Source organism: Symphalangus syndactylus, chromosome X, assembly GCF_028878055.3.
Source record: "Symphalangus syndactylus isolate Jambi chromosome X, NHGRI_mSymSyn1-v2.1_pri, whole genome shotgun sequence".
Classification (NCBI taxonomy): Eukaryota; Metazoa; Chordata; class Mammalia; order Primates; family Hylobatidae; genus Symphalangus; species Symphalangus syndactylus.
The window spans coordinates 117,992,654-118,064,742 of record NC_072447.2 but is presented as its reverse complement, the minus strand read 5'-3'; the positions used below and the strand labels follow the sequence as shown (position 1 = coordinate 118,064,742).

General features: G+C 35.2%; 1 protein-coding gene and 1 pseudogene across 1 annotated transcript; both read right to left on the bottom strand.

The window, feature by feature from the left end:
- Window positions 1-38,309: 38,309 nt before the first annotated feature.
- LOC129475620 (RNA polymerase II subunit A C-terminal domain phosphatase SSU72-like) lies at window positions 38,310-38,900 on the bottom strand. Its single transcript, XM_055267793.2, has one exon. The coding sequence runs from the start codon at window positions 38,892-38,894 to the stop codon at window positions 38,310-38,312; it is 585 nt and encodes a 194-aa protein (XP_055123768.1). The 5' UTR covers window positions 38,895-38,900.
- Window positions 38,901-39,857: 957 nt separating this feature from the next.
- Window positions 39,858-48,907, bottom strand: LOC129475379 (transportin-3-like; annotated as a pseudogene).
- Between the last annotated feature and the right edge of the window lie 23,182 nt (window positions 48,908-72,089).

The following is a 72,089-nucleotide window of genomic DNA, read 5'->3' as shown; positions in this document are numbered from 1 at the left end:
CCTAAACAGGAAAATCACTGCCATTTACTCAGTATTTGCATACTTGAAGGGAGAATAATGTATCACAATAGGTAAATATGATACCATGTTTTTTCCAACTGCATTATGCAAAAGTGTAACCATTACAATTTGCATAATCAGAATTAAGTATGCCATCAAAGCAAGAAGTCCTACAACAGATCATGATATCTACTTACATAGCCTATAGTATCTGTCATTAGAATGAGACTTATAATAATATCCTTTTTAGGACTGTAGCATTTAATTAAAAGTACCAGTAAAAAGACAGGAGACAGGAGAAGCATTTTTTTAAGCAACTGAAATAGCTGCAGTTGTTTGTTTTTATTCCACTCTCTCATTTAAAAAAAAACCCGAAGTAGTTTAAGGAAATAGCCCTTTGCCTAAAAAGATGACAACACTGATGTTATTTCTTAAAGTAAGTACTGTTAGATAATACTCCCTTTTTTTCAAAACATTTCGATTTTGCCGACAGTGTACATTTGTACCCATATATTCCGTGGTCATAGTGAGGGAATTTTTCCATATCTTCTGGTTGATTGAATTCTATCATTTCATTTTGACTTTATTGTTTTTTAGCCTTGTGGGGAACCTACACGGATTTAGTAGCAAAATAATATTGAATTATCTTCCTTTCTACTTAGATTCACATATTTTGAGTACGACACTTTAAATTTACCTTTAAAGTTAAATTCTAAAAAAAATTAACTGTATATATATTTTCAAGTGTAAAATATGATGCTTTGATATACATAGTAAAATAATTACAAGAGTCAAGTAAATTAAGTTATCCTTTACCTTACGTTGTTACCTTTTATTTTTCTGATAAGAACTCCTAAAATCAACTCAGCAAATTGCATGGATACAATATTCTTAACTACAGTCTTCATCCTGCACATTAGATCTCTAGATTTTCTCATCCTACATAACTGCAACTTTGATCTCTTTGACCAACATCTGTCTATTTCCCCCACCCCTGGTAAACACTATATATTCCCTGTTTCTATGTAGTCAGCTTTTTTAGATTTCATATATTACTGAAATGCAGTATTTGTTTTGTTTGTTTCTGGCTCATTTCGCTTAGCATAATGTCCTCTAGGTTCATCTATGTTTTCACAAATGCAGGAGTTTCTTCTTTATTAAGGCTGAATAATTTCCAGACATAAAAATGGTCTCATGTAAATGAAAAGGTGCTCAGCATCACTAATCATCAGAGAAATGCAAGTCAAAACCACAATGAGATACCACCTCACACCTGTTAGGATGGCTATTATCAAAAGGACAAGAGGCCGGGCACAGTGGCTCACGTCAGTAATTCTAGCACTTTGGGAGGTCGAGGCAGGTGGATCATGAGGTCAGGAGTTCAAGACCAGCCTGACCAATATGGTGAAACCCCATCTCTACTAAAAAATACAAAAATTAGCCGGGCATGGTGGTGCGTGCCTGTAGTAGCAGCTACGCAGGAGGCTGAGGCTGGAGGTGGCAGTGAGCTGAGATGGTACCACTGCACTCCAGCCTGGGTGATAGAGTGAGACTCTGTCAAAAAAAAAAAAAAAAAAGGGCAAGCAATAATAAGTGTTGGAGAGGATGTGGAAAAAACTGAACCCTCGTTGGTGGGAATGTAAATGGTGCAGCCAGTATGGAAAAACAGCATGGAGGTTCCTCCAAATATTAAAAATAAAAATAAAAATGGGACCTAGCAATCCCATTTCTGGATATATACCCAGAGGAAATGAAACCAGTACCTCGTAGAGTTATCTGTGCTTCCATTCTTTTTGCAGGAGCCAAGATATGGAAACAACATAAGTGTCCCTTTGGATGAATGGGTAAAGAAATTGTGGGGGGTGTGTGTGTGTGTGTGTGTATATATATAATATGTTTAATATATACACCCAAATATAATTATGTAATTATATATGTGTGATACATATGTATTAAATTTAACATACATACATATATATATATATATATATTTTTTTTTTTTTTTTAATAAGATCTTTCTCTGTCACCCAGGCTGGAGTGCAATGACATGATCTGGGCTCACTGCAGCCTCCACTTCCTGGGCTCAAGTGATCCTCCCACCTCAGCCTACTTAGGAGCTGGGACTACAGGCACACGCCACCACTTCCAGCTAATTTTTTGTTTTTATTTTATGTAGAGTCAAGGGTCTCACCATGTTGCCCAGGCTGGTCTCAAACTCCTGGCCTCAAGTGATCCTCCTGCCTCGTCCTCATAAGGTGCTGGGATTACAGGTGTTAGCCACTGCATCCAGCCTAATTTTAATATTAAAAACTTCACTTTTTCCCACCCCTTTCTTCCTAAGCCATGTGATAGCTCAAGTTTGTTTTTATAACCAGTAAGGAAAAATGCATTTTGCACACTTCAATAATGATTGGAATTTCCCAGCAAGGTGTCTTATCCTATAGTGTCACCTTTCATACCTAGCACAACACTGGAGGAATTCCAGGTATTATTTGTTTCTCAGACCCCATATCAAAATGTTCTGCCTGCTTGAATAAAACTATTCCGTGATTATTAACCCACCTGTTGTAGTCATTGTAGATATAGTGCCTATGAATAGAAAGACATTATTCATTTGTTTTACTTTATTATAATCTTATACATACACCATCAGACTGCATAGACTTTTTATTTTTTATTTTTATTTATTTTTTAATTTTATTATTACTATAAGTTTTAGGGTACATGTGCACAATGTGCAGGTTTGTTACATATGCATCCATGTGCCATGTTGGTGTGCTGCACCCATTAACTCGTCATTTAGCATTAGGTATATCTCCTAATGCTGTCCCTTCCCCCCTCCCCCCACCCCACAACAGTCCCCGGAGTGTGATGTTCCCCTTCCTGTGTCCATGTGTTCTCATTGTTCAATTCTCACCTATGAGTGAGAACATGCGGTGTTTGGTTTCTTGTTCTTGCGATAATTTACTGAGAATGATGGTTTCCAGTTTCATCCATGTCCCTGCAAAGGACATGAACTCATCATTTTTTATGGCTGCATAGTATTCCATGGTGAATTTTTAAAGACATTCAAAATGCTAATGATAGTTTTTCTAACAGAATTTTGAGTATATTAAATAGCTTGTAGTTTGCATACCACCAAAAAGCAAAGGAAAAAAAGTATCATACTGGGAAAAGTGTTTTCATTTCTTTATTAATAGTATCAGATGGGAAAATTGTAGCTAAACATTTCATTGTCCCCAGTCTGCAAAAGAAGCACAATTCTATTGCTTTGTCTTGCTTACAGTCATTAAATCATTACTTTTACATATATTGCTGTTACTTCTGCTTTCTTTAAAGATATGGTAAAGGATGTTTTATGAAGTCACAAAATACGTATATTTTTATTTTGACCTAAATTTGTACAGTCCCATTGTAAGTGTTGTTTCTAATTATAGATGTAAAATGAAATTTCATTTGTAATTGGAAAAAATCCAATAAAAAGGATATTCATCTAGAAAATAGCTAAGATCTTCAATAAAAATTTGATATGAAAAGCACAATGTGCAGAAGTTTTGGAAACCCTATAGAGGATTACAACAGGTAAACGTTAAAGAGAATACATTGCTCTCTTATAGTGATGTTGCTAAGAAGTATGTGCTTTGTTGTAAAATTGCTTGAAAGCCCATTGAAAGACGTATCAGTTTATTTACAATCTTTGAAGTAAAAGTTACCAAAGTTTGCAAAAAATAAAAAAATAAAAAATAAATAATATCGGTTAGTTCTAAGGTATATAAATGTCACCAAAGCCAGGAAAAGACAGCTTTTAGGCCCAGAAAAAAAAACATCCATAATAAAACTTTCACACTCTAAAAGTAAAGTTTAAAAGATTTACTATGATATACCACAGCAAATTCACTTTCTTGAATCTCCCAGTTCCAAATAATAAAATTTGTTCTAAATTAATCTTAAAGCATCAGAATACATCTGATATTTCTTGATATATAAATGCATAAAGTTTCAACATAGCTTTTTCTACCTGGAATTCAAAAGCCTTATTCTGAATAAGTTTTTCTGCATTTCTTTGCACCCCCCCCCTAAAAAAATCCATTAGATATAAAAAAGGCATAACAGTAATTATCTTTAGGGATAATTTTTTGTTACCGTATGCATCAGAATCTGATATCTGTGACTGTAGACTCAAGAACACTTGCCTTTTCTTTGAGGTGGGTGTGGATTTGAAAATTTAGCATTAGCATTTTGTTTCCACGTCAACTCCTTAAGGAAAATTATTTAAGACAATACAAAATTTTTTGCTGGTAGAGATTATAATCACAAATGCACTTTTCACAACCTCATATGATATAAAAATTAAATGAAGAAAAAATGTTTTAATGTTGTCCTACATATCTATTTACCTTCCCCTCCTTTAGATGCTTCTCTCCTTTAAACTAGTTGTTCAAAATTTGTTTTTGTTATTGATAGACATTTTTCTTTAAGCATCACAAGTTGTTATTTAATGTCTTATAACACATTTTAAACTCTTGGGTAATGTAGAAAGCCTTTATCAAGTTTCTTTTCTAAATAAGTTAAAAAATTAAGGAAAAATTTTTGCACACTAGCTTCTGTTGTGCCTCTACTATCTAGGTACTTCTGGTGCTGGGGAAAATAATCTCTGGCCCTGCACCTTCATGCCATGGTAGTTGAGTGGCACAGTGGACAAGTGCATTCATGGGCACCTTCTTACACTGGATCAGCTAGCAATAATTTATTCACCAGAGTGATTGAGAAACAAACGTATTCCACTAAAGCCAAACTAAATCACTTTATGTGTTACCTCCCCTTAGCTGAAACTTAAAATTACCTGGAGCCATTTTAATTTGAGGGGAAGGGTGAAAAATGGGAATTCAAAGTAACAATGGTCTTAAACAATTGGGGTTACATTATTGTCTTTTTTATTATTTCATTTTCTAGGTACTATATCATAGGCATTATATCTACAATGACAACTACAGGTGGCAAAATGGTAACAGAATAGTTTTATTCAAGCAGGCAAAACATCTTGATGTGGGGTTTAAGAAACAAATTATAATCATTTTAAAAAGCTAAAAGTTGCCAACACCTTCTGTTAACTCCAAGTTTTGCTCTATATAATAGACTTTTATATAGGCTTGCACTGCTCCAGATTTGGAAAATTCTTTGGTTGTATTGAAGATTTGCCCCAGCCTCGTTTTCAGTTTGTGCTCTTCTGCTCATCCTCATCTTACATTTTCAATACTGATGGGCGAGTACTAGAACAATATCCTCTACCTAGGCTCTACTTGGTTGTTGTTAGAATTATACGTTTGTTATTACATATCAAGCTGTTTTACCTTACTTTGTAGGTAACTACCTTTTAACTTTGGAATAAACTGCCCAATAAATGGGGCCCGTGGAGGCAGCCTTTTCTAGGTAGAGGGAAGCAAAGTACTACCAATAGTGAAAATATGTGAGCTTCAAACAATTGCATGATTGGATAACTAAGATATCATAGGTCTTGAAAAACTTATAATTTAGTTTAAACTTTTATTTTGCATTAACATTGTGTCCACAATTTTTTTTTTTTGAGGCGGAGTCTTGCTCTGTCGCCCAGGCAGTAGTGCAGTGGTGCGATCTTGACCTCACGGGTTCAAGCGATTCTCCTGCCTCAGCCTCCCGAGTAGCTGGGATTACAGGCACGTGCCACCACGCCTGGCTAATTTTTGTATTTTTAGTAGAGACTGGGGTTTTGCCATGTTGGCCAGGCTAGTCTTGAACTCCTGACCTCAAGTGATCCACCCACCTCAGCCTCCCAAAGTACCGGGATTACAGGCATGAGCCACCATGCCCGGCCCACAATTTTTTTTTTCCTAAATCAACCATAAAGTGTAAATATATGTTCTTGTTTTCCCCATACAAGCTCCATAGCTCCCAATCAAATTTAATAATGAGTGCAACTACATTGTAAGAGCAATAAGATTTGGGGTGCATTTGATTAAAAAAATAAAAACAGATACATTACAAGGGATCCAAAACATTTTCCCTTCAAAGGAAAGTACTACATTCCTAAGGCTTCATAATAAAATATTCATTCTCTATTCTATCCACCTTCCCCAAATCACCACTTTCTTTAATGGCGTTGGAGGCCAGGTTTTAACTCATAAATTTCTAGCCAGATTTGAAATAACTTGAATCAAACATTCATTCATGGGCTTAATGTAAAGGTGTTCAATCAGAGTTTCAGAACTGAAATCCAGATTCAACATTTTAGAACTAGAAATGTTTGATTTTCATTTTCTAGCATATATGTTCTAGGGTATATTTTAAGCATGGATGTTCTCCTGATTGTGACGTTTAAGGATAAATTATGGAATAACCACACTGCCGTAAGAAATACATCCCATAAAATCTTTATGGCATCTATTTTTGTGTATTTCAAAGACTACAGTTGTTTCAAAGTGTACCATTAAGGATTCCTAGGCCTAAAATTTTCTAAGATGGTCTGATTAGATTAGCATAAAAACACATGAAACATTCAATGAATCAGAATGCTTATATTGAATTATAGCAATTATGTTACTTCTGATCTAGTAACTTTCAGTGCATTATTTTACATTTGGCTATAACAAAATGAAAGAATATTTTCTGAGAAATTTTAGAGAAGACATTACAATTTAAAACATTTTAAATGACCTTTGGGTGTCTGCTTTTTCTGATTACAAAAGCGATACACAGTGATTCTGAAAATTTAACTTAAAACACAGGAGTAATATATAAGGCAAAAAAAAAAATAGAGAGAGAAAGTTCTCTGTCATTTCCACCCTAAATAATCACTCAAAACAGTATTTCAAACTCAGGCTACCAGAAGTTAGTTGCAAGAAGCTTAGGCAGGGAAGTGTTTTAATTAAGGCTTTCTTGATGAGACTATCTTTAAAACAACCGTGGCATGGGGACACAAATGCTTCTTGAACAAAAAATTATTTGTTATTCAGCTAACACATTAAAATATATTCTATTATTTGAGGACTTATTACCTATGACAATGCTCTTCATATTGAATATATCAATATTGAGAATTTACTTAGCATAACATTCTCTTTAAGCCTTAAAATTTTGCATAAAACACCTAGAATACACTTTTGATTCAGTATGATTTTTAACATGATGTAGGGATTTTGCAAAGAAAATTTCCATCATAAATAACGGTAGAATTTAGCAAAATGTCTAGATCTTGGGAATCATGGGGATCTATTAGTAGTTGAATTGAAGCTGCCTTCACCTTTTTCTGGCTCCATTTCTTTATTTTCTAAATGATAATATTGTTATCTGTCATGACAGTTTATAAGAGTGTTGTAAGTAGCAAATAAGTAATAGATAGGGGAGTGTTCTGAAATTATTTTAAGAAAAAAATCATGAAAAACTATAGCCCTCCTTTTCATTTTAATTGCAATCTTGGTTGATAATGTTAGTTTAGTTACCTGGTGCAAGCGTTCTAATTGCCAATTTCATTATGCAAATCTAAAAACTTAAAGCAAATGTCTTTGGAGTATAATTACCCAGGAGACAAGAACTGGTATTTTTTCTCAACATGCAAACCAATATAAGATATAAAATAAACACAAGATCACAGGCAGCCAGCAGGCTTTGGGTTGAGTTTATGCCTTGCCACTTAGTAAATACGATCTTGGGCAACTAGGTGTCTTGATTGCTTCATATTAAAAATAGGGATAATAACACTCTTCCAAACTATCTCAAAGAAGTGCTAGAAGGTGTAAATGAAGTAATGTATGTGAAAGCTCACTGTAATCTCTAAAGCACAATCCCAATATAAGGTATTATAAATTAGATGCTGTAACCTGACTAGAATGTGAAGCAGCCCTGGAAGTTAGAGAAGAGGAGATGGAGCATTCTGAATAAAAGCAGTAAACAAATTTACTCAGTGTACAAACGCTCCCTTTTATCCACAAAAACAATCAAACTTGAAGAAACAGAGTAGAACCGTGGCTAGCAGAGGCTAGGGGAGTGGGGAGATGATGGAGAAATACGTTTTTTTCCCTTACATTGAGATATATTGCACAGCATGGTGAATATAGTAAATGTTAACATATTGTATATATCAAAATTGCTGAAAATAAATTTCAAATGATCTCACCACAAAAAAATAACTATTTGAGGTGATGGACATATTAATTCGCTTGATGTAATTATTCCACATGTATTCAGAAATCATAACACCAGTCTCTACACAGCAAGAATGAAGTACTGGTGCATGTAACAATATGGATGTTGGGCAGAAGAAAAGAAGAAGCCAGGCAAAAAAAGACTATATACTGTATCATCCCATTTTTGTAAGATCCAATAGAAAGCAAAACTAAGAGATAGAGAAAGGTAGCAGAATAGCAGTTACCCTAGGAATGAGGGTTGGTTGGAGGGGATTAAGTGGCAGGTTGAAGTTGAGCAAGAACCATGAGAGGAAACCTTGTAACAGAAATTTCCAAGGTCTTCATGGAAGTTGTGATTGAATAGTGTATACATATGATTATTACATTGTACCTTTAAAGATTAATACACTCTACTGTTTTTATACCTGAATAAAAAGGTAAAAGCAATAATAAATTTAAATAAATAAAAAATAAAAATTTTAAAAAGCTAAGCATAACTTATAATAAAAAATTATAACACCATTTTGTACTCCATAAGTATATACAAGTATAATTTGTCAATTTAAAATTTAAAAATAAAAGTTAAAAAATAAAAAATAAAAATGAATTCATTCAAGAGAGAAAATCTCAAATGGAAGTATCCCTTGATTTGGCAGTTTACTGGAACAAAAAAAATAGAGACAATCCTAAAAGAAATAATTGCTGCTGGCAATTCCCAGACTCACCCATAATCATTGGAGAGGTATGGACATTAAGAAATAACAGGATTTCTTTTTTTTTTTTCAGATTTGTAGTGGGAAATGAACTCCAGAGTTATTTTCTGGCTCAATAATGTTGTGGTTCCTATGGTTCTGTTTGTGTAAAAAATACCACATAGCAACTGCCTAGTGATATTTCTACTAGGATGTCTCATCAACTTCTCAAAATTTAAGGTCTGAAACAGAACTCTTCATTTCTCTTCTAAACACATTCCTTGTACTGTATCTCCCATATCTGCAACAGCTCTACCTCCATGCATTTTCTCAGGCAAATTCTTCTTTCTTTTCTTCTTTCCTTCAACACCAACTTCTACCTTCTACTTCTAAGATACAGCCTAAATGTGACTACTTCTCTTTGTACCTACTCACTACCCAAACCTTAGCCCAGACCACAGCATCTTCCTTAAACGGCTGACCAGTTCTACTATGCATCCCCTTAATTCTGTTCTTCACAAAGCAGGCAGAATTATGCACACTTAAAAATTGCTTTTAGTAAACTGAACAGACAAAAGAAAAAGAAATCCATGAAAATTATAATCATTCTATGATTATATTATACACTGAATGATTGTGTTCTCCCCAAATTCATATATTAAAATCCTAACCTGCAGAGTTATGGTATTAGAAGGTAGGACCTTTGAGAGAAAATTAGGCAATGATGGTGGAACCCTCATGAATGGGATTAGTGCCCTTGTAAAAGGCACCCCATAGAGCTTGCTCACTTTTTCTGCCATGTAAGTATGCAAGGAGAAGCCCACTTTCAGCAACCTGGAAGAGCGCTCTCACCAGAACTGACCATGTTGGTATCCAGATCTCAGACTTCCCAGACTCTTGAACTTTGAGATATAAATGTTTGTTTTTTAAGATATTCAGTTTATGATATTTTGTTATCAAAGCCCAAGTTGACAAAGACAAATAATTATCTATATACCTACCACCCAGGTTAAGAAAAAGAACATTGCCTCTTATGTTTTTACTCTGATCCCACGATTTTCCTCCTGACTCTGAGGTAACTCACTAACTTGATATTTGTGCTTATTGTTTCCTTTCATTCATTATAGTTTCACTATATGTTTGTTGCTTAGGTTGCCTATTTTCTACTTTTTTCACGTTGAATCATATACTATACATTCTTCTGTAACTTCCATTTTTTGCTCTCCTGAAATTCATCCATGTTGTTGTGTATAATTATAAATCATTCATTTTCACTGCAGCAAAATATCCATATACAGTGTGAATACATCACAAAGCATCTGTACATTGATGGATGTTTGGATTACAGATTTTTTTTTTCTATTTTTTTTTTTTTTTTTTGAGACGGAGTCTCGCTCTGTTGCCCAGGCTGGAGTGCAGTGGCGCAGATCTCGGCTCACTGCAAGCTCTGCCTCCCGGGTTCACGCCGTTCTCCTGCCTCAGCCTCTCCAAGTAGCTGGGACTACAGGTGCCCGCCACCATGCCCAGCTAATTTTTTGTATTTTTAGTAGAGACGGGGTTTCACCGTGGTCTCGATCTCCTGACCTCGTGATCCGCCCGCCTCGGCCTCCCAAAGTGCTGGGATTACAAGTGTGAGCCACCGCGCCCGGCCTTTTTTTCTATTTTAAGCAGCCCTGCTTTGTGCATTTTGTGCAAGAGGTTTTATAGAACGAGTTTTTTAACTGCACCATGGACTTTTTTGGAAATCTGGTAAAGCTTATTGGCTTCCTTTTCAGATTAAGTTTTTAAATGCACAAAATAAAATAATAGGATTATAAATGACACCAATTATACTGAAATGTGGTTATAAAAATGTTAATAAATTTTTACATAGTATTAAATATCTTTCTTTATTAATCCATTAAATAACGAGATCTAGGGGTAGGTCGAATAACTTCCCTGGTTGTGAACTAGTGATTAACGTAAAGGATATTTACACTCAGTTATCTTCAATAGTTGTAATGTGATACAAAAATACTTTTGTTTCTTTGGTGACAAAGTCATTGGTACTGCTAAGACTGCTGTGGTTTGTTGCCTACATTCACAAACAAAGGAAGTAAATAAAGGAAATGCTAGATTTCATTTAAGGACTACTAGAAATAAAGAAGTAATTGTTTTCCATTCAACTTTACATGGCCTTTACATTCTAACCATGGATTTTAAGATCAGAAACCTTTATTCTATGTTATATTCCTACTTGGCTTAGACAATGGAAGTGAAAAAAAAGGGAAAAAAATGGGGTATATTCCTAGGACAGGAATTGTGCTATAGTAGTAAGGGCATCTTATATAGATTTTCAATGCTCTTGTGCCTACTTATACATCTTTCTCAGCCCATTCATTCTTTTATAAGAAAACACCTTAGATTGGGTAATTTACAAAAGGCATAAATTTATTGTTCACAGTTCTGGATGCTGGGCAGTCCAAGATCAAGGCACCAACAGATTAAGTGTTGGCACCTCGATCTTGTTGCCAAGATCAAGCCCTTGGTGAGGGTTCACTCTGTGCTTCGAAGATGGTGCTTTCTAGCTGTGTCCTCACATGGTAGAAGGGCAAAGGGGCTAATAAGCTCCCTCAGGTTTCTTTTCTAAAGGCACTAATTCCATTCATGAGGATGGAGCCCTCCTGATTTAATCGCCTTCTTAAGGTCCCATTTTGTAATACCACATTGGAGATTAGGTTTCAACATAATGAATTTTGGCAGGAAACAAACATTCAGACCATAGCAACACCACCAGCAGTATTTGAGTTCCCACTGACCCATATCTTAGTCAGCATTTGGTATTAACAGATTTCTTAATTTTGCCAATCTGGATAGTATGAGATGTTATTTCATTACATTTTTATTTAGCAATATTCTCTAATTAATGCTGAGACTAAGCATATTTTCATACGTTTATTGGCTATTTGGATTTCCTCTTCCATAAGGTGCTTGTTAAGGTCTTTTGTTCATAATTTTTTTCTCCCACGTTTGTCTTTTGCTTAATTCAAAGGAGTTCTATATATATGTGTATGTGTGTGTATATATATATATATATGACATTAATTCCTTCAGATATATTGTAAATCCTTTACTCTCTTTTTTGTCTTGTCTTTTTTTCTTTCTTTATGTTGCATTTTGAATGGATGTTCCTAATTTTAATGTGGTTGAATTTATTAGATTTTTAATTTATGATTTACAAATCTTGTGTCACATTTAAGAAATCATTACTTCCCACATGGTAATAAAGATATTCTTCTATATTGTGTTAAAATGCTTTCTAGTTTAGAATTATGAATATTTTGTAGTTTAGAACTAATTTTAATATATCACGTGAAGTAGAGGTCCAATTCATTTTTCCCCACATGCTTAACCAATAGTCTCAACTACATTTTGTGAAATCTTTTTATTTCCTACTGACAGGATTTTCATAAAATATATTCAGTCATAGATACATCTGTTTCTAAAATCTCTGCTCGATTATTTTAGTTAACTTATCTATTCCTGCACTAAGACTAAAAGCCTTATTTTACCTTTATGATGATTATAGATTGTTCCTCTTTGGCACTACCTTGGCTATTGATTAAACAACTAAGGCTCTTTCCATGGCTTGCCTCTGGGATCCTCAAAACATGGCTAGAAAATGAGAAGAAAGTACAGAGGGTGCAGAAAAGACATATCGACTCCTAACTAATATGGAATAAAAGTGACATATCATTTAATCTTGCATTCCATTGTTGAGAATAGTCACATGGGCCCACCTAGGTCCATCTGGTTGGAAAAGGTAGCTTCTTATTGCTCAAAGAAAAAGAAATTATTTCAGTGACTATCTGGGCTATTGCCTAGGAAAATTTTACATCTGACTAATTAAATATTCTGTAAATGTTTGTTAGAGCTTTCTGGTCAAAACTTTTAGGATTGAAAACTTTTAATAGAAACATTATAAATTATTGGTCCAATATTTTAATAATATTATTTCAGTTACTTCTTCATTCAGGATTGGCAAATTATGCACTCTAGGAACTTTTATATTTCCTCTGAGTTTTTATTTGCATGAAGTTTATAATAGTTCCATTTAATCCTTATAATATCTGTAACATCTATACTTATGTCTTCATTCTCATTCCTAATCTTATTTATTAGTATCTTGTCTCTTTTTTTTTTCCATATTGCTCTGCTAGGATCTTTGTCAGTTTTATTTACTTTTTTCAGGGAACCGAATTTAGAAAGTTAGAATTGTTACATTTTTGTCTTGAAGTTAACATTTTATCATCATGTGATGATCCTTTTTAACTAATACATTTTTGCATTACAATTTATTTTATCTGATATTAATATGGTCATCCCAGCTTTCTTTCATTTGCCTGGTAAATGCTTTACATATTTTTTTTACTTTCAAACTTTTTGTATCCTTATGTTTTTAGTATATCTCTTCTAGACAATATATAGCTGGATTTTGTTTTACTACATGCTTTTCCAATTTTTTCTCTTTAACTGGAAAATTTAGTCTCTTTTTACTTATTGTGATTAGTAATATGGTATTTCTAGCACCCTGTTGGTGCTTACCATTTATTCCCTCTTTGTATGTTTTTTTTTTCACTTTATTTTGACTTATTTTGGATCAATTTTTTTTAAAAAAATCCAACTTTCTCCTGCTAAATTTTGTGATGTTTTCACTGTTTCTTTTCCTTTAGTGGTTATGCTATAATTTTAACATGTATACATAACGTATCAAGCTCTAAGTTTAAATGATGTTTTTATCTTCGAAATTACATCCTAAATAATATCCTAAATATTTTAGGATATTTTAATGCTAAGCACCCTTTCACCTGACCTACATGCCTTCATTATAATATGTTGTAGTTCTATTTTGTTTTTTGATCACACAAGACATTATTTTTATGGTTCATTGCAGATTGTGATCTTGCTACTCCACCCTTAAGAGCTGGAGTTTATTTAGCCTCCATTTGATTAGGGGCTAGTATTAGTGGCTTCCTTAACCAATATGTGGTAGGAGTAACATTTAGTGACAAATCAGCTTACTTTTGAAAAAGCCTTGAGGTTTTCTTTTGGCATCTTGACACACTTATTCTGCTCTTCCCTGTTGGTCACTCCCTCTCATAATCCAGTTGCTGTGTTGTAAAAAGTACACAGCACGTGAAGCTACAGGCATGCTCTCTGAAATACAGTTCCACATGAGTCCAACCTTTGAGTCATACCAGTTCTGGCAAGAGACATGTGAATAAAGAGGCCTCCAGATGATTTTTGACCCTGATTGTTCAACTAACCCTGGCCATTCAGGTCTTTCTAGTTGAGGCTACAGACACCTTAGAAGAAAGAAAAGCCATCCTTGCAGTACCCTGTCTGAATTCTTGTTCCACAGAATGCAAGAGCATAATAAAAGGGTCACTTTTTTCTGTCACCATGTTTGGGGTGATTTTATGCAAAACTGATAACCAGAACATCTTTTCAGATTTATTTACATATTCAACAATTTCTGTTACTCTGTCATTTTAATTCTCTCACCTGTCATCCATAATCCCTTTCCTTTTACCTGAAGTATATTTGGCAGAATTTCCTTTACTTAGGTTCAGTCAGTAACAAATGTTCTCAATTTTAATTTTCCGGAAGTAACTTTATTTCATTTTTTTCAAAATACATTTTTGTGAGTTATAGAATCTTAGGTTACCGGTGTCTTTTAGTACACTGGATTACTATTTCACTGTACTCTGGCTTCCTTTTTTGCTCTTGAGAAGTAAAAAATTTTTACACATATAATCTCACTCTCTTCCTCCATGTTGCATATTCTCTATTGTCTTTTTGTGCTGCAAATCTGAATAATCTCTTGGGATCCATTTTCCAGTTTTCCACTTCTTTCCTCAGCTGAATCAAATCTGACATTTATCCTACCTATTGAGTTATTATTTTATATTACTATATTTAATTATAGTGATTCTATTTAAATTTTATTCCAATCTACTGGGTTAATTTTTGTAGTCTTTTCCTCCATTATCACATTTAATTTTTAAAAAAGTCTTTGAAATTATCACATATACAACTTTTATATTTTGAACCTAAGGTTTCCAGTATCTGTTACCATAAGTCTGATTTGCTGATTGCTATTTCTGCTAACTCTTTCTCATGGTTGTATTAGTCTGTTTTCACGCTGCTGATAAAGAAATACCCGAGACTGGGCAATTTACAAAAGAAAGAGCTGTAATTGGACTTACAGTTCTACGTGGCTGGAGAAGCCTCACAATCATGGCAGAAGGCAAGGAGGAATAAGTCATGTCTTACACAGATGGCAGCAGGTAAAGAGAGAGGGGTGCTTGTGCAGGGAAACTCCCCTTTTTATAACCATCAGATCTCATGAGACTTATTCACTATCATGAGAACAGCACAGGAAAGACCTGCACACATTATTCAGTTACCTCCCACCAGGTCCTTCCCACAACACATGGGAATTCTATATGAGATGTGGGTGAGGACATAGCCAAAGCATATCAATGGTAAAGAGTTGTTGTTTTATATTTTTGTTTTGTTTTGCATGCTTTGTGGTATTAGTGATTTTTCCTTAGAAAAGTATCCATTGTTATTTCTTGGGGCATGAATGAACATGAATTCTTCTGAAGAAAATTTTTATGGTTGCTTCTGATGGAGTTATCTGTGGGTACTATGAGTTCTAGAGAACTAGGTCATTGTTATGAATTCTAAGATAAATTGTTTCCTTCTTCACTCAATACACTTCTCCCTGAAGACCAATGAGTAAACGGGTTTATTTATTTATTTTCAGTCTTTCCTCTTACTCCCTCTCTTCTCTAGATTAGATTATGTGTAGTGATCTATCAAGCTTCCTAACACTTTTAAAACTTATCTTCAACCCGCTGTTAAGCCTCTCTAGTGACATTTTATTTCAGGTATTGTATTTTTAGGCTCTAGATATTTCACATAATTCTTTTTAATAGTTTCTATTCTTTATTGAGATTTCCTATATTTCATACACCATGAGCATATTTTCCTTTATGACTTCAAGTACAATTACAAAACCTGTTTTTAAAATCTTTGTCTGATATTTACATTTCTGGTTATCTTGGTGTTGGCCTTTGTATTACCTTTTCTCCTGAAAATGGGCCCATGTTTTCCTGTTTCTTCATATTTCCATTAATTTTTTTATTGTATGCTGTACTTTCTGGGTGATGGAAGATTCTGGATTCTGCTATTTTCTTCCTCTGAAGTGTATTAATTTTTTTTTTAGGTAAACAGTTGATTTTTTCTTAACAAAAACCACAGACTCAGAAATATTAGATCAGTTTTTCTAGCCTTTAGCTTGGTCGCTTGAACCATATCCTATGCAGGCATGGTTCAAAAATCAACCAGAGATTTGAGTAGAGCTTGTATGCAGAATTGGGACTCCCTGTCTATGGCTTTGTCCCTTGGAGATTTCTCCCCTCACTTTTTAGCTACTATGATTGCCTCAGACTTTGTTCTCTGGTTATTCAATCCAATAAAACTGTCTGGTTTCTATCTGCATGTAGCCCCCCAGTAATACAGCTGGGCTTTGTCTCAGGATAAGAGCCAAGCAAAATTAAGAACTCATTTATTACCATTTCTTCTATGCAGTTACTAGATACCTCTGTTGTCTTCCTTCTTTGTTCCCTTGCCAATGGCTACAAGTGTTTTTTTTAATATATTTTGCAGAGTATATAGCTTTTATCTGCAAAACAGTTGATCTAACGTAATCTATGAAGCCATTCAGAAGTACGACCTACAGCCTAAATTTGCAAATGTTCGTATGGTTTATTTCTAGGTCATGCTGTCAGGGTGTCTTCATTCCTCTGGGGTTCAAGCTTTATGTGGGTATCTTACATTAGTCTCTTGGATGGGCCATAAGACTTATGGCCTGTCTCTTAGTTCCTGTGAGGTTATGAAAACTGAAGTTAAAATTCACCATATTTGAAAGGTCCCCTCAGGTATAAGCTTTAGTCAGTGCTTCACTCCCCTTTTTTTTTTTTTTTTTTTTTTAAAAAAAAAAAGAGTCCCACTCTGTCGACCAGGCTGAAGGGCAGAGACACGATCTCAGCTCACTGCAACCTCTGCCTCCCAGGCTCAAGCAATTCACTGCCTCAGCCTCCCAAGTAGCTGGGATTACAGGTGCCCACCACCACGCCCAGCTAATTTTTGTATTTTTAGTAGAGACGGGGTTTCACCATCTTGGCCAAGCTGGTCTTGCACTCCTGACCTCATGATCCACCCACCTCGGCCTCCCAAAGTGCTGGGATTACAGGCGTGAGCCACTGTGCCTGGTCACTTCACTCACTTTTTTAGTTTCCTACTTTCCTTAACTTTTGAGTTTTTTAAACTGTGTATTCCATGTTTCTTACCAACACACACAGGAAAAAAATAATCCAGCATTTTTAGTTAGTATGAATTTAAGGGCCAGTCAGTTCATCTAGTCTATCAATCTGTTGGAAGAGGAAATCTCACAAGGTTTTTTTCGTAAAAAAAAAAAAAAAAAGTTAATCAAATCATATGAACTGATCACTGAACTGCTTAAAACCCTTCAATAACTTCTGATAACATTTAGGATAAAAATAAATTATTTTCAATGTCTTGTAAGAACTTGTGTAATGTAGCTTTAGTCTTCCTCTGTAACATCATCCTGTGTCACTTTCCTTCTCTACTCCAGCCATATAGAACTGCTTTCAGATCTTTGAATATGATATGATCTCTCCTATCTCAAGTCCTTTCTATGTGTTATTTTTTCTGCTTGGAGTTCCTCCTTTTTCACCATTGTCTAACCAAATTCTAGTCATTCTTTGGTTCTCTGCTTCTTTGTAACCTCTTCCAGGCATTTTCCCTTGGCATCTTAAACCAGTAATGGACCCCTATATCTTTTATATTGACCTCTTCTTCCACTTTTATGACACATATCACTTTATGCAGATTACGCTTAACCTACTATACTCCATGGTGATAGCAACCATGTCTTTCCTTCATCACCATTTCCCAAAGACTGATACAATGCCTGTTATAGAGAAGGTGCTCAAAATATAGTTGCTGATTATTTTGTTTGAATTAGTCACATAAGAATATTATAAGCTTTGGGGCACATAGATTTTTATAAAGCTTTTGGTATAAGAACTAGACCTTGAACATTGGTGACATTACCAGGATAATGCTCTGCTGAAAACCCCAACTAGGTGGCAGTTTTCCCCAGTCTTTTTGATTATGCACATCCCCTTATATTACCCCTACCAAAAGGGATTCTATCATGTCATTCACTTATTCAAGAACACACTATGTTCTTACCCCTTCTCGTGTACTGTAGCTTAAACTTTATATTTTGACATTATATCCTGTCTACAACCTACTTACTAACCTATCCAAGTCTGTCTTCCACTACCTCCCAATACAAACATTCCAAACAATATCAGACTATTCTCCCAATTGTCTTTTATTTTTGCATATCATGTGCTATTCTTCAGCTTAAATCATGCTGCTCATCTGTAGCACTTTTCTCCCTTGATTCCCTCATTCCCAATCCATTCCATCCTTGATGGACCAGCATAAGACCTAAGTACAAAGACAATGTGGTGTTGTACTTAATAGCATTTTCTTTGTCACTTGCCAGCTGTGTATAACTTTGGACAAATTACTTAGATTTCAGTGCCTCCATTTCTTTATTTGCAAAATTGAGATAATAAGAGTAACTTATTCTATAATGCCTTTGAGATGACTTCATGATTTAATATATAAGTACACAGAATGGATCCTGGTGTATAGTAAGACATCAATATTTTTTAGCTATGTGCAACTCCTCCATAAAGCCTTCCAATTCCATTCATTCATTCCATCTCCCAATATTTATGGTGAGCTTATTTTGTGTCAAACCCTTCACTAAGCATTGCTTGCAAAGCAGTGAACAAGGAAGCTCAAGGAATTCACATAATTTATTAAGAAATATGTAGAGTATGCTTTGGAATATAGAGCAGGGGCACCAAAATCAACCCCGTGTAAGGATTGGAGAGTGAATTGTCAAGAAAATATTTGCTCAGGTTGGTGATCAGAAAGAGACTTAATATATAAGTTGGAGATACCCAGATGAAGAAGGTAGTAGGGACATGGCCAGCAGGAAGAGGTGAGAAAGAAGAGTGTATTCTGAAAGTATATGCAAAAGCCTCGGAGATTAGAGAAAACAAAGAACATTTAAGAGAACCACAAATAGTTCTTTGTGACTGTGGAATATGGTGAGAAGAAAAGAGAGGTAAGAGGTAAACCTGAAGAGATTGTAATGTACATAAGTAATCATAAATTATTTCATAAATTTGTCATGGCAGGATCTTAGACCCATTAGTCCTACTTATCAGTTGGAGAATGTCAAGAGAAATTTGTTGGCAACTTTTTGTTATTAAGTTGTAATAATAGAAAAAATGCTCTTGGCACTGATACAGAATTCATTTTTCCCTTTTATTCCTCAAATGTTAATTAACTTCCTAATATATACTAAGCCATGCACTAGATGACAGAGCAATAAATAAAAACTGGTGCTTACTCTCATGGAATTCACATTTTATTGAGGGGCACAGACAAGCAAATAGGCCGTTATAATACAGACTGAGAGGAACTGAGTCACAGGCAAGTGCAAGATGCTGAAGGAGTACAGAATGGGCACCTAAGCCAGTTGTATTTGTGCATTGTTGTGGGGACAGGAGAGGGCATAGTTGCTCGAAGAAGGCTTTCCAGAGGTTCTGTCAATGCAGAGGCCTGCTATTAACAGCGTGAAGGGAGCAGAGAGTAAGGGAAATCCAAGCTTTGGGAAAAATACATATGGCTTGGACTACCTTCATTGCTCTCTTCTCTAGATACTGATCTCATTTATTGTCTGCACTACTCATTTTAGCACTGGATCGTAAATGCATCTTATGCAGCCTTACTTTGTTTCGATGACTATGTTATTTTTGTCTTCCTAGTAAAAGTACAAACTCTTTGTTAGCAGATATAGGGCCTTGGAATTTTTTTCTATCACAATAACAAGCAGTATTAGATAGGAAATGAATATTTACTGAATTAATTGGTTAAAATTTTCCCTATTTTATTTAGTCTGCCCTAAGCTATTTTTATAAAGCAAGTAGACACTTTCCTCTCTCCCTCTCTCTTCCACTCAAAGAAAAATTGTGCTTTAAATTTCTTTTCAGCCTCTTAGGTATATTTAATCCTTTTTAGTTGTAGTCCTCTGAAACAACAACTATGTAACACCTGTATTCTTTTTCAACCACAGAATCCTAGACTAAATGTAGTTCAATAGTAAAGATTTAGTCAAGCCAAGCAGAGACAGATTTCATACTGGATTTTGCTTACTTCTGTCATTAGGTTCAATCATTATATCCTTAAATCCTGTAGACTGCACATTCTTTACACTTAAGTAATTTTCTTTGTCTTTTTAATGTTAATATGTAAAAACTCTAATTAATGCCTGACACTAATTACATCCATGTTAGCATGGATGTAATGTCATCCCCATTATCTTCATCAAAATTTTTACTTCCATTTATTTGTGTTTGTGTCACACTATTTGTATAACTTTATACTTTCCTTTACTAAGCCTCTCATATTTAATGAATCAACTTGAAATGTTATCTTGAATATAATACTTATTTTCAGTAATAGGTCCAGAGAGCTAAAACAGAACTTCAGCTTTAAAGATATGGAAACAAACTCAGAGAAGTTTAGTGACTTTTTCAAAGTCACGGAGCTTGTTGGTAGTGTCAAAAAGTCTTAAGTTAAAGGAATAAAGAACCAAATATTAATTGTTTTGGAGAGCAGCAAAATTGCCCCAAAGTTTCTAAAATAACAGCATAACTAACTAAAGACTAGCCTTAGAGAAAAAAGAGTGGGAAAATTAAGACTTGGTTAGATGGAAAAACGTAAATGGTGTTTGCAGGCACGTAATGATTTTTCCTCCGTCTCTATAAATGATATTACTTTGGTAGAGAGAGAAATGAAATGTGCTGATGTTATTTGTTCTTTGTGAAACCATTTTGCTCATTATTCAGCATTTTGTGCCCCTGTAGGTATTTTCAAGTTGATAGTATAATGACTTTTTCCACTATCATCCTAGGTACTGAAGTTATGCTAACAGGTCTACAATTTTCCGAGATCATTCTTTTAGTAAAATTGGACATTGAGCTCTATTTCAGACTTATGGCACTTCTGTTCTGAGCAACTTTCTCAAAATAGCAGCAAACAGATTTGCAATAACATGCACCATTGCCTTTAGAATCCTTAGTCACCAATCATTAGGGCCTGCTGATTTAAATGCTATCCAGAGTTTTCAAGTTATCTCCAAGTGTTTCTATCCTCAACTTACTTTGTATCAGTGCTTTTACATCCATAGGTAGTTATCTAAGCCTAAGTGCGTTTCTAGTCAATTGACTGGAAATTAAGTTTTTGCAACCCATTGTAATTTCACATTTCTTCTTTTCTTGTCATTTCTTTTAAACATTCTTCATTCCTATAAGGGGTTGTTTTTTATTAACTGTTGTGATTCCTGCTTCAAATCCCAAAGAGCAAGGGATGGGTATTCTCTTAAGTCAGTGGCTTTCAGACAGAATATTAGTTCTGTCTCTGTTCTTTTGAGTGGCATAAATTGCTATATGACTCATCTCATGGGAAGAAGGTGGATTTGGATAACGAAATATTGGTTAAAACAAAAACAAAACAAAAATATTGCTTTCCAACTATGCAGAAAATCACTTTAGCTACAAGGATACAAAATGTTTTCTTATCAATTGGGGAACCATCCTGATGTTATATTAACAATAGGTGGGCTTTCCTAGTGTTCTCTGAATCCAATTATATCTTGAATGATCAATTTTAATTACATTTTTTTCCAGTTTTCAAAATGTTTTCATCATGCTCATAAAGGAAATAAAAGCATTTTCCATTTCATAATCAGATCAGACTATGAAACTTCAAGGCATCTAAACAACACTTATTATTCTCCCCACAAGAAAAGAAAATTTCAATTGTAATTCCAACCAGAAAATATTTAGATGAGATAGTTAAATGTTGCAAAGCTAGTAGTGAAATTGACAGTGAGGAATAAAATGTATTTTAAGAATCACTAGCAAAAGGATTCAGTAAATACCACATCACAAGCTGGTACATAACCCTATAGTATTACTTAAAATTCATTTCTAACTATTCAAAAACCTTGACAATAGAAAGATCATTTAAAAGGAAAAAAAAATCTACCTGAAGATTCACAAACACTGCCAAATAGAAATATTTGGACTAACTATTTGCTGAGTAATCAATGTTATGGTAATGAAGTTTCTGTTAAAGATGGCATACTGACTTAAATCAGGGAAAATTCATAAGAAAACAAGTCCTATCTTAATATTCGGATGTCTGAATCCTAAGTTGATAGATGACTGCAGAGGAAGACTGCAAATTTAGGTTGTCAGAGCAAAATCTAACTTGGAGTGACCAGTGGAATGAAGAAGTGATATAGCAATTTGAGATGGTGCAACTTTGCCTTTTAAAATGGTGAGTGATGGTCCACATTTTAGACTTTAATTTTATGACCACAAAGCCCGTTTTAATTATTTTTGGTTATTTTGGTCTTGGAAATTTGCATGAATGACCCAGATGTAAAAGTAGCTCTTACTTGTCTTTATGTGTAAAACACAACCCTCCTTTTCTTCTATCATTTGAAATAAAATTCATTTTTATTAATAATCTTTATCTGAGTGTGAGCTATTAAAAGATAAATGAATAGTATTTCAATCAACTTTATTTTTAATATAACTAGCTTCAAGCTTCAATGCATATTTTAATATTTCATTCTACAGCTAAAATATGCTATTACATCTATGATATTTTAATTGAAATTAATATTTTCCCTATTACTCTTTATTTCTTGATAGAGAGGACTGTACCACTCCCTCAATCAACTACTAGCCAATAATACACTTAAAAATGTACTCTGTTTAAATTTTCATGAACTTCCTGAAAGTGTAAATCATAACATTATTGCATTATATTTCTAGAACTATGAATAATTTCCTCTAGGAAAACAAACTAAGGGAATTATCTCACTTCGGTATTTCTATAAGATTTCCCTTGGGATACATAGAGTAATAGTCCTAATAATAGTTTCCGAAGTAGTGAAGAAGTAAAACTCAAAATATTTCATGATCAGTCGGAAACACAAGGTGTAAATGGCATATAAATCAAAATAATGTTTTTACTTGTAAACGTGTCATATGTTTGTGGGTTGCTGGTTATGTAGTTGGCGACTTGAAAAGTTTTCAAATCAGTTAGAACCAATACCCTGCCAACCTGGAAAACTAAAATGGTATGTTTGCATTGTTTTTCGTGTGTGTGTGTGTGTGTGTGTGTGTGTATCTGTGAATATATGGAAGAGCTATAAACTGATTTGCAAAAGATAACGTATATACTAGTGATCACCTCACAAAAAAACAATTAATAAGAAATAGCTTAACGACTGGGCATGGTGGCTCACATCTATAATCCCAGTACTTTGGGAGGCCTAGGCGTGCAGATCCTTTGAGGCCAGGAGTTCGAGGCCAACATGGCAAAACCCCGTCTCTACTAAAAATACAAAAATTAGCAGGGAGTGCCTGTGATCCCAGCTACTTGGGAGATGAGGCAGGAGGCAAGAGAATGACATGAAGAGGCGGAGGTTGCAGTGAGTTGAGATCATGCCACAGCACTCCAGCCTGGGCGACAGAGTGAGACTCTGTCTCTAAATAAATAAATAAATAGCTTAACTTCCAGATACGTTTTCTGTGGCTCAAACTTTAGTACTTTTCGCCAAGAACTTTTTCTTGAGAAGTGTTTTTCATGAAATGCCAATAGTTACATAGTCAAATTAGAGAGATTGTGCATACTCTATCATCCCTCTTGATAATTCAGTGAATTTGAGCATGTTATAGGCTTCTAGAAATGTCCCAATAAAGACATTTGTTTCACTTTGACAAGTGAAACAAGTTTCTCAACATTTCTCAAGATAATCTGACCATGATACATCTTTTTTTTTTTAATCATTTTTAACAGCCAACAAATGGGAGCCCTACGTAAGTCAACTTATTTAGGGAATGCTGCTGTGAAGGAAATGGTAAACTTGATATTAAAATTAAAAGAGATCTCTGGAATCATTTAGTTCAACACTTACATTTTAGTATTTTACAGATAAGAAGACTGAGTTCCATGAGATACACACACACACACACACATATGTATATCCCTGGCATATAGACACATAGTGGCTAGTTAAATATTGTCAGATAAATAAATGAGTGAGTAAGGCTAGTGTTAGGACCCAAGACTCATGTTTTTCAGTCCATTGAGCTTTTCAAGGGACTTATTTTCTCCTAAAGACCATGTAATCAGATCACTAGGGTCTTTCATAAAACAAGTTATTAGCTGAATGGCCTTGAGCACATATTCTGTTTGAAAATCAGGATAATACCTCTCTCATGAGGTTATTTGTCAGTATTAATTGAGATGTTACACATGAGAAGAGCTTATTACACAATGCATATTAGGTATTCAGTAAATGTTAGTTTGTATTCATTTCTCTGATAATATTATCTGTAAAAGTGATAATATCTATGATAGTGTGTTAGTCTGTTCTTAGGCTGCTAATAAAGACATATCCGAGACTGGATAATTTATAAAGAAAAAGAGGTTTAAGGGACTGACAGTTTCACATGGCTAGGGAGGCCTCACAAACATGGCAGAAGGCGAAGAAGCAGCAAAGGCAAGTCTTACATGGCAGCAGGCAAGAGAGCATGTGCAGGGGAACTACCCTTTTATAAAACCATCAGATCTTGTGAGACTTATTTGCTATCACAAGAACATCATGGGAAAGACCCAACCCCATGATTCAACTACCTCCCACTGGATCCCTCTCACAACATGTTAGGATTATGGGAGCTATAATTCAAGATGAGATTTGGGTGGGGACACAGCCAAACCATAACAGATAGTATTGTCCTATTTGCTAAAAACATGTTGTGTATTTTAAGGATTATAACATAGCATAAAGAACACAAATTCTAAGTATACAGCTTGCTGAACATTAACAGTGGAACAAACCTGGGTAATCAGTACCTAAGCTAATAAACAGGGCATTACTAGAGCATTACTAGAACCCCAGAAGACATTCCCATATCTGCTTCCATTCATTATTCATCAGGGGTGTTTCATGTAAATAAAAACATGCAGTACATATTCTTCTGTGTTGAACTCTTTTTGCTCAAATTATGTTTGTGAGATCTATCAATATTATTGTATGAAGTAATATTGTACGACATGTTGTAGTATTACAATAATTGTAATTATTGTAATTATTGTATGGAGTAATATTGTATGCGAGCATTCATTGTCATTGCTATAGTATAGTATAGCATAGTATAGTATAGTATAGTATAGTATAGTATAGTATAGTATAGTATAGTATTATGCTATGTGACTATACAATGGTTTATTTGTCCATTCTACTATTGGTGAGCATTTGGATAGCTTCTGGTTTGGGGCCATAATGAAGAGTCCTGCAATGATCATTCATGAACATATCCTCTGGTGAACATATATATTCATTTATATTGGGTTATACTTACAAGTGGAATTTCTGAGTATATGTATGTTTAATTTTAGTAAATATCACCAAAGTTTTCCAAAATGTTTGTAAAAACGTATACTCCCACCAGCAGTACATGAGACTTCCAATACATTCTGGAAGATTGAAATTAAAATTACAGCCATGAATTTAATATAGAACAAAATACAAAGTGCATGAATTGGAGGCAGCAGGTATTAATGATAGAGCATTGGAGTTTGACTGGTTTCTTGGTTCTAATATAGGCTCTTCCAGTAACTTGCTATGTGATCTTGGAAAACAACTATGATTTCTCTTATTTAAACAATGCATAATTCATACACATATACAATTTTGTATATAATTGAGGGTGTTGAAGAGCACATAATGGGGGGTTATGATTGGGACTCATCATGAATTTTACTTAAGAATATCTGAAGTAGGTGAAATTTAAAGTCCCTTCTAATGGTAACAACAGTAACAGAAATTCATTTAAAAGCCAACATTTCAACTATTTTTTAGTGTCATATTTCAAACATATATCTGGTAAAATAAAATATTTCCTGGGTAAATTTAACTGCTGGTGCCAGCAAAGATAAGTATTTCCAAATTAGTTATCATTTAAAGAAATTATTTTGAATCATACTCAATAAATATGACGTCTTAGTCGAATTTGTGCTGCTATAACAGAACACCTAAGAAAGAGTAATTATTTATAAAGAACAGAGATTTATTTCTTATGGTTCCAGAGGCTGGGAAGTCAATGGTCAAGGGGCCTGCATTTGGCAAGGGCCTTCTTGCTGTGTCATTTCACATTGAAAGGCAGAAAGGCAAGAGAGCACGTGCACATGAGAGAACAAGAGATTGAACTCACAGCCTCAAGCCCTTTTATAATCAACATTAATCCATTTATAAAGATGGAACCCTCATGAATGAAACACCCCTCATTAAGCCCCACCTCCGAACACTGTTGTTTGGGGATTAAGTTTCCAGTACATGCCATTTGGAGGTCATGAAGTCATCAAAAACAAATTAATAAAACCCTGAAACATAGATGATACTCTACTATTATTCATCCACACAAATTCATGCAGTCTTTTCAATAAAATTAGAGGATATGGAAATAACGAGATTTTAAAGAACTATTCTTGATATTATCCATTAAAAAATAGATTTGAAACTGTTTTAAAATCAAGGAAAAGTTAACATTCTTTAAGTGAATGTAATTGAATAAGTATTTCTAGGAAAGGCCATCATGATATATTCAACTGAACAGTTTCCTTGAAAATGGTATTGTTTTTGTTAATTATACAGTTTAATATGGAAATATTATCTTTCTGAAATCACCTCTAAGTTTCTCAACCTAAAGTAGGTGGAATGATTTGAAAAGCAGAGGCCTTATTACCTAAAATTTTACACTACGTTTTAAAAATATTATTGTCAGCATTAGTCACTCTTTAGAAACTTTAATTGCACATTAAGAGGATAAAAACATTAAAGGCAATAAGTTAGGTAGCCATCACATGAGCCAGGATTTGTTTGTTTGGTCACCTGGTTCAATCACTCATCTTAATGTTAGTAACCAATATATCTCTAAAAGAACTGGATGCTGAATGAGAATATCCTAAAGGGGGAAGAGTTTGGGAGCATAAGGCACAGAATTGGGCTAGAAGATTTCCGTTGTAAGGGGTTGGTTAGCCTCAGAGAAAGTAAGTAGAATAGCATATATGGAAGTAACCTGAAAAGAGATGCAAATTGCTGACTAGAATAATCTCATTTAAAACAAATAAGTAAAAAGAGAACCCTATCTGCCTTTTCTAGAAACAATCAAAATAATCTGCTACATTATTTATAGAGGTCAAAAGCAGCACCAGTATTCCCTTCTCCTGTAGTATTTAATAGTAGAATAGATAACTCTAGTTAGATTCTGTCTCACCTGGGAGAAGATGGCTGAACTATCTGAACTCTCCAAGTGCTTTTTAGCAGTAAGATTCTTTAATATATTTTGCTCCTGGGATACAGAGTAAATATAGTGCATCTGGAAATGTCAGCAAAAACACTTGCAATATCTTTCTACTTTATTTTAATGAAAGATAATGTTCCTCTATACAAAACTGCTAAGGCTGCCCCCATGCTTACCTGCACAATAGAAATCCCTGAAGGATCATTCAGACTCTCATCAACTTCCAAGACTCAACCCTGGAAATCAACAGCAACCAGAAAATCATTTCATATAGATCTGCTATGAAAAAACTCACAGTCCATTTATAACTAAGGGAATTTACAAAACATGAAGTTGTCGTTTTTTCTCTCTTACTCATGTATGATGATGAAAACATTATATTATGAAATTTTCAGAAGTGAACTACTCACTACAGATATTTAGAAATTTAAATAAAAACAGTTAAATGTAGAAATGGGAAAGTAAAATTGATATTAGCCGTAATGATGAAAAAAGTCTGTGACTGAACATTTAGTACACAAAGGATTAGCAACCATTCTATTTTGTCATGATTTGTAGTATATCATGTTATATGTGTCCATAGATGATACATAGTTCATACGATACATATACGTACTATACATGTAGGAACAATTCCTTCAAAACTGGCCTTGATCTGGCTTTCAGCTCCCCGATCTTGTACATTACTATACTTGCTTTTACTATACCCTTTGATCTAGCCAGACTGGTCAACTACTGTCTATTTTACAATATGTTCTATCTTTCTCCCTCTATGCTTTCATTCACATTTGGTTTTTGATGTAAGATGTTTTCCCTCCAGGATTTACCCATCCTGTGGTCATCTGTCTTATTTCAAAATGCAACATATTCCCCTATATCAGATTCCCCATTTATGTATCCTTAGCTTGTTCTTTACACACTCAATATGTATATAATTAAATTAAAATGCTTATGATTTTGAAAGCACTACTAGATTTGGGCATAACTACAAATGATGAAAATTTTCTTTGGTATCTTTCCATTTCCCTTTTGAATTTTTTGCTTCTGTTTGTCTTCCTTTAGGAAACTAGCAGTAACTAACTTATTTGCGTTACTAGACTACGCCAGTTCACTATCCCACCCAGAATTTGGAAGATAGTTAAAAACAATTCACATTTTAAACTGCTGATTTCTAATTCTTCCCATCCTGTGCCCATTCCCCTGCTGATATCCAGTAAAAAAGCAATAAAAGGTAGTTTCTTAAAATATGTAAATTATGTATGTTAACATAGTGATTCACTCATTGAGATGTACTTGCAGCATAATGTCGAGTCCTTACATTTGTGTGTTGATTGCATTTTAAAAGTACTTTCATAACTATCACTTATTATATGTATAGTAGGCAGGAAGGGTATGTTATTATTTCCCTATTGCTGATTAGGAACATGAGACCAGGAAAGCTTAAATAACTTGAATAAGATCAAACAGTAAGTATTTATGCCAAGTCTAGAAGTAAAATTATCTGACTCCAAACAATGGAACTCTATTTGTGGATTTTTAGTTTATTTTGAAAAAATAAAAGTGTTTGGGGGAAGATAGGCCTTTCTAGTCTCTTTCAATTATATATACGCACCTGTCTCCATAAAATATCAACTCTGAAAGCATGATGGAATGTTATAAAATATTTCAGTTTTGCTGCTAGGAAGAAGCAAGAAGTCAAATTCATCTAAGAACTACAGTTAACAAATTTAAACGAAACTATATGTTTCTTTCATAAAGATTTAATTCTTAAAGTATAATATAGTAGCATAATTGACACATCATTAATTTTTTTAGAAAGTACAAACATCAAAAGTTGATAGGAAAGATAATTATGGTATATTTCCTATTTTTATTTAAAACAAAGTATATCTTCTATTTCAAGTTAAAGGTGGGGGTTATATCTCATAATTGGAAGAGTTCGGAAAGGCCCAGGGCATTAGCTGTAAGTAGTATTTATCTCGGCATTCTTTTGTAAATACTGAGAATAAAAGTTGTACAAATATATACCAAATTGTCATGAAGCAAAACTCAATTTTCTCATATTTTCAATCTAAACAGAGTTACTAACTCTAGTTCCAGCGAATACATTCAACTTGCTATAATGTTATATTTCTGGCATGTCTCCCCCCCACAAAAAATTACTGGAACTGTGATTTTAAAACTTATTGGGAACTAAAGAAGCTCTGATCTTCATATGTTTTCCCTCTGTCATGCTCACCCTCGCTCTTTCTCTCATTCATTCACCAATTCCTTTACAGAGGTGGTGTTATATTTTACCCAACAGCCATTTCCCTCATCTTGCCTGCTAACAGGACTTCAACTTTATTCAAATGGCAAAATGTGTTCAGTTCCAGTGGATGAATCATGATAGATTTAAGTTAAAAGTTGGCAAACTCTTTATGTAAAGGTCCAGGTAATAAATATTTTAGGCTTTATGGCTCATATGGTCTCTGTTGAAACTATATTCAACTCACCTGCTGTGTCATTAAAAACAGCCATAGACAATATATAAATAAATGTGCATAGTAGTGCTCCAATAAATCGTTATTTTCAAAAATAGGTGTGCACCATACTTTTCCAGAGAAACTATGGTCTAAGTCAATCATGGCCCTCTCATTCCTCTTAGACAGTGGTAGAACTGGAAATGCACATTATACTATATTCTGACCAAGAACAGATATGGAGAAACTTGCTGTGGGCTTCTGAGAATGATTTTCACCCTTGATAAGAGAGGGAAATGGGAGATTTCAGTTTATTTCTCCTCCTTTCTCCTTCCCTTCCTTGGGTACTATTATATATATATGAAGCTTGGAGGTGCAGCAAACATCTTCCAAATATGAGACAACAGGCCTAAGGATGTAAACTATTTATGAGAATGATGGAGTTAGAAGATAAAATAGGCCTGCATTTTTTATGACATTGCAGAGTCAATGATCAACCTTAGAAACTAACCTCTGGATTTATAGTCGAGTATCAGAGAAATGTATTTATTATGTAAGACATTGTTGATTGGTTATAATAGCACTTAAATTCTTTCTAAAAGGTGATATTTGGTAATTGGCTTCATTTTGCTCACTTCATTGACCAGTTGTATTGCATAATTTACAGAATCACAAAATTTCTATTTCTCATATCTTTGTCGTGCACATAGATGCATCTTGCCATGTTTTAGATCGCTTAGTCCCTTATGCTCCTTCATGGCATTCTCTCAGCTTCAACCCACGCTAGTAATTGCTTCAACTTCACGATGGCCCAGTTCAAAATTTTTAAGAAAGAAATCTAATTGTATTTGTTCCTCTTTTACTGTCTGACCACATGGACCACTGGCAAACCTACAAATGGGCCACATTTGGGTCAAGTTCAAAGTCTTAGCCCAATCAACTGCAAGGAGAAATGGTTATGGATAAAACATGGTCACCATCCCTGTACAGTTCTCTGAGTAAGGCAGTTTACCTTCAACAGGGGTATGGGTGGGGAGGTACTGTAAAATATATCTAGTATAATAATGTATAATTTGATGTCAGTGCACAACAGTTTTCATTACCAGCAGGTTGATAACAATTTTCAAGTTATAGTCTAAGAACATTTACTTATTTCATCTGTAAAAAGGGGGGATGCATTTATGTAGTCCTTTTGTCTTTGATATTTTCCAACACCTATCCTCATGAGAGGCATTGTCAGTGGTTTAATTTCTCATACCACATTCTTTGGCAGAACACTTTTCTGCCTTGACTTGTGGCAATAAGTTGATAGCCTACTCCTCTTTCTCCCTATATCCTTAGGAAGGTAACATGTGTTTTCTCTTTTAAATAGGATCTTATGGCCTGGATATAACAAGAGCTGAATAATATAATGATATCCAATATCTTTTAAGAATGAAATTTTCCGCATGAAGTACATTTTCAAGGCAACTTATCATTAAAACACCAACACTATTTTAAAAATGTAACTTTTTATGGTTAATCTATCTAAAATCTTTTATATACCTAAAATCTGTATGCTTCCCTGCCTTCCCAGATAAATGACATTGAACATAAATTGCCTTAACGTGGGTTAATAATTATAAATATCCAACATTCAAGAGTGTCATAATCCAGTTTGAAGACGGGTTTTTGTTTTGTCTTTTCTCCCATTATTTATTTATTTATTTAGATGGAGTCTTCTCCTGTCACACAGGCTGAAGTGCAGTGGTGCAACCATAGCTCACTGTAGCCTCAACCTCCTTGGGCTCGATGATCTTCCCTTCTCAGTCTCCTGAGAAGCTGTGACTACAGGCACAAGCCACCGAGCCTGGCTAATTTTTATTTTTTGTAAAGATGGTATCTCCCTATGTTGCCCAGGCTGGTTCTGAACTCTTGGACTCAAGCAATCCTCCAACCTTGGTCTCCCAATGTGTTGGAATTTCAAGTATGAGCCACCACACCAGACCTTCTTACCTTCTTCCACTTTTAGAATGTTACTGTTACTGATGAGAATTTGTCTTCAAGTCTCCAGATTTCTGATTTTTTTTCCTCTTCTATGACAAGGGAGACTAGATAAATAAACAAGAATTTTCTGCTGGTTAAAAATAAATAAAATATTGAAGAAACGCTACTATAATTGGAATTGTAAATATTGGAATTGTAATTACAGGCCTCAAAGTCCAGGGCTTTGTAATTACCTTTTAGGAACTTGAAAGTATTTTTCACATAATTAAGGGCTATGTTCTGGCTGGTTGAGTTCATCCAGAGACAAACCTTCCAATAGTCTCCTCAACAGCTCACAATACTACATATATTTGATTATTAATGTTCTAACTGCTGTAATTCATTATTTTATGCAATAAATATTTATTATGCTCCTCCAATGGGCTGGCTCTTGTCTAGGTATGAGACATAGCCCTGGCCTTTCAGGAGCTCAAAGCCAAGCAAGAAAGTACATGAGGATATAACCAACTAGAATACACTGCCAAAAGTGAAGAAATCATGCAAAATCAAAGTCCTATGACATCCCAGAGAGAGGGTGATCTTTAGGTTGTAGTTTTCAAGGAAGCCATCACAGAAGTGACATTAGAACTAGATCTTGAGAAGGGGACAGTTTGTCAAGTTTAACAAAAATTAGACAGGGGGAAAGGCACCTTAGGCAGAAATATAAATATAAATCATTTTTCAATTAAGAAACTTGAAACTTTGCTGAAGTTGCTTATCTGCTTAAGGAGATTTTGGGCTGAGACAATGGGTTTTCTAAATATACAATCATGTCATCTGCAAACAGGGACAATTTGACTTCCTCTTTTCCTAATTGAATATCCTTTATTTCTTTCTCCTGCCTGATTGCCCTAGCCAGAACTTCCAACACTATGTTGAATAGGAGTGGTGAGAGAGGGCATCCCTGTCTTGTGCCAGTTTTCAAAGGGAATGCTTCCAGTTTTTTGCCCATTCAGTATGATATTGGCTGTGGGTTTGTCATAAATAGCTCTTATTATTTTGAGATACGTCCCATCAATACCTAATTTATTGAGAGTTTTTAGCATGAAGGGCTGCTGAATTTTCTCAAAGGCCTTTTCTGCATCTATTGAGATAATAATGTGTTTTTTGTCCTTGGTTCTGTTTATATGCTGGGTTACGTTTATTGATTTGTGTATGTTGAACCAGCCTTGCATCCCAGGGATGAAGCCCACTTGATCATGGTAGATAAGCTTTTTGATGTGCTGCTGGATTCAGTTTGCCAGCATTTTATTGAGGATTTTTGCATCGATGTTCATCAGGGATATTGGTCTAAAATTCTCTTTTTTTTGTTATGTCTCTGCCAGGCTTTGGTATCAGGATGATGCTGGCCTCATAAAATGAGTTAGGGAGGATTCCCTCTGTTTCTATTGATTGGAACAGTTTCAGAAGGAATGGTACCACCTCCTCCTTGTACCTCTTGTAGAATTTGGCTGTGAATTCATCTGGTCCTGGACTTTTTTTGGTTGGTAGGCTATTAATTATTGCCTCAATTTCAGAGCCTGTTTTGGGTCTATTCAGGGATTCAAGTTCTTCCTGGTTTAGTCTTTGGAGGGTGTATGTGTCCAGGAATTTATCCATTTCTTCTAGATTTTCAAGTTTATTTGCATAGAGGTGTTTATAGTATTCTCTGATGGTAGTTTGAATTTCTGTGGGATTGGTGGTGATACCCCTTTATCATTTTTTATTGCGTCTATTTGATTCTTCTCTCTTTTCTTCTTTATTAGTCTTGCTAGTGGTCTATCAGTTTTGTTGATCTTTTCAAAAAACCAGCTCCTGGATTCACTGATTTTTTGAAGGATTTTTTCTGTCTCTATCTCCTTCGTTTCCTCTCTGATCTTAGTTATTTCTTGCCTTTTGCGAGCTTTTGAATGTGTTTGCTCTTGTTTCTCTAGTTCTTTTAATTGTGATGTTACGGTGTCAATTTTAGATCTTTCCTGCTTTCTCTTGTGGGCATTTAGTGCTATAAATTTCCCTCTACACACTGCTTTGAATGTGTCCCAGAGATTCTGGTATATTGTGTCTTTGTTCTCATTGGTTTCAAAGAACATCTTTATTTCTGCCTTCATTTCATTATGTACCCAGTAGTCATTCAGGAGCAGGTTGTTCAGTTTCCATGTAGTTGTGTGGTTTAGAGTGAGTTTCTTAATCCTGAGTTCTAGTTTGATTGCACTGTGGTCTGAGAGACAGTTTGTTATAATTTCTGTTCTTTCACATTTGCTGAGGAGTGGATACAAAATCAATGTGCAAAAATCACAGGCATTCTTATACACCAATAACAAACAGAGAGCCAAATCATGAGTGAACTCCCATTCACAATTGCTTCAAAGAGAATAAAATACCTAGGAATCCAACTTACAAGTGATGTGAAGGACCTCTTCAAGGAGAACCACAAACCACTGCTCAACGAAATAAAAGAACACAAACAAATGGAAGAACATTCCATGCTCATGGATAGGAAGGCCATACTGCCCAAGGTAATTTATAGATTCAATGCCATCCCCATCAAGCTACCAATGACTTTCTTCACAGAATTGGAAAAAAATACTTTAAAGTTCATATGGAACCAAAAAAGAGCCTGCATTTCCAAGACAATCCTAAGCCAAAAGTACAAAGCTGGAGGCATCATGATACTTGACTTCAAACTATACTACCAGGCTACACTACAGTAACCAAAACAGCATGGTACTGGTACCAAAACAGAGATATAGACCAATGGAACAGAACAGAGCCCTCAGAAATAATACCACACATCTGATCTTTGACAAAAACAAGAAATGGGGAAAGAATTCCCTATTTAATAAATGGTGCTGGGAAAACTGGCTAGCCATATGTAGAAAGCTGAAACTGGATCCCTTCCTTACACCTTATACAAAAATTAATTCAAGATGGATTAAAGACTTACATGTTAGACCTAAAACCATAAAAACCCTACAAAAAAACCTAGGCAATACCGTTCAGGACACAGGCATGGGCAAGGACTTCATGTCTAAAATACCAAAAGCAATGACAACAAAAGCCAAAATTGACAAATGGGACCTAATTAAACTAAGGAGCTTCTGCACAGCAAAAGAAACTACCATCAGAGTGAACAGGCAACCTACAGAATGGGAGAAAATTTTTGCTATCTACTCATCTGACAAAGGACTAATATCCAGAATCTACAAAGAACTCAAACAAATTTACAACAAAAAAATACCCCGTCACAAAGTGGGCAAATGATATGAACAGACACTTCTCAAAAGAAGACATTCATGCAGCCAAATGACACATGAAAAAATGCTCATCACTGGCCATCAGAGAAATGCAAATCAAAACCACAATGAGATACCATCTCACACCAGTTAGAATGGCCATGATTAAAAAGTCAGGAAACGACAGGTGCTGGAGAGGATGTGGAGAAATAGGAACACTTTTACACTGTTGGTGGGACTGTAAACTAGTTCAACCATTGTGGAAGACAGTATGGCAACTCCTCAAGGATCTAGAACTAGAAATACCATTTGACCCAGCCATCCCATTACTGGGTATATACCCAAAGAATTATAAATCATGCTGCTATAAAGGCACATGCACACGTATGTTTATTGCCACACTATTCACAATAGCAAAGACTTGGAACCAACCCAAATGTCCATCAATGATAGACTGGATTAAGAAAATGTGGCACATATACACCATGGAATACTATGCAGCCATAAAAAATGATGAGTTCATGTCCTTTGTAGGGGCATGGATGAAGCTGAAAACCATCATTCTCAGCAAACTATTGCAAGGACAAAAAACCAAACACCACATGTTCTCACTCATAGGTGGGAATTGAACAATGAGAACACTTGGACACAGGAAGGGGAACATCACACACCGGGGCCTGTTGTGGGGTGGGGGAAGGGGGGAGGCATAGCATTAGGAGATATATCTAATGTAAATGACGAGTTAATGGGTGCAGCACACCAACATGGCACATGTATACATATGTAACAAACCTGCACTTTGTGCACATGTATCCTAGAACTTAAAGTATAATAAAAAAGGTTAATCAAAGCAACAAAAAAAAGAAATTTGAGAGATTTATAAGACAAAAATGTAGCATCAATGTAGACTACTAAAGTAGCAATTGATCTGTAGTCAGTTTATATCTGGCTTATCCCTTATTTTCAGATATAAAGGGCTGCCAGAAAGAGACACACAAATGGTATTTTTAAAGTTGGTTTGGGAATTCTAGTAGAACACAGTTTATACCTAGGGTAGAGTACTGTCCCTGTCTAATCAAATAATTTTTTTTCAAACATGCCTAATACATATTGGAATGAGAAAGAATATTAGTCCAGTCTTCCAAATAGCAACATAGATTCTGAAAATCTGTTATGTAACATGTATCAATTCAGGCAATCAATGCAGTGACATTTGCCAAAGACACTTTAGTCTCTGTATTAGGGTTCTCTAGAGGAACAGAAAGAATGGAATATGTATATATGTGGGAGCTTATTAAGTATTAACTCACATGATCACGAGGTCTCAAAATAGGACGTCTGCAGGCTGAGGAGCAAGGAGAGCCAATCCGAGTTCCAAAACTGAAGAGCTTGGAGCCCAATGTTGGAGGACAGGAAGCATCCAGCATGGGAGAGAGATGTAGGCTGGGGGGCTAGGCCAGTTTCTCTTTTCACATTTTTCTGTCTGCTAATATTCTAGCCATGCTGGCAGCTGATGAGATTGTGCCCACTCAGATTAAGAGTGGGTCTGCCTTTCCCCGCTCACTGACTCAAATGTTAATCTCCTTTGGCAACACACTCACAAACACACCCAGGATGAATATTTTGTAACCTTGAATCCAATCAAGTTGACTCTCAGTATTAACCATCACAGCCACAGTCACACCCAAAAGATTATTTTTTCCTACTAAGCCAACGGTGTCAACAAATTTTAGTTTGGATAAAAGTGAAAGCAATAAAACTAAGATGTATTTAATAACTTTGCTTCTTTGACATAATTCCAACAATTGTTTTATAGCTACCTTATATGCTTATTTCATATTCTGTGTCTCTATATAAGTGTTATGAATATGCTGGACCTATATATATCTTGGAATAGGACAGATAATTTTAAAGTTTTTACTGATAATTGGTTCTAAAATATTTGATCACCTTGTAAAACTATATGTCTATTGTGCTATAAACAGGTGCATGTATATGTCATTATAGACCTACAAATATATTTGTAGTTATATGATTTTACCCATATGTCATGCCTTTATATATAATTGAATTTCAAAGTAATGTACTCCATAAGGCAACAACTCACATACACTCTCAATTCAATCTCCAGAATAAGTACCAAAGCATTTTCTTTAGAAAATAAAAGAAAGTATAAATCACATACAAAAATACAAAGGTTATTAAGAATGGTATTCTAGTTAACATATAAGAACGTCTAGATGACCTTGGTTTGGCAGTGGCTTTTAGATACAACACCAAAAGCAAGACACAAGTGAAACAATTGGAAATTTTGACTGTATTAAAATTAAAAACTTCTTCTCTGCTATAGACTTTATCAAGGAAATGAAAATATAAGTGACAGCCTGGTTGAAAATATTTGCAGAACACATATCTGATAAAGGACTGTTATCCAAAATATATAAAGACCTCTTAAAACACAACTATAAGAAAGCAGACCAGGCATGATGGCTCACGCCTGTAATCCCACCACTTTGGGAGGCTGAGGTGGAAGGATCACTTGAGGCCAAGAGTTCAGGACATATCTCTATCCCAAAAGTGCAACAAATTAGCTTAGCATGGTGGTGTGCACCTGTAGTCCCAGCTACTTTGGAGGTTGAGATGGGAAGATCCCTGGAGGCCCAGAGGTCGAGGCCGCAGTGGCTGAGTTTTTGACACTGCACTCCAGCCTGGGTGACAAAGTGAGATTGTGTCTCCAAAAAAAAAAAAAAGACAGCAAACAACTCAAAAATTGGGTGAGGAGGCCTGTGCGTGAAGGTCTGGCAGCTCTTCTCAAACTCCTTGGTTAAAGGAAAGCAACAACAACAACAATTTATCATTAATATGCTACTCATAATTAAATGTGGGATAAAAGAAACTTGGAATTTATGTATCTCCTCTCATTTTCCAAGTACAATTCCTTTGGGTAAAGAATCATCAACCAAATACCTAAAATTATTAACAAATATTAGGAAGTAAAAGTGTTACCAAAAGTAAGTTCAACACGATGGCTTCTGGAGGGCTGCAGTGGCAAGGGAGGCAGCCGCGACAGCAGCAGTGGCGAAGCTGGCCATGGTGGTAGTGGCAGCAGCAGCAAGCGGCAGTGACAGCAGTGGGCTCCAGGCCAGGACCATTAGTAGAAGCAGACCGTGTGCAGGAAGGCCTGGTCGCTCTTCTTCTCCAACTTCTGCAGCAGCTGATCAATCTCATTCTCCATATCCTCTGAGCGCTGGATACACTGGCAGAGCTCGCAGATGAGAAACGCCCCTATGATGGCATCTTCCTGGTTGTCCTGGATGTCCATGTTCACCACATGCACTGGTTGGCAGGTATCCTGTTCTCTGGAATTTAGATCTTCCACCACCTGGTCATAAATTCTCTCTTCACAAGTGATGATCAGATCAAACACATCTTTGCAATCCTGGAACCTTTCTGGCCGGAGCTTGATTCTCTTATTTCTGTCTAACATACACAGAACGCCATTCTGTGTATAGAATTCTTTGTCTTTCGTGATAAGATCATTGTACATTTCATCATATGTGGTTTCGAAATCATAAATATTTGGCTTCTTAGGTACTGGTCCTGGAAGCTTCACATGACGTGCTATTCCAAAGGACTGGACACTGAATCCTCGTTTGCTGAGGATGCTGTGTGTCTCCATGCTCTGGTTCTGGTTACTCCAGCACACCACCGCCACCCGCAGCGGTAACAATGACATGGCTGCGACCGCACTACCCGCGATGCTCTCACTTAAGCTTCTACCGACCACAGCACCTTAGTGCCAACAGAATGGCGACCAAAAAGGGAGACCAAAATGGCGACCAAAAATGGCGACCGTGTTGCGGGGGATATAGTATGTGGCGTCTGTGCTTGCGAGTCTCCTCGAAAGCCCCGAGTGCCGCGCCGCAGGTACCCTGGCATCCAGGCTTAGGCAACGAACACATTCTGAGACGGTTGGCGGCTGGCACCTGCGCAGCCACTCCCGTGCCCCACAAAGTGCAGCCCAGCCACATTTAACATATATTTTTTTTTTCGGCTGGGCGCGGTGGCTTACGCCTGTAACCTAGTACTTTGGGAGACTAAGGCGGGTGGATCACCTGAGGTCAGGAGTTCGATACCAGCCTGATCAACATGGAGAAACCCCCTCTCTACTAAAAATAGAAAATTAGCCGGGCGTGGTGGTGCATGCCTATAGTCCCAGCTACTCGGGAGGTTGAGGCAGGAGAATCACTTGAACCTGGGAGGTGGAGGTTGCGGTGAGCCAAGATCATGCCATTGCACTCCAGCCTGGGCAACAGAGCAAAACTCCATCTTAAAAAAACAAAAACCAAACAAACAAAAAATATATATATAATTGTATATATATAATATAATATATATAATGTATATATATTATATATTATATATTATATATAGTATTATATATTATATATTATATATATTATATATAGTATTATATATTATATATTATATATACAATATATAATACATATATAAAAACATATATATTATATATTATATATAATATATAATACATATATATTATATATATTATATTTATACAATATATAATACATATATATTGTATATATATTATATATATACAATATATAATACATATATATGTATTATATATAATATATATGTTTTTTTTTCCTGTATAGCGAAAGCCTTATTGTTGTCAGTTCAATTGAATGCTTTTTAAAAAGCCTTTTAAGGAATTCTATAACCATCACCAAAACGTCAGTCTGTCCACCTGCATGATCTCCCAGAACACTTCGGCCCCATGTGAGTATGGGGTGGGGAGACAAAAGCAGCATGTGTGAGGCAGCCGGCTGACAAACTGCTATCCAAGCTGGTTAATCTCCTCTCCATTGGTTCTTTCCGTAAATCAAAGTCTTCATGATCATTGGCTACCCCTGCAACAATGAGCTCTTATAGGAGCCTCATGACGTTACACTTGGCATCCCAGTGGTCCACATTAGTAGAAGCAATGGCCCACTGTAAGATAGGGATGACTACTTGACTTCTCAGCAAGGTGACAGGGCTACACTGAATAAACCTGGTGGATAGCCTGAACAGGTCTACAGTGTCAGAGTGATTCTGGAGACCATTCTGCTGTTCTAGGAGCTGAAAGGTGGGGATGCACAGCGCCTGGACATGTCTAGTGGTCCCTGCCCACAGCCTTCTTCCATGCCATACTCATCTACGAGGATAATGCCAAGGTATAGGAAACAAGAATGCTGATGTACATGGCACACATTCACACAGATGGTGAATCTGTGTGAATGTGTGCCACGTACATCATTCTAGTGGTTACAGCAGCACGGCAGATCCTTTGCCTACACAGCGGACAGCAAAGCGCAGGCACCTGCAACAATGCTTTGCAATCTGATTATGAGCTCGGTGCTTATTTAGTGTCTCGCATAAAATTGGTCATATTTCCCGTATGACTTTTTGGCACCTATGAGTCTGTCTGTTTTCCACAGTGGAATTGGTATGGCTAAATATCATTGCAAGGCGATCTAAGAACAGTGTCAGTGGTTAGAGAATTCCATAAAAGGTTTGCCTAAGGAGACAACCATGGGAGCTGTCACCGTGACATACAAACAACTTACAGACTTCCACAAGCAAGTCACTAGTGCTGAGGAATGTAACCAAGTTTGCTGGGCCTTGTGAGACCTCACCAGGTTCTTTTGATAGCTCACGCTTCTGCACTGTGCCTGTCACCCAAGAATGTCTTTTTAAATTAGAAGACTGGAAGAAAACAAAAACCAGAATGTGTCCCACAATCAGAAACCTCTTTCGTGGCAGAGGGAACTTCACAGCCACCAGGGTGTCTTGCCAGACAGAAAGAAACTCCAGGCTTCTGAAGGCCACCCTGGGGAGTTCCTGTTTGGGGGTGTGAGGGAAAATCAGGGAGATTTTTAAAAAGATGGCTGTGGCCTGCCTGGCGTGGTGGGAGGGGAGGTGGTTTCCTGGCAAACTTATTTCTGAAAGGAAAAATAATTTCAAGAAAATAAAAAAGGAAAACTAAATGGAAAAAAAGCCTTGTAAAATCAAATTACAAATTAATGCCAAAACTCTCTCTTCTGCTTTCGAAAACTCCAATTGTTAGAACTTTTCCTTCAGGTTACCACCTATCAAACTACATACCATTTGTGTTTGCTCATGGCTCTCTTCGTTTTCAAAGTTAGGTTGTTTGGAAATAAATCTCAGTTGCAGAGCTGTAACTTAGGCAGGGTTATCAAAAAGTTGCTTAAGTCTGTCATCCCAGCAGTTTGGGAGGCCAAGGCAGACGCATCGCCTGAGCCTAGGGTTTCTAGTCCAGCCTGGGCAACATGCCGAAACCCTGTCTCCTTTAAAAATACAAAAAATTAGCCAGGCTTGGGGTGTGGTGTCGGGCACCTATGGTCCCAGCTACTCGAAGGCTGAGGTGGGAGGATCACTTGAACTTGGGAGGTTGAGGCTACAGTGAGCCGTGATTGCACCAACACACTTCAGCCTGGGCAACAGAATGATACCTTGTGTCAAAACAAAAACAAACACAAAAACGAAACATGTTGCTTAAGGGCATTAAAGTACATAGGGCTAGAAATGTTTTCTAAAATATGTATAATTACACAAAAGAATGAAATTGGACTCTTACCTTACATCATATAAAAAATTAACTCAGAATGAATCAAAGACCTAAACATAGGAGCTAAAATGATAAAATTCTTAAAGAAAACATAGGTGAAAAACTTCATGACATTGGATTTGACAGTGATTTCCTGGACATGACACCAAAAGCACAGGCAGCAGAAGAAAAAAAAAGAGAAATTGAATTATATCAAATTAAAACTTTTGTGCATGAATGACACTATCAAAAGAGCAAAAAGTCAACCAACACACTTGGGGAAAGTATTTGTAAATCATATATCTGATAAGAGGTTCATATCCAGAATAAATATTAAGAACTCCTGTATCTCAAAAACAGAAATGCTAACAACCAGATTTTAAAATGAGCAAAGGACTTGAATAGACATTTCTCCAAAGCAAATATACAAATAGCCAATAAACACATGAAAAGATTTTCAACATCACTAATCACTAAGCAAATGCAAATCAAAACCATAGTGAGATACCACTTCACACCCACTAGGATGGCATATATATATAATATATCTCATATATATATGTTTTTAAAAACAGAAAATAATAAGTGAGGATTGCAAGGATGTGGAGAAATTTAAACCCTTGTGCGCTGCTCTTAGAAATGTAAAATGATGCAGCCACTATGGAAAACGGTATGACTATTCCTCAAAAAATTAAAAATAGAAATAGCATATGATCCAGCAATTCCACTTCTGGGTATATACCCAAAATAATTGAAAGCAAGGACTCAAACAGATATTTGTACACGCATGTGTTCACAGCAGCATTATTCACAACAGCCAAGACGTGGAAGCAAACCACATGTCCATTAGTGAATGAATGTATAAACAAATGTGGTATTTACATACAATGGAGTATTATTCAGCTATATAAACAAAGGAAATTCTGATACATGTTACAGCATAGATGAACCTTGAAGACATTATCCTAAGTGAAATAAGACAATCACAAAAGACAAGCATTGTATGAATCTACATATTTGAGGAACCTAAAGTAGTCAAATTCATAGACACAGAAGTAGAACGGTGTTTGCAAGGAAAAGGGAGTTATTATTTAATGAGTGCAGAGTTTCAGTTTTGTAAGATGAAAAAATTCTGGAGATGGTTGGTAGTAGTGGCTGCACAATTATGTGAATGTACTTCATGTCACTGAACTGTACACTTAAAACTGGTTAAAATTATAAATTTTATCTATATTTTACCACAATTTAAAATATAAACATTGATACACACACTGGAACTATGTACAATCAATATTGGCCCACCAATTGTAACAAATGGACCATACCAGTGCAAAATGTAAATAATAGGGAAAACTGACAAGAGAGTAAGGAAGTATAGGAACTGTGTACTTTCTGTTTTTTTTTTCCTACTGTAAACTTAAAACTGCTTTAAAAATCACCTCTTTTTTAAAAAAGTAAATGTACATACTAAGTTTATTGCCTCAAGAAACATCACCTTTCCCTCAATCAGGATTCTCTAGTTGCACTAGCACAGTGGTGAGCTTGTCTCTGGCCCTAAGCCAGACTTCGTGGCAGCCAGTAATGATGAAAAAGCCAGACATCCTATGTCAAGGGCAGAAAGGCTAATGTTCTAGGGCTTCTTTGATTTCTTTTTTTGTCCTCTACTTTTTTTTTTCTCATAGTACATTTTTCTGTAGAGTTAGGTTGAATTTGTTGCTGCCTGCCTCAGATGCCACAGTTGTTTGTTATGGCTCTGATATTTAATTAGGATCTGACCAATTCTGATAACAAAAGAGTTAACTTGTACATTTTAGATTATTTTTCTGGAGTATACCCCCTCTCTGGCTTGTATAAACGGTAGTATATTTATTTCTTTTAAGTATGTCTTTCTATTTCAGCCAACATTATTGAGAAAGTGCCTTGTATCGGATAATTTTCAAAGTTCTAAGAATACAATTAAAAACATGTTTTGTTTTATTTTGTTTTTTACCTCAGTTGATACTACAGTCTAGTAAAGGAGACAGACATTAAACACATAAGCTTGCAAATAAAAATGTAAATATATTCAAGGAGGAAATGAAATAGGTGCAATGACCCACTTTAGATTAGATGGTCAGAAAAAGCCTATTTGTGGGAAGTAACTTTCAAGATGAAGCCAGTAAGATGACTAGGAGCCAGGCAGGTGAAGTGTGGGGAGTGATTATTTAGGCAGAAAGAAGAGTATGAGCAAATTTTCTGAGATGAGAATGTGCTATGTGAATTTGGGCAAAAAGAACAAAAAGGCCAGTGTGACTGCAGTGCAGTGAGGGGAAGAGGGGCACAGATGAGTTCTGAGAGGTGGACAACTGTCAAGTCATATAAGATCTTATATCACTGGTAGGTGTTTTCATGTTTAGAGTAATAAGATTATAAGAGTGTCAGAAATTGTTCTAAGTGCTTTACTTGGTTTTTAATTTTTTTTTTTTTTAGTACAGATGGGGTCTCACTATGTTGCCTAGGATGGCCCTGGACTCCTGGGCTCGAGGGATTATCCCACTTCAGCCTCTCGAAGTGCTGAGATTACAAGCATGAGCCACCAAACCTGGCCTCTAAGTGCTTTACTTGTATCGTCACATTCAATCCTCACAAAAACCCTGGAAGTTGGGTATTATTCTCATTTTCAAGATAAGAAAAGTGAGGAGCAGAGAGGTTAAGTGACTTGCCCCCAGTCACTAGTAAAATAGCACAGATGGAATTCAAACTCAAGTGGTCTGGCCGTAGAGCCAAAATTCTTCATTCCTCATTAAACATGATAGGAAACAATAGAAGGGTTTTAAACGAGATGCTTATATGTTGAGATTTACACATTTTAAAGATAATTCTGACTGAATTGGAAAGAACTGCTTGGAGGTGAGCAAAAGAGAAAGCGGGGAAAATAATTATGAGGCTATTACCACAGTCCAAGAAAGAGATGACTGTGGCTTGTTTCCTGGTGGAATGAGAAAAATAGATGGATTAAAAATATGTCTTAAAAATACTTTATTCAATATATAGGAAGAATGGATAAGATTTGGTAATGTACTAGGTGAGGACAGGGGAAAGAGTGCAAACAAGGTGATATATCTGGTACATGGTCCTTTTGCAGATCATCATGATATTCTTAAATTGCTTGTAGTTTTAATTGAATTAAACTAATCATTCCTTTTGTGATAACTGAGGTTGGTGTTTTTTATTCTCCAACAATAAGCCTTTTATTAGTTTGTTTTCCACAATTTCTACTGTGTACAACTTAATTTGGCAGATTTAATTTCTTTCAACAAGATTTAATTTGTTATGCCAAGAAGATAAAACATAAAGAGAAAAGAATACTTTCTGTTTTCAGTCTATCAGGGCTGCTATAACAAAAATATCATAAACTGGGTGGCTTATAAACAACAAACATTTATTTCTCACCATTCTGGAGGTTAGGAAGTCCAAGATCACGGTGCTAGCAGATTTGGTGTCTGGTGAGGGCCTACTTCCTGTTTCATGGATGCCCCTGTTTTCATGGTAACTTCACAGGATAGAAGGATAAGGGAGCTCTCTCAGAGCTTTCTCAGGCTTCTTTTATTAGGGCACTAATCCCATTTATGAGAATGGAGCCCTAATCACCTCCCAAAGTTTCCTCCTCCTAATACACTTAGTTTGGGGGCTAGAACTTTAACATATTAATTTAGGCGGCGACACAAACATTCAGACCATAGTACTTCCTCATCCCCAAAAGTCAGCCACAATCTTAAATCATGTTGATAGACCATGCTTAATACCTGAAGCACATCAATTACCTTATCCTGACTTCTAAAGAGTTTTATATTGAATCCTTGGTAATTATTATGCATTATGAACTTTTCTATCAACTATCCTTCGGTTCAGTAACAGTATCTAATGGAATTTTATATTTTGCGGCAAAAAAATTACTACATTTACCATGTAATTTTCAGAGCAAGTGTTAGTGATCAATTGGGTGGGTTAGAGTAAGACTTGATTCTTTCTATCCTGATTTTAGAAATGTTAAAAGTCACCGTGTGTATTTGAAGATGTCACATATTCTCTGCATTCTCAAGTCTCTCTCTATAAAATCATGTGTTATCAGTGTTTGTCAATTAATATACAAGAGTCCTCAGGCATATTGTTTCTCAGAATCTTCTTATAAAACACAATTATGAGCAGTGATCATGGAATTATCATTTTTTGGTAATACTTAAGTACCAGGGATTTCTTTAGTTTCTCCCTTGATCCTTTGCTCATTCAAAATCTGGCTCCTAGTGTCATTCTATGCTCCCTAATTTTCCAAAAGTATAAATACATATATGTGTATACACACACACACACACACACAGAGGCATGAATGCTGAGAAATGCTTTAGTTTATTTGAAAAATAACTATTGTTTTAAAAATCTTGAGTATTATTTTTCCCAAAGATGAGAATCCGTGATCACTACAGTCAATATCCATCACTGGCTTTGGCTAGGGTTGGGCTATACACAATGTAAGACAGATGGAAGCTTCTCTACCAAACTGTTGCTGTTTTCAGGAACTAAAATTCTCCCTGAATGTGTCCCTTATTTATATAATGTTATTAAAGACCAGTGGCACAAATGGAGAAGCAGAATGTGTGAAATTTCACTGATTTATTCATTTTCCTATTGGATTCACATATGAGGAAGTTCTTACACATCAGTTATTTTACTTAAAAGAAAATTATTATATTTTGACTTCACTAATCGGGCCTCCCCAGTGTCTATCACATAAAAGTCAACCTTTCCAATGAGGTATTCAATGTGTCTACACAATCCAGGTCCTTAACTGTCTAGCATTACCTTCTACTTTTGCTGTTCATGAGACTTCTTTAATCTAGCCGGGCTCCTAAGCCCTCCAGAAATTTTTTTTTTTTTTTTTTTTTTAAGATGGAGTCTTGCTCTGTCGCCCAGGCTGGAGTGCAGTGGCGTGATGTTGGCTCACTGCAAGCTGCGCCTCCCGGGTTCATGCCATTCTCCTGCCTCAGCCTCCGGAATAGCTGGGACTATTTTTAGTAGAGATGGGGTTTCACCGTGGTATCGATCTCCTGACCTCAGGATCCACCCGCCTCGGCCTCCCAAAATGCTGGGATTACAGGCATGAGCCACTGCGCCCGGCCCAGAAATTTTTTTAAAAAATATTTTTTTCATCAGACTGCCTAGTCTTATAAAGTCAATTGAAATATGTTCAATTGGCTGGACACAAAGCCTCCTGAGTGTTATTCTAGCACTTTGGGAGGCTAAGGTAGGCAGATAGCTTGAGCCCAGGAGTTTGAGCCAGCCTGGGTAACATGGAGAAACCACATTTCTACAAAAATACAAAAATTAGCTAGTTGTGGAGGTGTGCTCCTGTAGTCCAAGCTACTTGGAAAGCTGAAGTCGGGGGATTGCTTGAGCCTGGAAGGTCAAGGATGCAGTTAGCAGTGATGGCACTACTGTACTCCAGCCTGGTCTACAGAGCAAGACACTGTCTCAAAAAAAGAAAAAAGAAATATATTCAATTATTTATTCATTCAGTAACAGAAACTCACCTTTTATGTGTGTGGTTATGAATGAGATACCAAGATAAGTCTTAAGATATTTTGAAATATAATTCTTGTTTATTTTTTCCAATATAGTAAAAACAGATTCAGAGACCAAAAATAAATACTGTGTGTTGTTTTCTTCTTTGTTTAGATAATTTCCAATTATGTCTTTTAGCAGATATATACATATTTTAGGTCAAAATAATGCCCTTGCCATTTTTGATCTCAATACACATGATTTTACATTTTTAAAACTTTTGAAAAAAATGGACTCCCAATGTGAGGACTGTGGACCCATAAGAATTCTTTTGGGGGGAATGGACTGTGTGGGTTGCATGGATCCAAAAGTCACTGTACTAGGAATCAGCTAAATGATCTCCAATCATCTATTTTATTTTGGGAAATATCCTACAATCTAAAAGAACAATGATTGTCAGATAGGTCAAGAACGGAAATCCTTGATCACCTCTATTAATTTCAAAAATATTTGAGTAATGTCTTAGCAAAAACATGGAATCTAGTTATCAGTGGTGGTATCATCAACTATGGGTAATGAATACAAATACATGAGTATAATTATTCCCTTGAAAATAGTATTTTGCTAGTATGATAATTACTATTAAAAGCAATGACTTCATATAATGTGGCCCATTTTTATTCCTAAACATTTTCTTTTGAAATAATCATAGATTCATGTGAAATTGTAAAAAGGAATATAGATATCCCACATACCTTTATACAGTTCCCTTCAATGGTAAGATCTTGCAAAACTATTGTACAAAATCACAACCAATATATTGACATTGATACAATCCACCTATCTTATTCAGATTTCCTCAGTTTTACTTGTACTCATTTGTGTGTGTGTGTGTTTAGTTCTGTGCAATTTATCACATGTATTACTTCCTTAATTAATATAGCAATTGTGAGATTTTTCCATGTTGTTGCAAGTTCATCTTTTTCATTGCTATATAATATTCAAATATAAGAATAACCACAATTTATCTATCTTACTATTGATGGGATATTGTGCTTATTTCAAGTTTTAGTCTATTACCAAGGATATTGCTATGAATATTCTTATCAGTTTTTTGGTGCATGTGTATAAATGTTTCTATTAGGTATACACCTAGAAGTCAATATTCTAGTCATAGGACGTATGTTCAGCTTTAGCAAGTACTGTCAAGAGTAGTACCAATTTTCTAACTCACCAGAAGTGTATAGGATTTGTATTGCTTTGTATACTACAACACTTGGTAATGTCACTATTGAAAATTACAGAATTACAGTCTAAATGCTGTGTACCGTTACCTCACTGTGATTTTAATTGGAATTTGCCTAATGACTAATTAGATTAACTATCTTTTCCTACATTTATTGGACATTTGGATATTCACTTTTGTGAATGTTGTCTTCTAGTTTAATTGATTATATAAATTCTTTTTGTATTCTGGATATGATCCAGAATACTGTAAGACTGTACCATTTTATATTCCCACCAGCAATATATGACTTATCTGCTTTCTCCGCATCTTTGCCAGCTTTTGGCATTGTCGCTCTTTTGTGTTTTAGTTATGCTGATATTATTTGGTGATATCTCAGACTGTTTTAATTTGTATTTGCTTGAAGGATGATGTTGAGTATATTTTTGTGCATGTATTTGTGGCTTTCTTTGTAATTACATGCTTGATGTGCATAGTAATTTTTGAATCTATACCTTCGTGGTTTCCAGTTTTGGAAAATTCTTATCTGTTATTTATTAAAATAGTGATTTTTGCCTCATTCTTTATCTCCTTTCCTTCTGGGATCCCAATTACATATGTGTTGCCATTTTTAGCTATAGTCTCTGTGTCCCTTATTATATATTTTCCATCCATTTGCCTCTACATACTTGTGAATATTCTCTTAGGATTTATCTTCCAGTTTGCTAAATTCTCTTTTTACTGTGCAGCCCTGTATTAAACCAATTATTGGGTTATTAATGTGTATTTTAGATTTATCGTTCTACATTTTTCACTTAATCATTTGTTGAAGTTTTCAGCTTGTGACAAAAATTTCTATTTTATTTTATGTCCTTGAGCATATTCAGTATAGCTAATATGTTCTGTTAACTCTTATATTCTGCTGCTACATATCGATTTCTATTATCCATTGTTTCTCTGATTTCACTAATGTTTTCTAGTCTTTTAATTTCCTTAGTTATGTTTGATTGAATACTGTGATGGTTAATACTGAGTGTCAACTTGATTGGATTGAAGGATGCAATATTGATCCTGGTAGTGTCTGTGAGGGTGTTGTCAAAGAAGATTAACATTTGAGTCAGTGGGCTAGTGAAGGCAGACCCACCCTTAATTGGGTGGGCACCATCTAATCAGCCACCAGCAAATATAAAGCAGGCAGAAAAACGTGCAAAGGAGAGATGGGCTTAGCCTCTCAGCCTACATCTTTCTCCCCTGCTGGATGTTTCCTGCCCTCAAACATCAGACTCCAAGTTCTTCAGTTTTGGGACTCGGAATGGCTCTCCTTGCTCCTCAACTTGCAGACAGCCTATTGTGGGACCTTGTGATCACGTAAGTTAATATTTAATTATATATATATATACACACACACACACACATACACACACACACACACACATATATATATATATATATATATATATATATATATATATATATATCTTATTAGTTCTGTCCCTCCAAGAGAACCCTAATACAAATACTTCTAATCGTATATGAAAAACTATGGAAATTATTTCTGGCATATGATGATATCTTCCTTCAGAGAAGAGTTACATTTGCTTCTGGCAAGTGGCTAGGGACACTGACATTCTTGCATCACATCTGACCATTTTCAGATATTGAGATTATTTCAAGTTTGACCTCATCCCTTGTGGGAGCACATCTACTTCTTGTTTTCCTCTTACTCCTAGTGTTTAGCTTTTTGTGTTTCCAAACCAAACTGTAGGCATTTATTACACTCCCCTTAGTAGGCCTTGAACTCAAGTTTTTGTCTCCACATCCCACAAGCTTATTGAAATATTCTTCAGCCTCCCTCTTCTGAAATAGATGGACATTTCCAGCTGGGCTTACTGCTCTGGATCTTCTAAGTTTTCTACTCTCCCATATCTTGTCTTGGATCCTTAATTCTTCATTATCGTAAAAGCTCTCCAATGTCTCTAATTATATAAATATATACACTCTTAGATACATCTATTTAAGTATGGGAAATATATTTAAATATTTTGTTTAGCTTTTATATTTTTTCTCAGTTGGATTATTGGTCTGAGTCTTCTGTTTTGTCATTATTGGACATAGAAGTTATGTCCATTCAAAAAATGTGATTGATAGTGTTAAATTGTGCTTCATACAATTTCTGCAAATTTAATGCCTGTTGCTCCACATTTTTACCAACTAAGAACATGTTATCAAGCCCTTCAAATTTTGGTAATATGGTGAAGTAAATTGTATCTCTGGTTAATAATTTGCCACTTTATTGTCATGAATACAAACTGAGTTACATTATATATATATATATATGTACATATATATATAATAGCCTATTCTATATTTTTCTATGAACTCACTTTATATTCACTTTTCATTTTCCTTTTATGTTTATGTTCTTCTTTACAGAAGCTCTTCTATATTTAGCCCTTTTGGTTCCCAATCCAAAGTGTGGGGTCACGTCACACCCCACCTTGGAGAGCCTTGGACTCAGGTTTTTCTTCCCCTGCACCCAAAAGTCTGTCAAAAATATTTGTTAACCTCTTTCTTCTAGAAACGACTATTAAGAAAATTAGACTTTGTGACATGCAGTTGCAACAATGTTTTCATGTTTGCGATTTGCCTATTGACTTTATGGATTTTCTGTTGCCATGAAGTTTTTTTTAATTTTTTATTATTATTATTTTTTGAGATGGAGTCTCACTGTGTCGCCCAGGCTGGAGTGCAGTGGCACAATCTCGGCTCACTGCAAGCTCCGCCTCCCGGGTTCACGCCATTCTCCTGCCTCAGCCTCTCCGAGTAGCTGGGACTACAGGCGCCTGCCACCACGCCCGGCTAATTTTTTTGTATTTTTAGTAGAGACGGGGTTTCACCATGGTCTCGATCTCCTGACCTCGTGATCCGCCCTCCTCGGCCTCCCAAAGTGCTGGGATTACAAGCGTGAGCCACCGTGCCTGGCCCATGAAGTTATTTTTTAATTAAAAAATGAAATGTGAAAATTACAGAATTTTTCTTCCCATCATAGATTGGAGAAAACTTGTTTTAAGTCTGATATAAAACACAGGAATCTAGAAAAGATAGTCGATCATTTATATTGTATGGATCTGTTTCTGGACCTTTTATTCTATTCATAGGCACATCTATTAATGTGTGAGAACCAAACTTTTAATTACTTCACATACATTTTATTTTTGAAACCTTGTAGGAAATGTCACAATGAAATTATTCATCTTTTCCAGAATTTTTCCAGCTATCTTTGCACACTTATTTTCCATGTGGATTTTAGAAGCAGCTTATTTAGATCCAAAAAATATTGCACTACTTACAATTGTATTATATTATACATACAGAATGATTTAGGAATTATTGCATCTTTATAATATTGAGGCATATTATCCATATCTTTTCAGATCACCAAGTATTCTTGTGTATCTTTCAAAGCTTTATAATGTTTTATCCATATAGATCTTGTATATTTTGTATTTGGTTCATTCTTGCCTATTTCATTTTTATTATTTCAAATAAGCTGTTTATTGTCATTATATTCCTTAAAGGTTTTTAACACATACTTAAATAATATTGTTCTCTCTATATTAATTTGATACTCATTCATATTTCCGATTTCCCTTAACAATTTTAAATAGTTTATCATTTGATTTTTTTTTTAGTTTCCAGATTTAAAAAAAAGTATCTTCGATATAATGGTAGTTTACCAAATTTTATCAACTTCTAAAATTTAACAACTTCATTTTATGCCAATTATTTTTTCCATCTCTAATTGTGTTATCTAGTACATTCATAACAATGTTAAATACTCATGATGATAGGGAACATCATTTCATTTTTGTTTATATTAAGCGGCTTCAGTATTTTCTCATTAAGCATGATATTGGCATTTGGGTTGAGATATTTATATTTTTATCAATCTAAGGAAATACCAACATATCAATGGTAGCATTCTGATTTACATTATTGTACTGTGATTTAGTAGGAACGTGCTCTTGTATTTTAGAAAAACACACTGGTGTAATTAGATGCAATTGGGCAACAGGTCTGTAACTTATTCTCAATTGGTTGAGAAAACTACACGAACATAGAAACTATGATAGAGAGACAGCTATAACAGATAGATAGCTCTGATAGATACGTAGACAATGGAAAAAGAAAAATCAGTATAATGTTAACAACTGGAAAATTTGGTTAAAAGTTGTATGGGAGTTCTTTGCACTATTCTTGAAATTTTCCTGTAAATTTGGAATTATTTCAAAATAAAAAGCTACTAGTAAACATGATTAATGAAATGAAAAAGTATGCTACAGCCTCGAGGAAAATATTTGCAATAGCTGTATCTTACAAAAACTTATGTCCAGAATATATAAAGAAGTACTAAAATTTAATAAAAAAGTACAAAGAACCCAATTAAAAATAGTTGAACATACACTTCACAAAGGATGATATGACAATGTCCAATAGGCAGACAAAATGGTGATTAACATTATTAGTTATCAGATAAACGCAAGATAAAGCCACAATAAAATATGACTATACACCTACCAGACTGACTAAAATTTTTAAAAACTGTTGTCCACATCAAGTGTTGGTGAGGATTTGGAACAACTGATCTCTATCACTTTGCTGGTGAGACTGTAAAATTGTGCACATATTGTGGAAAACAGTATGGCAGTTCTTTATGTGTTAAATATGCATTTACCCCATGATCCAGCAATTTCATCCACAGGAGTTTACCAAAAAGAAATGAAGATGTAAGCCCAAAAATAGAATTGTAAATAATTTTCATATATCCACATGTACATAATAGCCAAGGATCGAAAGCGACCAAAGTGACCTCCTATAGGAGAATGGATAAACAATTTTTAGTACTTTTATATGTTAAAATATTACTCAGAAATAAAATTAATTATTGGCATGTACACAAACATGGATATATCTCATAAACGTTATGATTTTGAACAATTTTTGCTGAGATATAGTTCACATACAACAAAAGTCACCAATGTAATATGTGTAATTCAGTGGTTTTTGGTATATCACAAAGTTGTGACATGACTGTCACTGTATAATTCTTTATAATTCTAGAAGATTTCCATCACCACAAAAAGAAACCTAATGCCAATTATCAATCATTCTTTGCTTCTCTTAACTCGACCCTCAGGTGATAATGACTCTTTATGTATTTCCCTGTTATGGAAATTTTATATAGATGGAATCATACAGTAAGTGCCTTTTGTGTCTGGCTTCTTTCACTAAGCATAATATTTTCAAGGTTCATCCATGTTGTAGTCTGTATCAGTATTTCACTCTCTTTTACTGCTCAATAATATTACACTGTATATGGATATACCACATTCATCAACTGATGGACATTGGAGTTGTTTCAACTTTCGTTTATTATGAATAATGCTGCTTCTTGGTAATCTCTATATATTCTTTGGATAAATATCCATTCAGTCTTTTGCTCATTTTAAATTCAGTTATTCCCTTTTATTATTGAATGATGAGCTCTTTATATATTCAAGGTACTAGACACTTAAGAGATAAATGATTTAAAAATATTTTTTCATCCTCTGGGTTTCTTTCAATGCCGTCATTTCTTCACCAGCACTCATTTCTGTCTGTCTTGTTTACTTTATTTATGGTTTTTAAAGTACAGGGTCTCATTTTGTCACCAAGGCTGGAGTGTAATTATGTGATCATAGCTCACTGTAACCTCTAACTCATGGGCTCAAATGACCCTCCCACCTCAGTAGCTAAGACTACAGGTGTGAGTCACCATGCCCAGTTATGTCTTGTTTACTTTAGCCTTCCTAGTAGAAGGGAAGTGATATCTCATTTTTTATTTGCATTTCTCTAATGACTAATGACATTGAGCATCCTTGAATATGCTTATTGGCATTTGTATATCTTTTTCGGAGAAATATGTATTGAGATCCATTGCAAAGTTTTGATTGCATTATTGTCTTTTTAATTTTGAGTTGTAAGAGTTCTTACTATATTTGGAACACAAGCTTCGTTACAGATACATGATTTGCAAATATCATCTGCCATTTTGTAGGTTGTTCTTCACTTTCTTGGTGGTATCATTTGCAGCTCAAACGTTTTATTGTTCATGAAGTCCAATCTGTTTTTTTTTTCAGTCACTTGTGCTTTTGATGTCATAACTAAGAAACTACTACATAATCCAAGGTCATGAATATTTACTTTTATGTTTTATTTCTAAGCATTTTATACTTTTACCTCATATTTATGTCTATGATATATTTGGGTTTAATTTTATAGCGGTATGAGGTAGCCATCTAAATTCATCCTCTTGTATGTGAATATCCAGTTGTGCCAGCACCATGTTTTGAATTTCAGTCTTTTGCCATTGAGTTTTCTTGGCATCCTGGTGAAAAATACATCGACCATAACATAAAGGTTTATTTCCAGACTCTGAATTATGTTCTTTTAATCCATATTTCTATTTCTATGGCAGTACCACATCAACTTAATCATTGTAGCTTTGCAGGAGGTTTTGAAATCAGGAATTATGTCTTCCAACTGAGTTCGTTTTCAACATTGTTTTAGCTACTATAGGTCCTTTGAGTTTCCGTATCAATTTTAGGATTATCTTGACAACTTCTGAAAAGAAGTCAACTGCGGATCTGATAGGAATTTCTTTGAATCTGTAGATCAATTTAGGGATTATTGCCATCTTAACCAAATTAAATCTTATAATCCATGAGCACAGGATATTGCTCCATTTATTTATATATTTTAACTGCTTTTGACAATGTTTTGTAGTTTTAGTGTACAAGCCTTGCACTTCTTTTGTTAAACTCACCTCTAAGTATTTTGTATCCTATTGTAAATGAATTGCTTACTTAATTTCATCTTTTGCTATTTCATGGTTAGTGTGAAGAAATATAATTAATTTTTGTATATTGGTAATGCATTATTCAACGTTGCTGAAATTGCTTTTAGCTTTGGTTAGAAATTCCAATCCAGTGTTGAACGGAAGTGGCAAAAGAATACATCCTTATCTTGTTCGTGAGTTGGAAAGCTTAGAGTCTCTCATAATTGAATATGATGTTTTCTATAGATTTTCTGTAGATGCTCTTTATCAGGATGAGGACATTTTCTCTCATTCCTATTTTTTACAGTGTTTTTGTATAATGAAAAAACATTGAATTTCTTTTTTTTTTCAGACGGAGTCTCACTCTGTCGCCCGGGCTGGAGTGTAGTGGCACGATCTCGGCTCACTGCAAGCTCCGCCTCCCGGGACTACAGGCGCCCGCCACCACGCCCGGCTAATTTTTTGTATTTTTAGTAGAGACGGGGTTTCACCGTGGTCTGGATCTCCTGACCTCGTGATCTGCCCGCCTCGGCCTCCCAAAGTGCTGGGATTACAAGCGTGAGCCACCGCGCCCAGCCAAAACATTGAATTTCTAATTAAAAATCAGCTGTTGGCTGGGCGCGGTGGCTCACGCTTGTAATCCCAGCACTTTGGGAGGCCGAGGCGGGCGGATCACGAGGTCAGGAGATCGAGACCATGGTGAAACCCCGTCTCTACTAAAAATACAAAAAATTAGCCGGGCGTGGTGGCGGGCGCCTGTAGTCCCAGCTACTCGGGGAGGCTGAGGCAGGAGAATGGCGTGAACCCGGGAGGTGGAGCTTGCAGTGAGCTGAGATCGCACCACTGCACTCCAGCCTGGGTGACAGAGCGAGACTCTGTCTCAAAAAAAAAAAAAAAAAAAAAAAAATCAGCTGTTAATCTTACTGAGGGGGTCTTCTATGTGATGAATCTTTTGCTTTTGTTGCTTTCAAAATTTTCTCTTTCGATAGTTTGATTATAATTTGTCTAGTTTTGTGTCATTTTGATTTTATCCTACTTGGAATTTGCTGAACTTCCTGGATGTACAGACAAATATTATTGATGAAAAGAAGTTTCTGGCCATTATTTCTTGAAAGAAATTTTTGGCCTCTTTCTCTCCTCTCCTTGAAACCCAATTATGTGTGCTCGATGGTTCACCATAGGTTTCTGAGGCACTGTTTATTTTTCTATATTATCTTTTCTCTTTGTTCCTCAGGCTAGGTAATCTCTATTGACTCATCTTTAAATATGCTGCTTATTTATTTTCCCACCTGAAATTTGAAGTTGAAATCCTCTAGTGAATTCTTTTGTTTCTGTTATGGTACTTAAAACGCTTAAATTTCTATTTTAAAAATAATTTTTAATCTTACATTCTCTATTTGGTAATACATTGTTCCCATAATATCCATTCGTTTTTTTAGGCACGCTTTCCTAGAGTTCTTGGAATATATTTCAGATAGCTTGTTTTAAATCTTTGCCTAATACATCCAACAGCTGGGCTTCCTCAACAACACTTTATATCTATTTCTTTTTTACCACTGTTTGAGCCATGCTTTGTTGTTTCTTTGCATGTCTTCTAAGTTGTTGTCAAAAGTTGGCCATTTAAAATGAACAAATTCTGTAAAATATGTATAAATCTTCATGTGTGACCACTGAAGTCTCTGTTCAGTTAGTTTAGTGGTCAGTTCATTATTGTACAGAAATTTCCTTAAACACCTTGGGCCTATATCTCTCCAGTTTTTGCTGAGCTTCTGTGTGCATGTTGGGGCCCACCTTCAATGCTCTCGCTGACAGTTTACGTCTCTGTCTTAGACTAGAACCTTAAGGTCAGCCAGAGGTGACACAACCTTCTCAGTTCTTTCATGGGCATGTGTATTGCTTTGCACATATGTATGTCCTTCTTTATCTGCAGGATTACATCCAATCGTTTCAGAGCCCCCTGTGGACATCTGATACCCTAATTTTCTCTTCAGATTTTTTAGCCAGCTTTTTGTTTTCCCTGTTATTGCTGTCATAGGCAGCTGAGATATAATTGGCATATTAGAATGAAACAATGTTACCAAAACCAGGCAGAGTTATAAGATAAATATCACAACAAAACCAATATCAACTCTCCAAATAGATACCAGCCCCAAGATCCAGCTCTGGCTGAGGGAGTGAAGGATGTCTCTGGTGTCTAAAAGCTTCTAGCAAAATACTTTATCTCCTGGCTCATGATAAATTCCTTTCTGTTCCATGGCAAATTCCTTTCTGTCGCATGGCACTTTCTCCTTTCTCCTCACCAACAATCAAAGTCCCCAAAGGGGATCCAGACATCCAGTTTATCTATACTCCTGCCAAGGACAATGGCTATGGTTACAGCCAGAGGGCTTCTTACTATAGAAATTTAGTCATCATGGTTGAGTTTGTCCATTCCTTGGCGTTTGCTGTTGCTGGACCCTCCTTTCATCACTGCCAGGACCACTCTTCCCAGAGGATTTCCGCACCAACCAAGGAATTCAGGTTTCCTGATTTTCAAGGCTCTACTGTCATCAAATCCCCATCTCAAAACTGGGCTACCAGAATTGGGTTGGTGTCTTAGTCCATTTGGGCTGCTATAATAAAAACCCATAAACGGAGTAGCTTATAAACAATAGAAGAAATTTATTCCTCAGTCTGGAACAAGGAGGAAGAGTCAGTGTCAGAGTAATGTGATACAAGAAAGACAACTGGCCATTGCTGGCTTCAAAGATAAAAGTAGACCAGGAGCCAGGAAATGAAGAAAGCCTCTTGAAGCTGGAAAAAGTAAGGAAATGAATGCTCCCCTAGAGCTTCTAGAAGGAATGTAGCCTTGTGAAACTCATTTTATCCCAGTGAGACCTGTTTAAGACTTTTGGTATTCAGAACTATAAGATAATAAGTTTATATCGTTAAAAGCCACTAAGTTTGTGATAAATTGTGACAAGTGGTCCTGGCAGTGATGAAAGGAGGGTCCAGCAACAGCAAATGCCAAGGAATGGACAAACTCAACCATGATGACTAAATTTCTATAGTAAGAAGCCCTCTGGCTGTAACCATAGCCATTGTCCTTGGCAGGAGTATAGATAAACTGGATGTCTGGATCCCCTTTGGGGACTTTGATTGTTGGTGAGGAGAAAGGAGAAAGTGCCATGCGACAGAAAGGAATTTGCCATGGAACAGAAAGGAATTTATCATGAACCAGGAGATAAAGTATTTTACTAGAAGCTTTTAGACACCAGAGACATCCTCCACTCCCTCAGCCAGAGCTGGATCTTGGGGTTGGTATCTTGGCAGGAAGATGTATTTGGAGAGTTGATATTGGTTTTGTTGTGATATTTATCTTATAACTCTGCCTGGTTTTGGTAACATTTTTTCATTCTAATATACCAATTAGGGATTTAATGCAATCCCAGTCAAAATCTTGGCAGTCTTTTTGGTAAAAATTAGCAAAATGATTCTAATATTTATGTGAAATGTAAAGAAAATAGAATAGCCAAAAAAATAAAAAGAACAAAGCTAGAGTAGTTATACTACCTGATTCAAAATTTACTCTACAGCTACAGTAATCAGGAGAGTAAGGTATTAGTGTAAGGACAGACAGTGGAACATCTAGGAAGTTTAGAAAAATACCAGTTATATATGGTCAACTAATTTGTTAAAATCATCAAAATGTTCACTTAAAATGGGTGAATTTTATTTTAAGTAATTTTTACTTCCTTAAAGTTGGTTTAAAAACAAAACGATAGGTTGAAGAGTTATTTCTCTCTCTGTCTCTGTCTCTCTCTCTCTCTCTCTTTCTCTGTGTGTGTGTGTGTGTAAATAATTTTAACAGCTACATCGGATTTATGTTGTATTTTTTACTTGATTGGAACTACATTGATGTAGGATGTTTAGATATTTTCTACTAAAAGCAATACTATATTTGAATATCCTTGCACATGAATCTTTGTACATTGGTAAAGTTGTCTTTTTAATGGAATTATCTATATATGGTAAATTTCTAGTTATAGAATTGTTCAGTCAATGACCATATATAATTTTTATGCATATGGCCAAACTTATCCACAGCAAGTTCATACCAATTTATACTGGAATCAGCAGCATATCAGTTCACTTACTTCCTCATCCTTCCACCAATAAAATGGTGAAAGGCAATTATTCAGTCTGTTTTAATTTGTATTTGGTTAACAATGAAATCAAACAAGTTTATACCATTTTTTGGTCATCGGTATTTTTTTCTTTTTCTGTTTTTGCAAATTGTCCATACATGCCTTTTGGACATTTTTCCATTGACTTAATTTTTATCTCTTGGATTTATAATAATAGTTTTTTGCATGTACAATATTGGTATAACATTGGTCATTTGCATTTGAGTCTTGCTGATTTTCTTTTTTGGACACACATCACAAAGCTGCTTAGCATGTTCATATACTGTAATCCATCAGTCATTTTCTTTCATTGTTTTTGCGTTTAAAGCCATGCTTAGAAGGTCTATTGCCCTCTTCTTTATATAAAAATATTCACCAATATTTTCTGGTTCTTTACAATTTTCATCTTTAAATTTTTGTCTTTTTATTCCACCTGGAACTTGTCTGGATATATCATGTTAGGAAGGGTTTTACTTTTTGTCAAATATTTATTTAGTTTTTACAGTACCACATACTAAATGATCCTCCCTTTCCCCACTGATTTTAAGCTATTTTTAGCATATATTTCAAACTTGCATGTATTGGAGTCTGTTTGGGGCCTTCCAAGTCCATTCCAGAATTTTGTTCTTGCAACAACATGATTTTAAGTGTTTTCTTCCCTTTTATGGTATGTTTTGAAGGCCTGTCACTAATTTGTATTATTCTTAAAAATATTTCCTGACACTTGTCATTTATAGTTTCAAATATACTTAATTATTTCAAATTTGTGCATCCATTAGTAATATTGTTGGGTCTTTGTTATGAGTCTAGCACATTATAGGTTAATATCTCAGAACTGTCCTCTGTGTGTGTATGTGTGTGTATTTAAAGTGAAGGAGATTATTTTTGTTATATTTTATAACTTTTATTTCTGATATATGAGAAAGCTGTTGACCTTTCATATTTAATTTATACACAGTACTTCAACAAATTAAATGTAATGGCTCTTTTATTTCTATGTGTGTTTTCCTGGTATGCAGTCACATTATCTGCAACTAATGATAATTGATAGTTATACTTCTTATTTATTTATTTAATCTTAGTATGTTGACAAGAATGTCCAGCATATTACATATTAATATCTAATAACCAAAATGCCACCATATCCCATTATCTTTTCTCTTCTCTTACTTAATGGGAGTGGTTGTAGTCCTTCTTATATAAGTTATTTTTTATTTTATGTTTAGAATATATATTTTATTGTGTCAAGAATGATTCCGTCTAATCTGTGTAAAATTTAACTGCTTTTAACTAAGAATTGATTTGGAATTTTATCAAATAGGTTTTTAGTGTCACTCAACATTATTACTTGTTTCTTCTCTCTGTGATAATGTTTAAATTAAACATAGTAAATCAGACTTCCCTATATTTTACCATTTATGCTATTCTTCTAAAAAATGTCTTGAATTTTTTAGTCTGTTAAATTGGTAATACATTTTAAGGACTACAAAGGGATAACCTTGACTTTGAAACATATTGTGAAACAACAGATTATAAATATAATTGCCATTATCTTTTATGGAAATGCATAATCTGAAAGGTTGCTGGGTGAGGTTTTGACCTGTAAAAGGCAAGAGGAAATCTTTGCTATATTGCCCTTCTTATCTGTCCTTGTGTATTTTTTTAATCTATCAGGAAGTGCTCTATTAAAGTATTTTCACTCATGTATATGCTGTTTTACAAGTCCTCTTGGGGGTGCAATGCATATTTTTATGCCTATCAATGCTCACATATGTGCATGCTATGTAAACTATTTTTTGTCACTTAGAACATAAACATTTCTCTTCTCCTTTAGCTTATCAGTGTTGCTGTCCAACTGATTCCGGGCCCCACTAGAACATTTTGGGGTTTCCTAGGTTACACATTTCTATTTATCCTGTTGAATGGCTGTTTGTACTTCTTCTTCCAAGTCCTGGAAAACAAGAGAATCAAAAACCAACAGAAGTTACTATAATGAACACAAATGTTACTATAATGAACACAATGAAGGTTACTGTGGGAACATAGGACTCTGTCCCTTACCATCAACTCAATTCCTTTTCAACTCTGTTCCATTCTCATCTGTCAATCAGATTCCCACTCCTTAGTTTATTTATTCTTTTGTAATAAAACTGAAATAAAATGATTAAATCATTCAGTTAGTTTTCTAAGCTTCCGTCAAGTACCATGATTATTTAGGCTTTTAGTTTGTTCAAACAGCAAGTTTCTTTTTAAGTGTTCTTAAGAAAGTTTGCATTTAAAAGTGGTTAACTTTATAAGGAAAATGACTAAACATCCTGACATGTAGCATATTGCTTCAACACACACTTGTTGTTTTTCTCCCTCTAGATTTTATTCCAAGTATTCACCTTAGTGATATTGGATGAGTCCCACTTGAGCAGTAAATGATTATATTCTTAGTGTGGCAAATTATTAAAAAGAAATTTCAACGTGGTATCTTTCTTTGTAATCATCTATGCATTTTCTTAATCCAAAATAGTGTTTTCTGTTAAGATCTTTGTAAGAGCTTCCATTATAAAGTATTAGTCACAAAATATGACTTAGAGATAAATACAAGAAGTATTAATATACATCAATTTCACATTCATAAAGCAAAATAAACTGTTTCTAATGACAAATTTTAAAATGAGGCAAAATAATGCAGTAAATATATATCTTTTGTGAGCTTCTAAGTCTGCCTACAACAAATGCTATAATATATAATCCAACGAGGTAATTAATCAGATTTAAAATAAATATTAGGCTTATTTTTACCAGTTGCCATATTTCTATGTTGTACATTTAGAACTTCAAGTACAACAGAAATAATAAGTCACTGTGTATGAGCAGCAATTAATGTTCCTTGTTTCTCATGTTTTCCAAGATTGTCAAGTGGTGCTGGAGTAAATTGAATCAGTAATATTTTTTGATACCTTCTTATCATATACTTGATTTTGTCAATAAAGTAGGGATAATATAACATTTGTTTGGTTAATGACAATGTACATCAAAGTTAAAAAACAAATTCTTGTAAGGTGGTTTTGTTGAAATTTGACTTCAGTTTGAAAAAATTCAGAAACACCTGGAAGTAGATCTATAAAGTACTTTTATCAGTAGACAGAAAGATGGTTTTGTTGGTGCTGTAATGGTGCAATGTAAGAAAACTGCAATTTAAATTCAAACAGACTTTTCTACAGCTTATTTGCCCTAACAATGATTATTTCTGAATTTAATTACTTAGTATCAAAGAATGATCACAGGAATTAATTCTGCAACATCAATACGAATTACTTTTTCTTTTGAAGGGTTAGCTGGAATCCTAAATGTAAGTCATTTATAATAACACTTCCATGGGTTTTCCAAAGAATGGACATAGAACAGTATGACTATAAATAAGCAAACTATCTCTCATTTAGTATACTTAATGATTCTTTATTCCTTTACACATTAAGCTTTTTATTTAGTGTTCCTCGAATTGTATTTTGCAATTCACTTGCATTAGAATCATTTAAGATATCAGTTAAAGTGAAGATTCCTGGGTCCTACATCAGATGGACTAAATCAGGATCTCAAGTTGTGGGAATCTCCTTTTTTTTTCTGATCTCAGGATGATTCTGAGACTCAGTTAAGTTTGTGAACCACTGTCTTAAGGGTAAGTGTTTTGACAATATCCTGTATGCATTCTTCTTGAGGAAACTCAACCACACTCATTCATATGCTGATGGCACCAAAAGCTGTATCTGTAGCAAAAATCTCTTCTGCAATCCACACCTGCATATAGACCTGATTATCTCATGTAACTGAGACCTAATGTTACAAAGTGATTGCTTTATTTTTCCACCTTACCCACAACACACACAGACACACACACATACACATGCCCCCTCCCTCTTTACCTGTTCTCCTTTTGAAGCCTAATGCCAACCAACCACTACAGCATTATGTCAACCATATCCACTTAATTAAGCCCCGTGAATTTTACCTTTTATATGTTTTTTATTCATCTACCTTCCTCTTCGTTCTTATTGCCCCTGTCTTATTAATGGCCACTATTATCTCTTGTTAGACAACATTAACATCTTCCTTACTACTTTTCCTACTTCCCCTTGGTCCCCCTCCAAACTTTTCTCCATGCAACAGCAGTGAGAGTAATCATTCTAAAATACAAATATGATCATGTAACTTCCCTGCTTAAACTCCTCCTCATTGGTCCCCTATAATCAATAAGATAATGTCCACATTTATTAAACTCTCATGCTACTCTTTATGATAATGGTTATCTCTCTAATCATTTTTCCTACCACTCTTCCTTCTCCACGTAGGCACATTTTATCCCAGTTTTAGAGAACTAATAAGTTTCAGTTTAAGAAACAAGCTGTCCCATCCCTTTCCTCCAAAGACTGTATCAAGCCATCATGAAAATTTTCGTTGATTTATTTGTCTCCTCCTCTAGATTTAGTTTGTTCATCTCTATATCCCTAGTACCAAGCACAGTTCCCAGTACATAGTATAAGTTCAAAATTTTTTGTCGAGTGAATATATAAGTAATGGGTAACATAATATTGATTTGTATATATTAGTAATATGCAACATAATATAGTGCTGCAACATACCCATTCTGGGAACAGAACTTTTAGGTTACATTCTGGCTTTGCAGCTTGCTATGTGACCTCAAACAATTTACTTAAGCATGTCTGTGCTTTAGGTCCTTAATCTTTAAAGTAGTTATAATAATAGAATCTACCTCCTAAGATTCTTGTGAAGATTAAATAAGAAAATAAATTGTTAGAAAACTATCTGGCACACAGCAAGTAGTCCATAAGTGCTAGCTATTATTTTTACTTCTTTCATGCTTCAAGAATTATTCCTCACTTCTGAGAGAGCTCATCATTTTATTCATTTCAAAAATTTATGTTTCTCCTCTCAGCCATCAGCTTGGAAGAGTCACATTTGTTTTAGTCTAACTGTAATGGATGTCTCTCCAGACCCTCTGTCATTTTAAAGGTTCTTTCCTGGATCTTCTCTAACTCTGACATTGGTAGATATGTTGACCAGAATTTTAAACTATATTCTTGATGAGTTTATAGACTCAAAAGGAAAATACATTTTGTTTCTACAAAATTTCCTCAAAATAGTCAACATTTTTCTTGCCTTGGTAACTACATCAACACTTTTAGGCAATATCTTCAGGAAACAGTTTACCAGAACTTCAAGATCATAGTAATTTCCTGGAAGTATTATTGACAGCTCTAACCCCACAGCTCAAATCCTGTCTTTGAATAAGAGTTCTGCTGACAACAGAAGGAATTTTTGTTATTTATTGTAAAGAAAATTAATAAATGGTTCGGCCTTGGGGCAGACTTATACCAATATAATATTATTTCTCACTTCGTTGATTCTTAAAAAGATTTGTTAAGGGCAGCAAATAAGCTTTACAAGATGAGGGAAATGGGACTTTTATATACATTTGTATGTATCAGATTTTATATGATTTATAGGTTTTGAATTCTTATTTTGTTTTGGCTATTTTAGACTGTAGATTATCATCTCAAAGAGTTCAAAAACAATAATTTTTTTAGTAAATACTGTACCTTGTTTATAGTTAAGCAATAACACTTTGAATAAAACGTTTGAAGGGATAGTTCAACTTTTTCCAAAACAAATTAAAGAATGAGAATTTTATAGATAGAAAAGATGTCAAAAGTCATCTATCCCAATATACAAACATATAAAAACAGGACACCAGAAAAGATCCGTGACTTAACTGATTTCACACAGCTGGGCAAATGTCAAGATAGAACTGCTAAATTTTTTTTTCTCTTTTTTTTTTATTATTATACTTCAGGTTTTAGGGTACACGTGCACAATGTGGAGGTTTGTTACATATGTATCCATGTGCCATGTTGTTTTGCTGCACCCATTAACTTGTCATTTAGCATTAGGTATATCTCCTAATGCTGTCCCTCCCCATCCCCCCACCCCACAACATTCCCCGGAGTGTGATGTTCCCCTTCCTGTGTCCATGAGTTCTCATTGTTCAATTCCCACCTATGAGTGAGAACATGCGGTGTTTGGTTTTTTGTCCTTGTGATAGTTTACTGAGAATGATGTTTTCCAGTTTCATCCATGTTCCTACAAAGAATATGAACTCATCATTTTTTATGGCTTCATAGTATTCCATGGTGTATATGTGCCACATTTTCTTAATCCAGTCTATCGTTGTTGGACATTTGGGTTGGTTCCAAGTCTTTGCTATTGTGAATAGTGCCACAATAAACATACGTGTGCATGTGTCTTTATAGCAGCATGATTTATAGTCCTTTGGGTATATACCCAGTAATGGGATGGCTGGGTCAAATGGTATTTCTAGTTCTAGATCCCTGAGGAATCGCCACACTGACTTCTACAATGGTTGAACTAGTTTACAGTCCCACCAACAGTGTAAAAGTAGAACTGCTAAATTTTATGGGAGGTCATTGTTTCTGACTGGGCTCTTGCACTAGGCCCAAGCAGACCAGACTAAATCAGAATTAAGTCACTTGTGCTGAGTGCCATGTAATCAAACTAAACTTTGAAATGGGCTAGTTTTTTTTTTTTTTTTTAAGCCAGGAGATTCCAGTTAACCTGAGTCAGCATAAAAAGGAAGACCCCTATTTTTAACTCCAGAAGGAAAGTAACTTAGAAACGATCAATCCACTTTTTTTTTCTGTTTTTGCTTTTTTCAGCTACTTTCTTCCTATAAAACCAACCTCCTCTACTCAGTCCCTCAGAATACACATTTCATTTTATAGACTGAGGTGTTGCCTTATTCTAGAATCACAAGTAAAAGCCAATTAGATCTTTAAACTAAATTTGTTGAAATTTTGTCCGTTGACAGAACTTATTTGTGCTCACGCTCAGTTTATTGTTTTAACTTTTGTGGGTACATAGTAGGTGTATATATTTATGGGGTACATGAAATGTTTTTATACAGGCATGCAATGCATAATAATCACATCATGGAGAATGAGGTATCCATCCCCTCAAGCATTTATCCTTTGTGTTAGTAACAATCCAATTATACTTTTTGTTATTTTTAAATGTACAACTGTTATTATTGATTATAGCCACCCTGTTGTGCTATCAAATACTAGGTCTCATTTATTCTTTCTAACTACTTTCTGTACCCACTAACCATCCCCATCTCCCCTCCACTTTCCCACTACCCTTCCCAGCCTTTGAATTTATTGTATTTTGTTAAACAGCAATAATTAATTAAATTAATTTATTATAATAGAAAATTTTTATAATTATAAAACAACAAAGAATAATTGGCATGAAGGCTAGAATGCTAAACTACAGGTTAAAATGATGAAGGTGGGGTAATTATATCAATAGGGTTTTATAATTAAGAATGGAGGTTTATATTTTGTTAAGGGCTCCAAAGTCACAAGTAAACTCAATGGATACAAAATAATATTCATACAACCTCAAAAGCTGTACTGAATTGGACTTGCTTTTGGGAAGACAAACATGTATATGTAGGGGCAATACATATAATTAATTAATATAATTAATACATATAATTAATTTTGAAATTGCAAAAGAAAGTTTGTTCTTTAAAGGAATCTAATAAAAATATGCTACAAGTAACAATCGTCTTACAAAATGAGCAACTACCCTCTAAATGTGTGTTTCTAAAATTGTGGTCTGCTAGCCATCTACATAAGAATCATAGAGGAATCGTTTAAAATGATCAGTTTCCTAGACCCTCGTCACAGACCCCATCTCAGAACTGCAAAATAAGAATTAATGGGGACAGGGCCTGAGATCTGCATTTTATGGCCACTACACCCCCCGTGTCACCTTGATTCTCTAGCAATATAATGTTTGAATGTCACTATATTCATATTTTTTTTTTTTTGAGACGGAGTCTTGCTCTGTCGCCCAGGCTGGAGTGCAGTGGCGCAATCTCTGCTCACTGCAAGCTCCACCTCCCGGGTTCACACCATTCTCCTGCCTCAGCCTCCTGAGTAGCTGGGACTACAGGCGCCTGCCACCGCGCCCGGCTAATTTTTTGTATTTTTAGTAGAGACGGGGTTTCACCGTGTTAGCCAGGATGGTCTCGATCTCCTGACCTCATGATCCGCCCGCCTCGGCCTCTCAAAGTGCTGGGATTACAGGCGTGAGCCACCGCGCCCGGCCTACTATATTCATATTATCAGAGTGAAAACTCCACTAAAAATGCTGAAGAAGGTAACTTCTATTTAACTCAATTTATGTCAGTGAAAATTATCTTTCTTTTCTCATTCCTTGTTGATAATTTTTTATTTTATTATTATACTTTAAGTTTTAGGGTACATGTGCACAATGAGCAGGTTTGTTACATATGTATCCATGTGCCGTGTTGTTTTGCTGCACTCATTAACTCATCATTTAGCATTAGGTATATCTCAAAATGCTATCCCTCCCCCCTCCCCCTACCCCACAACAGTCCCCGGAGTGTGATGTTCCCCTTCCTGTGTCCATGTGTTCTCATTGTTCAATTCCTACCTATGAATGAGAACATGCGGTGTTTGGTTTTTTGTCCTCGTGATAGTTTGCTGAGAATGATGGTTTCCAGCTTCATCCATGTCCCTACAAAAGACATGAACTCATTGTTTTTTATGGCTGCATAGTATTCCATGGTGTATATGTGCCACATTTTCTTAATCCAGTCTATCGTTGTTGGACATTTGGGTTGATTCCAAGTCTTTGCTATTGTGAATAGTGCCACAATAAACATACGTGTGCATGTGTCTTTATAGCAGCATGATTTATAATCCTTTGGGTATATACCCAGTAATGGGATGGCTGGGTCAAATGGTATTTCTAGTTCTAGATCCCTGAGGATTTGCCACACTGACTTCCACAATGGTTGAACTAGTTTACAGTCCCACCAACAGTGTAAAAGTGTTCCTATTTCTCCACATCCTCTCCAGCACCTGTTGTTTCCTGACTTTTTAATGATGGCCATTCTAACTGGTGTGAGATGGTATCTCACTGTGGTTTTGATTTGCATTTCTCTGATGGCCAGTGATGATGAGCATTTTTTCATGTGTTTTTTGGCTGCATAAATGTCTTCTTTTGAGAAGTGTCTGTTCATATCCTTCGCCCACTTTTTGATGGGGTTGTTTGTTTTTTTCTTGTAAATTTGTTGGAGTTCATTGTAGATTCTGGATATTCGCCTTTTGTCAGATGAGTAGTTTGTTAACTACCTCGGAAAATACAGCATGCTGAGCAAATCTTTGTTATTGCCATGGACTTGGTAACACCTTGGGGCTGATGATATTTTACTACTGTTCAGAATGAGAGATAATGGAGCTGAATCTGTTTACCAAAGGCATGTCCTAGAATCCATGTAGAAAGTCTCATACCTATACTTAGTTTTATTTGAAAATTTCAAATATATAATAAAACAAAGATAATTTAGAACTTGCTTTGCGTTTTCAAAGTGAACATGTCCCCAACCCCAAGATTCTGATATGTCTCCCTCATCTCTCTCTTCCTCTTACGGCCCTTCTGTCTTGAGAATCACTTCTCTAGAATTAGAAAGTCTTCTCCCCACTTTAAAACATCTCCAGCCACTTCTTCTGCAGCTGCTCTGTGTTTTTCACTAATTTAGTTTAAAAAATTATTTCCTTAACTTAAAATCATATTAGTTGGCTTTGTACTTGTGATACTTTTCTATATCACGCTTGTTTAAAGTGGGCATGACTGCTTATGAAAACCCTATTATCAGATGTCAGTGGGAATGTCTTCAGTTTCAACTTTACTGCATAAGAACAAGAAAACAGAAAGCAACGATACAATCTGAAATAATCCTCTTGGGATCATGTACAATTATAGAAAAATATTGTTTGCATGTTTAATGTATGATATTTCAGGGTACTGGAAACATTAGTTTTATTGGAACAATCCATTGTGTTATCAATTAGTATAATTCAGATTTATAGAATTTTCCCCTCCAATGTGCTTAATACACCAGTTAAAATTTAGAATTATTGCTTAAAACATTAAAAATTATAATATACTATAGAACAACTTTTGTTGTATAGTTCTGAATTTAATACGAGAATGTATGTTGTAATCGTCATAACAATTGGTATCCGAGATAGTTCCACCACCTCAAAAACTTCCCTTATGCTGCCCCTTTGTAACTAAAGCCTTTTCCCACCCTTAAACCCCAGAAACCATTGATCTGCTTTCTGTTACTATAGTTTTGCCTTTTCTAAAATGTCATATAAATGGATTCATACAAAATATATAACCCTTTGAAACTGGGTTCTCTCAGCATAATAGCTTTGAGATTTATTCATGTTGTTTTATAGATCAATAGTTCAGACCTTTTAATTGCCATACTGCTGCTTGTTTCTCCATTCTGTTTACTTTTTAAAGGACATTAGTGTTGTTCCTAGTTTGTTGATTATGTATCAAGCTACTATGGACATTTGTGTACAAGTTTTTATATGGACATATTTTCATTTATCTTGGTTTTATACTTAGGAGTGGATTGTTGGACAAAGTGATAATTCTTTAAAATTTTGGGAAACTGTCATACTATTTTCCAAAGTGGCTGCCCCCATTACATTCCTACCATAGGTGTATGAAAGGTCCAAATTCTTCCCACTCTCATCAACACCTATACGTGATTTATGTAAACACAAGTTTTCGTTTCTCTAATGTAAATACTTAGAGTACCATTTCTGTATCACTCGGTAATTGTGCATTTCAGTTTACAAGAAGTCCCTTTCCAGAGTGGCTATACCATTTTGCATTCCTACCAGCAATGTAGGAGTCTTCTAGTTGCTCTGCATCTTCACAAGCATTAAGTATTTTCAGTTTTTTTTCCATTCTGATAAGTGTGTAGTGATATCACATTTTGGATTTAATTTGCATTTCCCTGAGGACTAATTACGTTGAACTTCTTTTCTTGTGCTTCCTTGTCATCCATATAGCTTATTAGTGAAATATCTGTTTAAATCATCTTCACATTGTTTTATTGGTTTATTTGTTTTCTGAACATTGACTGTTGAGAGTTCTTTATATATTCCAGATAGAAGTCCTTTGTTTGATATGAGGTTCACAGATATTTTCTTTCAGGCACTGGCTTGTCATTTCAACCTCTTAAAAGTGTCTTTTTGCAGGAAAAAAAGGTTAATTTTTGACAAAGTCTAATTTATCATTTTATAATGGATCATGCTTTTGCGGCCATATTTAAGAACTCTACCTAACCCAAAGTCATAAATATTTTCTTGTACAGTTTCTTTTAACAGTGTTTGGAGTTTTTTGTTTTACATTTATATCTATGATCCATTTCTAGCTAATTTTTGTGTAAGATGTGAGGTATAGCTTGAGGTTCACTTTATTTGCATATGGATGTTCAATTTTTCCAACACCATTTGTGGATAAAGTCTTTCCCTTCTCCATTGAATTGAAATCAATTGAGGCAAAATGGTGCATAAGGAGCCCTACAGTCTTTCCTCCCAGCAAGACATTCATAACTTTAAAAATTATTTTTTAAAAACAATAACCATTTAAAGTCTATGGAAATTGTCTTAAGGTAATACAGGAAGTAGAAAAAAAGTCAATTTAAAAAATCTACTAAATCTTGCTAAGAACAGTGCGAGTCCATGATCAGGTGGAATTTGTCTTAGAAATGCAGACTTATCGAGTATAGACACCCTGCACTCAAATTCTAGGTCTTATTCATTCTATTTCTTTTTGTAACCATTAACCATCCCCACTTTTCCTACCAGCCACTGACTACCCTTCCCAGCCTCTGGTAACCATGCTTCTACTCTTTATGTTCATGAGTTCAATTGTTTTGATTTTTAGATCCCACAAATAAATGAGAACACGTAATGTTTGTCTTTCTGTGTCTGGCTTATTTCACTTAACATAATGATCTCCAGTTCCATCCATGTTATTGCAAATGATTGGATAGCATTATATTTTGTGGCTGAGTAGTACTGCATTGTGTATGCGTACCACATTGACTTTATCCATTCTATGTACCCACAAAAATTAAAAATTAAAAAATTAAAATAGAAATGTATGTACATTTGATTTAACGCGTAAAATGTGAATCATCTTAACGCATCACATTTAAAAAATACAAAAATCACATGATTATCTCAATAGATGTAGAAAAAGCATTTGACAAAGTTCAACACAAGTTCATGATGAAAACACTCAAATATGTACTTTAAGTTCACTGAGGTTGGTTGTGCAGATTAATGATTTCCATCAAATTTGGGAAAATTTGGGGCCTTGAATTTTTCTTCCCCTCCTTTCTTTCCTCTCTTCCAATTATGTGGGTGATGATATGCTTAATGGTGTCCCACAGTTCTTTAGGGCTCTATTCATTTTTCTTCATCCTTTTTCCCTCCTTTTCTTCTGAGTGGGTATTCTCAATCGATGTCTTTGAGTTCACTGATTCTTTCTTCTGT

Excerpts from the sequence above, each read along its gene's own strand:
- LOC129475620 (XM_055267793.2), bottom strand. The coding sequence starts at position 38,894 with ATGTCATTGTTACCGCTGCGGGTGGCGGTGGTGTGCTGGAGTAACCAG.